The 67,834-nt window shown below is 40.2% G+C and overlaps 5 protein-coding genes across 8 annotated transcripts in view; 3 read left to right on the plus strand and 2 right to left on the minus strand.

Moving 5' to 3' along the window:
* sele (selectin E) overlaps positions 1-845 on the plus strand; it is a 14,314-nt gene extending 13,469 nt beyond the window's left edge. The window contains exons 12-13 of the mRNA XM_034881674.1: positions 26-155; positions 260-845. Coding sequence (XP_034737565.1) covers positions 26-155; positions 260-320 — 191 coding nt within the window. The 3' untranslated portion in view covers positions 321-845. The remainder of the gene's footprint in view (positions 1-25; positions 156-259) is intronic.
* Positions 846-6,390: 5,545 nt separating this feature from the next.
* Positions 6,391-10,737, plus strand: LOC117950543 (E-selectin-like). Its single transcript, XM_034881671.1, has 13 exons — positions 6,391-6,453; positions 6,694-6,842; positions 6,922-7,000; positions 7,087-7,473; positions 7,557-7,664; positions 7,761-7,946; positions 8,296-8,481; positions 8,587-8,769; positions 8,875-9,060; positions 9,287-9,475; positions 9,579-9,767; positions 10,286-10,402; positions 10,494-10,737. Exons 2-13 carry the CDS (start codon positions 6,840-6,842, stop codon positions 10,565-10,567), a joined length of 1,887 nt encoding a protein of 628 aa, XP_034737562.1. The 5' UTR covers positions 6,391-6,453; positions 6,694-6,839; the 3' UTR covers positions 10,568-10,737.
* Positions 10,738-13,167: 2,430 nt separating this feature from the next.
* Positions 13,168-24,126, minus strand: lmx1a (LIM homeobox transcription factor 1, alpha). The gene is made up of 9 exons (XM_034881672.1): positions 23,902-24,126; positions 23,758-23,805; positions 23,187-23,367; positions 16,968-17,188; positions 15,921-16,126; positions 15,020-15,097; positions 14,531-14,615; positions 14,230-14,415; positions 13,168-13,433 (listed from the first exon to the last, which is right to left on the minus strand). The coding sequence occupies exons 3-9, from the start codon at positions 23,363-23,365 to the stop codon at positions 13,291-13,293; spliced, it is 1,098 nt and encodes a 365-aa protein (XP_034737563.1). The 5' UTR covers positions 23,366-23,367; positions 23,758-23,805; positions 23,902-24,126; the 3' UTR covers positions 13,168-13,290.
* A 1,547-nt stretch (positions 24,127-25,673) lies between these two features.
* On the minus strand, positions 25,674-57,741 carry rxrgb (retinoid X receptor, gamma b). Of its 3 annotated transcripts, none has more exons than XM_034881743.1 (10): positions 57,480-57,741; positions 35,090-35,316; positions 31,917-32,058; positions 29,992-30,171; positions 29,151-29,314; positions 28,178-28,307; positions 27,396-27,528; positions 27,158-27,249; positions 26,913-27,018; positions 25,674-26,118 (listed from the first exon to the last, which is right to left on the minus strand). In XM_034881743.1, the coding sequence occupies exons 1-10, from the start codon at positions 57,568-57,570 to the stop codon at positions 25,971-25,973; spliced, it is 1,413 nt and encodes a 470-aa protein (XP_034737634.1). In that variant the 5' UTR covers positions 57,571-57,741; the 3' UTR covers positions 25,674-25,970. The 3 variants fall into 3 exon arrangements, with proteins under 3 accessions (XP_034737634.1, XP_034737633.1, XP_034737635.1); XM_034881742.1 differs by having other exon boundaries at positions 29,980-30,171; XM_034881744.1 differs by lacking the exon at positions 57,480-57,741 and adding an exon at positions 47,176-47,603 and having other exon boundaries at positions 29,980-30,171.
* A 6,702-nt stretch (positions 57,742-64,443) lies between these two features.
* The window catches only part of atf6 (activating transcription factor 6), a 36,956-nt gene continuing 33,565 nt past the window's right edge, over positions 64,444-67,834 (plus strand). For both annotated transcript variants that reach the window (XM_034880856.1, XM_034880857.1), the window contains exons 1-3: positions 64,444-64,715; positions 65,395-65,471; positions 67,286-67,355. In XM_034880856.1, coding sequence (XP_034736747.1) covers positions 64,616-64,715; positions 65,395-65,471; positions 67,286-67,355 — 247 coding nt within the window. In that variant the 5' untranslated portion in view covers positions 64,444-64,615. The remainder of the gene's footprint in view (positions 64,716-65,394; positions 65,472-67,285; positions 67,356-67,834) is intronic.

Genomic DNA, 67,834 nt, shown 5'->3' on the forward strand with positions numbered 1-67,834 from the left:
TTCACGTTTGAGAATGTTTCCACAGCTCCTCAGTCTATTGCTGCCCTTGCTACTGGTGCGGCAACCGGGGGCGCTGTTTTATTAACTGGAATGTCTCTGGCTATGTGGATCCTGAAACGACTGAAGCAGAAAGCAAACAAGTTTGAGCTAAACAGGTAAGATAAGCATTCACCTTGCTTAAATCATACTTTTTTTCTTTTTGAAGAAATACCTTTGTTGAATTGCAGTGCTCACCTTCTTCTTTTGTCTTTTCTTACAGCAACTCTGACATTGAGGCCCCGCTACAGGTCTACAAAAACAGCATTGACAGCCTCATCTAGTTCTATTCTTCAGAGACAACAAAGGATAATTATAAATGTATATCTCTAACATAACTGTATGCCAGTCACTATTTATAGTAATGTGAACAGTGTGAATACTTTGCATTAGTATAACACATGTTAACAGGACAAGTCAATATGTCAGAGCTATCTATGATGAGGTCCCCCCTCATTAACTTGGTTTTACAGACCTTTGCTACATTAATTGCTACATTACATTTAGTTGAATTTCATGCTTTTCTCTGTAATGTTATTCAGACATGTATTTCCTCCCAATGGGAGTTTTATATTGAGCACATTGTTCTACAAATTTATGAACACGCTGGAAAGGGGGCATGAATTAGGATATTGTAATGTAATGTTACATAATGTTATAGTTGGATTACCATGTCATTGCAGAACTGTGAATTATTTCAGTATTTATGTACTATTTATTTAACAGATGGTTATTGCTCATGAAATGCTCATTCATATTTATGTATGTTTAAAGCACTGCTGTTTTTAATTCATAATAAACTTAAAAATTTGAATTGCTTTTGGTATTCAATTCAATATAAAACACTTTATTTGTACCCATAAGGCAATTTGCAGAGACATACAGAGTAACATCACATAGGATGTAAAAGAAAAACTTAAAAATAGAATGCTAACAACAAGCTGTACACATTGCGATAATAATGATAATTAAATCTACAAGCAGCGTAGGATTGGCCCTCGCTCCTCTGCACACCTCAGGGTTACTGGCAGACGCCGCTCCTTGCGACTGTGAATTTGCGAATTTGAGACACTCCCTGTTGAGTTCAACGATACCTCACACAAGACTCCACCTTAAACAGTTGAAAAGACATAAAATGGGGGCATGGTAAAAGTACAGGGGGCGGCTCAGTATCAAATGTAGACCCCACATTATAAGGTTCATGTACACTGCTGGTCAAAAGTTGAGGGTCATCTACAAATTTCCATACCACTTCATTTTAGACAGAATACCAGCTGATCTGACTGGGTGGCTGATTTTTACTGCAAGATCTACATCAGCAACCATTCCTCTAGTGTTCCAAAGGCACATTCTGTTTATTAATCTGATATAATTTTATAAAACTAACTAGAAAACATTGGAAAACCATTTTGCAATTATATAAGCACAAAATGTAATCTGATGGTTAAAAAAACAACACATCTGATCTCAGCTATTCTGTCTAGAATGGAGTGCAGTGGAAATTTCTAAGTGACCCCAAACTTTTGACCGGCAGTGTAAATCAGTTGATGTCTGTCATGTAAGGAAGGATTTCCTGTTGCCAGCAGGGGGCACTATGACCAAAAGTCAATTTTGGCTTGTAAATGTCCTCAGTCCTGGACCCTTTTCAAACATGAGAAATTTCGGGCCGATATGACAAAAACTTCTTCACCACCACGCCCACACCTTGTGACAATAAGTTTTTCTTTAAATACTTTTTCATCTTTAAGGTGCTGAGATGGTACAGATGGATGACATCTCTAGGAGGAGTTTGGAGTTTGTTAAAGTACAGAAACTTGACTTTTAGTGTTTACTTCCTGTTGCTACTAGGTGGTGCTATTACTTTGGCCTGTAGATGTTGTCAGGGTTAGTCTCTCACGAATCCTGAAAGGTTTTGAGCCAATTGGACAATGTACACTCAGTTACACCCACTTCCTGTTTTGATGGCAAAACACATAAATGGTCGCCCCGCCACGGCCATGCCCTTTTCTTAACTTTTCATCTATAATGCCTTAAGATGGCATGGACAGAATTTCAAATTCAAAATGGCGGCTTCCTGTTGGGTTTAGGGAATAGCTCCAATGAGCTTTTTTGTACGTCTTGAAATGCTTCATATGTGTAGGCTACCATTTGTGAGTCTACGTTGATTGTACTGCAGGTTCAACTTGTTTAATTTCCTAGGGGCGCTAACTAGCCATTTTTGTGCACCTATTCCCAAAACCTTTAAAACACGTAAATTTTTACCAGATGCAACTGCCATTTTGGTGAGTTATTGAGTATGTTAAGCTCCTCAAAAAAGCAATTAATTTGCTGGAAGAAGGAAAAAATAATTACTTCAGTCTCTATGGGGCCTTTGCAGCTATCGGCGCTCGTCCTCCTAATTATATAAGAATAATTATGCATTTTCCAGTATCATGACCAATATCTACTGTCAGTTCAAAGAAATGAAGGCATTTTCAGGCTTGTCACTACATTTATTCACTGTTCCAAAGGTTCAGCCATCATTACCCAATGCCAGCATCTTCCCACACTTTGAACAGGGACATTTATCCTGACGTTGCAGGACATCATGTGTTTTTTCAGAGCTCCAGGAAGAACCTTTTTCCAAACACAATACAGACCTCTTTTCTGTTTCTGTCACCTCTATCGTAATGTCCGGGACAGAGATAAATAGTTGAATAACAGTGAGACATGCCTTAAGTACTGCAGGAAAAGCATTTTATCATGACCATTGTGTGTCTCACAAATGTTTCTTCTATGTCAGCACTTCAGCAGAACTTGAAATAGGTCTACAATCTTCCATCTGACTGAAGGTGACAGCGTTTCAAAAGCAAATATAATTTCAAAAAGCCAAATTTGTTCTGTAAGTAAAGGTCGTGAAGGAATACATAATCTAAACAAAACAGCCAAAGTCTCTAAGAAAAACACAAAACAAAATTTTTGGGGAACTATTTCTTTGTGTTGGCTCCAAGATTCAATGGTGACCTTTACTCTGATGTTTGTGTTTCCTTTTAGTGATATTTTATTCATGCATCATTGAAAGATCTGCCCTGATCCCACGTTTAGCAGAAACAAGGGGCATTTCCCAAACGGTCTGATCAGGTAGAACAAGCAATAGTTATTCATTCATCACATGCTTTCACTCTGTAAAGTAAACATCCAGGTATTCTATGAGTATGTTGGACTGGGTGGTCTAAGAGAAATATAAAAACCCGACATTGGTCCCTGCTCGCAGAAAACACTTACTGTATAATGGTTCATGTTTGACACGATTGGAAAAGGATTAGAAAAAGGATTTAACTGAAGTAGAAAAGTTATTTTAATCAATTTAGAGAAGTTAGTTCTTCATATAATACCAATTCTGGGTAAGTACGGAATTCAATTGCTTACCATGATAGTATCCATTAATATTTTGGCTGCTGATTATTTTTTCTTTGGACAGGCAACAGGTGTTTGTAGGCCACTCAATGATGAAGTGGACATTTATTCTTTTTCTTGGTGAGTTTTCTTTAACTAAGGCAACATGTACAGTTGGTGATATCTGACATGACGTTGGGCATCAACTCTTACACTTTGGATGATGAATTAGACTATCACACAAATTTGTTTTTTGTTTCAAACTGTATATTAGGTAGCTCCTTGGCTGTGACTACCTTAAGCTGGACGTATCATTACTCAAATAAGACAATGAACTGGAGCCAGGCCAGAAGTTGGTGCCAAACCAATTACACAGACATGGTGGTTATCCAAAGCCAGAAAGAGAATGACTATCTGGTGTCTAAGCTGCCAAACAGACGCAAAAGTCCATATTATTGGATTGGAATCACTAAAAACCACATGAAGGAAAATTGGACCTGGATTGGGAATAACAGCACGTGGGTCGGTGAGCAGTCATGGGCAAAAAACGAGCCCAATAACAACCACAGCACAGAGTTTTGTGTAGAAATCTACGTAAACACAGAACAAAACCGAGGGAAGTGGAATGATGAGAAGTGCAGCCATCTAAAATCCCCTGTTTGTTATAAAGGTAGGCCTTGCAAAACTGATTGTTTAGTTGTAACAGCTTCAAATGTGTCATTGGTTGTTTTAGTATTTCACTTTGTTTTAACAGCCCAATGTAATGCAACATCATGTGGCAGAGGAAGATGCCAGGACATCATGGAAAACATCACCTGCCACTGTGAACCTGGCTTCAAGGGAGACAGATGCCAAACAGGTGAGGAGTTAGCTCTCTGAAACTATGTTACCACTTATTACACTTGGGGAAGTTTAAAAAAAAGAAAGGCCTAGGTTTACACTTTTTGAAAACAATTCTGAAATGGTTTTTGGTTTCTGTAAACTGCAAATTTAACACCAAATATTCTTTGCAATTTTTAAAATAATGAGTGCTTACTAATAGGTGCTAACAGTACATAATGTTACATTAAAACCCCTCCCTTGAATACATTTTCAAGGGATGGGTTTAGCGAACTGTCACCCAACTCTGCAGTTCCCTTCCTCTCAATCGAGTTTTATAGCTTCATCTTTCAGCTTGTTGTTTTCCTTTTCTGTCCAAAACTTTAATGTTTTGGTTTGCTGTCATCGCTCACTGTTAGCATTGTTTTGGCCGCAACAGGAAGTTAAAAAAATTTCGTGCACACTACTTTTACAAAACTTTTACACAAAGTCAATAGTACTTATTGCTGAGCAAATTTGAGCATTTAATGCTATAAAGCCAGATGTTTCCTTTCCGCTGCCTCTAAGTGGACAAAAATCCATTGTGGCAGATTTAAGCTTAACAAGATGTAGTTGATTCTTACATAAATCCCCAATACAACCTCAGAGTTTCATTTGAGGTGCTCTTGTCTACTGAGAAGCCTTTTAATGTTCTTCTCCCAGACAAGAAATACTGGAGGCATGTTTAAAAACTACCAAAGTGTATTTATAGGTCACTAGCAACTCACATTCTGATATTATGTCCTCTGCATAGTTTTTCAAAACGTTGAATTGGTTTTTGGACATTTTACCATGGTGATCATAATCCCAGCATCTGTTTCCTCAGTTTCCTGAGGTCAGCCTGAGGATCACATTCCAAATACCTATTAGAACCCATGCATCAGCATGTATGTGCTCTAAAAATGTATTATTTTCACAGTTAAAAAGCTAGCATAAGAAGTTACATAAGTGCACTCCTGGTAAACTTCAAGCTGTTTGTGCCCCCAGCTATGGAATGCCCCTCTCTGTCTCAGCCTAATAACGGATACTTTAGCTGCTCGGGAGGAAACCTGACAATCAACTCAACCTGTCGATTTAAATGCCACCCAGGCTTCCTGATAATAGGCCCGCCAGATGTTACCTGTGGTGTCAGCGGGGACTGGAGTGGCCCAAGACCTATTTGTACAAGTAATTCTTTTGAGTTATGTAAAAGATTACAATATATTTAAAAAAAAAGATAAATACAGCAACACCATTGTACTCTGCAAACATGAGTCTAAATAATAATTAATAATAAACGTGTTGGCAGCAGTAGTTGTAGTAGTGATTTATTAAGTATCGGATGATTTGCAATTTTTTTTTTTTCAGGCTATAAACAGGCTCTGTTGGGTGTCGTCGGGTGTGGCGCTCTCTCAGCCCTCTGCTGCATCTGTTTTTGCTGGATGAAACATAAAAAAAGTCAGTGTTTTTCCATGACTGTTCAAAGAATTAGAGATGCATGGTATTACAACATACCTCAATAGCGATCTGTTTGTCTACTCGTTTCTCACAGGAAAGAAACTTGCCCAAGTCAGGTCAGTGTCAAAATGTCTATAACAGCTCCACCCATTCATGCACATTCAATATTTGATAACTCAAATGTCACAGTTTGTGCTTCTTTGTGTTGAAACAATGTACCGTTATTTAGTTCAGTAAATAATCCTGTAAGTTTCCCTTCATTTTCAATCCATTTGGCCTTCACAGGCAGCCTGAAGAAGGGACAAGTCCATCCACTGAGGCAGAAGGATGAAGGACAACTGGGACCTCATTTATGTCTTATCAAAATATATATTTAATGACCCAAATGCAGTTACTTGTATTAACTTAAGTACATTGTTAAAGCCTCTGAACACCCACACAGGTGTGTTAATTTATTCTGTCTGATTAGACTCTTTTTAGGTTTAAGGTGGGCCAGAGCTTTGATGGGAAATGATTAGGTCACACATTCTTTTCTACCAATAAGGATGACACAGGTGTCATTTGTCCCGCCCCAACAGGTGCAACAGCAATAACGGTGGACTCAGGAAGATGTCAATCACTCAGTCTAAACACACCTACACAGTCCAATCAGCCACATTAACTATAAACACCTGTGTGGGTGTTTAGGGCCTTTTTTATTAAGTAAACCTAGTCCCTGCATGTGTAGGCTGTGTGCCAGGACAATCAGTAAGCAAAGCTTTTTGTAATCTAATATATGTTATAGCTTCATTTGGATATACTAGATGGATGTAGTGTTTGTGTGTGTACGATGGTTTGTTGTAAGAACATGCATATGTGAAATCACTTAACAGTAGCAGTGTATTTCTTGGGTGTATTTGGTAAACGTATATTAAATTCATTTAAATTGAATGAATTGAGTGTAAGTGTATGTCTGTATGTGTGTGGTGCAAGTGTATGTGTTCCCAGAGAGTTATGGGTGGTAGAGCGGTGATCTTCATGAGAGGAAGTTACAGCAAAAGTGATATGACACAATTTTGTCATTGACTCATTCACTGAAGGACAATAAATACCACTTTGCCGTAGATTTCCTGCATAGTGACCAACAGGCTCAAATGGTAAGAACTGTGAAATATCAGTGTAAATAGTGTAATTTCTCACATGCAATTATGAGGTAAAATAAACCTTTTATTTCAGATGTTTCAAGAATTGGTTGATACTAGACGAGGCCTGCATCGCATGGTGCAAGTAGCTGCATTTGTAGTATTTGTCCACGGTACGTCAGCATAATCTTATACTTCTTTCAGACTCTTCTTTTCTGCCTCGCTGGTTTAATCCTATCTCATTGCCCATTAATCTTAGATCTGAGCAGTGGCGGAGCAGCGCAGGCATGGACCTACAACTACAGCACCATTCCCAGCCGTGGATGGCCTGAGGCCCGCCAGTGGTGCATGCAGCACTTTACAGACATGGTGCCCATCCGGAACCAGGAGGAGAGTGACTTCATCAATAATCTGCTGCCGTTTAACCCGAGATATTACTGGATAGGCATAGTCAAAAAGGATGGGAAGTGGATCTGGCAAGAAACCTTTGAGAAGGTGCCTAAAAAGGCTCAGAATTGGGCACCAGAGGAGCCAGATAACCTAGCGGATCAGGACTGTGTGGAGATGTACGTAAAGAGGGAGAAAGACACAGCCAAGTGGAACAATGAAAACTGTCGCAAGAAAAAGGGAACCGTCTGCTACACTGGTAAAACGTCATTTTGTTAGTTGACACATTTGACTCCTGCAGACATACAGTATTATAGAATGTGAGATGTTTTCTCTCTGTAGACTCTTGTAGACAGAATTCCTGCAGTGCCAATGCCAATTGTGTGGAGACAATTGGGAACTATATCTGCCATTGCCATCCTGGTTTCCTGGGGTCACACTGTGAAGAGGGTACTTTATTTTTTTAGGTCATATTTAAACCAACAATGCCTTCTGTGAGAATAAAGAGAAATATTTAACTATTTTTTTCTTTTCCTTTTTTTTCAGCCATCACATGCAAACCATTGCTGGATCCAGAATGGGGATCTCACAACTGTTCCTATCCCTATGGGTCAGATCGTTTCAACTCTTCCTGCAGTTTTCACTGTGAACTTGGCTTTCAGTTGGTAGGTGTGCCACAACTGCTTTGCCAAGCCAGTGGACGTTGGAACCACCCTGTTCCTCAGTGTCAAGGTATGTCAACTAACTTTAACAAATACTTAGCTGGGCTCCAATAGACATTTTTGTCAACATACAGTATGTAGTTTCGTCCTGTCCAAACTGCACAGCAGATCAGATTCAGGGCAAACATGTTGGCACTTAACTTCACACTCTTATGTTTGCAGAGGGAAAACAGTGTAATGTAGGTGGTCAGATATGGTTTCCATTGACTGTAAATTATGTCATCATGGTTATTCATTCCCCCTTCCCACAAATGCTATGTTTACATAAGTAGAGTCATACACAGTAGTTTTAACTGGTGTTTTTCTACATTGATTTCTGTTTAGAGTAATGCATGTGTGAAATGTTTCTCCTTCCCCAGTGGTACAGTGCAACAGTTTAAAGGCTCCACCCAATGCTAGCATGGAATGTCAGGACCCTCAAGGAGTGTACAGCTATGGCTCAATATGTTCCTTTCAATGTGAAGAAGGATTTGATCTGGTTGGCACAAACCTGACGAAATGTTCTTCCCAGGGAAACTGGAGTCATACACTTCCTGTTTGCCACGGTATGACCACATAGGACTTAGTGTCAGCTTAAAGTAATCAGTCAATTAATTAGTTTTACAATCTTGTATGTGTAATTGTCTTTCCCTTGTCTGTCTTTCTTCAAGCTAAGAGGTGTAAACCAATAAATCCTCCTCATGGCTCCCTTAACTGTTCTGACCCAAATGGTTCCTTCAGTTTTGGCTCTCGGTGCACTACAACCTGTGATGAGGGCTTTCTACTGAACGGAACAGCCAGCACTGAGTGCACCTCCCTGGGCATGTGGACCACAGAAATACCCAATTGTCTTGGTAAAAAAAAAAAAAATCTATCGGGGTCTGTAATTTGTCTATCACGTTACCACATACAATTTTATCATATCTCCATTGGTCTCGCCCTCTTTGTTCCCTTTCCAGCTAAGAGATGTCCCACTGTGAACGCTTCCTCTCATGGCTCCTTAGTGTGCATAGATCCTCATGGAGAGTTCAGTTTTGGTACTTGGTGTACATCAACATGTGAGGAGGGCTTTCTCCTGAATGGGACGGCTGACATGGAGTGCACATCTTTAGGCACTTGGAACAGAGAATTACCCAACTGTCAGGGTAATCCTAAGCAAACTGCACCTTGCATATTTACATTCATTTGTGATTTGGAATGTGGGTTTACATATGTCCGTACACTCATTTGTATCACAGCACACCAGATGTGTCTTTAACTAGTAAGGTCTTAAATCAACAGAATTGGAAGGAAATTAACTTTTTTTGCCACTTTATTCAGAAAATTGGATTATCTGGTCTGAAGCTAGTTGTCATTTGTATAAATCTACAGCACAACCATGCCCCCTACTGGCCAGTGCTCCACATCATGAGAGGATGGACTGCAGCCACCCATACTCTCCTTTCAGCTATGGCTCCCACTGTGACTTTGAATGTGACGAGGGCTTCTGGCTGAGAGGAACACTGACTATAACATGCAACAACTCAGGCCACTGGAGTCAAGATCCACCCACCTGCCAGCGTGAGGGTTCAAAAAAACTTTAACCATACTTTTTTTTGTTTTTCTGGTAGTAAAGTTGATTCAATGTCAGTAATTACAATTTCTTTTTTTTTTTACATCTCAGCTATACAGTGTGAGTCCATTCGTGCCTTGTCTTCATCCCTGTCTATGAACTGCTCACATCCTCTGGGCAACTTTAGCTTTGGCTCCCAGTGTCTTTTCACCTGTGATGAGGGATTCTCCCTGAATGGCACAGACGTGTTGCTTTGCTCCTCCACTGGGTTTTGGAATGCCAGCCTGCCTACCTGCACAGGTGAATTTTTGTCTGCATGCTAACCTGCTCAATATGGCAATGCTATCACACTGATATTATGCCAGTGTAATGTCTAACTTAAACTACAGCTGAGGCTGATGGGATCTGATCATAAACCAAAGACAGTATGTGATCACCAAAGTTTCAAATTCACCCCAATAGAGCAAAGTGTAACAAATTTCATGGAACATTATTTCAGCAGTTAAGATCTCACTTTAAACAAAAAACTAAAGAATTCTGAGGGTTACAAAGTCCAAAGGATAAATCATCTGGGAACTGTGAATGTCCAATTTTGTGCCAATCAGGTAGATGTCACGGGATCACTAGATTAATCCTTAAACTGGGCCTGTCCTCACAAACTTTAAAGAAATCCATCTGATGGTGGATTAGACATTGCAGTCTGGACCAAAGTGATGGTCCAACTTGCAGATTATTAAATGTTGACTGTTCTGATGATTAAGAAGGATGCAGTGAGTAGTAAAACAAACTTGTGACTGATCTTTGTGTTCCTGTGGAAGGTATGCCAGTGGGGTGGACTGCCATTCTGCTGTCTACAGGTTTAAGAGCAGTTTACGTTGTTGTGCTCCTTATCCTGATAGCGCTGGCTGTGGTGGTGATAATGAGATTTAAGAAAGGTGAGACCACTCTACTACTGTACTGCTGTTGTGCAGATACTCATGCATCATGTTGTAGCACTCACACTATCCTTGTTTCTGATCTCTGCAGGAAATACGATCACGGAACCGCATGCACCAGCATGGGGAGACAAAGAGACTGCAGCATTTGATTTTAAGACTTGATTTTTGCAGCAAATTTAAATACTGCACTGAAATGCATGCTGTAATTATATGAAGCTTGGCAGTTGTTGTATGATGCTGGTTAAAATACAGTAGGATTAGAGCTTCACTGTAACTGATTTTTATGCACACGTTGCATAAAACAGTTATCCTTTAAGTCATAAAGCAAAGTTTGTGCTGGTTTTGCTCTTTGTTCTGCTTGTATGTTGCTTGATTGTCAATAAACTATCAACAATTCTTAAACCAGTCCTTTTTTCTTTTATGAGCTGAGTCGGGGATAGAGTCGGTGGGAGGCCTTGACACAATGATAGCAGAGTTGCGATAGTTCCACATGTATTCCCTGCTACTTGAACAAAGATGGCTGCTGGAGAACAGCGGCTTTTTGACTAGTCTTTGGCCCGAACTCTGGAAGACTGAAGTCTTTCAAAAAGTGTTCAGTGTTCGGACAACAAGAGAAAGCAAAAGTTTAAGCTACCAACTTTCATTGCTCTGGTAGTGCTATCTATTGTGTGCAAAGAGCTTTTGGAAAAAGTTTATCCTGCCCCTCAGGTTGAGCCCTGCCAATGGCTCAAGGCCCAACGTCTTGATGTGGGTCAGGCTAGACTCGCCCAATACCGCACATTGATCAGGTTTGGAATTCTTTGCACATGCCTAGTGTCAGTTATTACAGTATGGGGTCACGCTGTCCTGCAGGTGTACTACCTTGTAGCTTATTTGACCTCCCGTTTAGGAACTAATTATGAGGTCATTTGGGGAAGTGGCAGAAACCCTCTGAGATCACCATACTGTCAGTTTAGAACATTTAGTAGCCAAAAATCTCCTGTCACGTGTGGTGAGGATGTGATCTATTATCAGTCACACTGGGAACTGGTCTTACATTGAGTGGAAATCCACTACCCCCACATTGACTAGAGTACACTGGATTAAATGGTCTGAAATGAGACTCACGGTGTTGAAAATGTTTTATATTGGGGCTTATATTCATTCATGTAACCAATTTAGGTGTAAATCCATTGTCTGTAAGATCTATTGTATGGCTGTATCTACTGTGTCAATTCTTCTCTTTGTGTCTGTGCCAATAGCATACCCCCAGATTTTAAATATGTGCTGAAAATGGCCAATGGAGCATCTTCAGCAAAGCGTGTGCATCTGTCTTAGCACTGCAACAGCAGGAAGCCAATTATAGCAGTTAAAAGACAGAGGGCTTGTGGCCTGTGGTTGGCATGAAGGGTGCAATAAATAACTATGCTGTCGACAGGAAACTGTTTGGCTACCGTCAGAATAATAATGAGTTTATTGCTACCTGCTGTTACCGTATGATCACGGTTTGATTATTTTTCTCATCCCACCCACTGCTGCTGGCATCCGTGTAAGCGTGCCAACTGCGCACAAGAAGGGAAAAAGTCCCCGCAGGTGACCACCTTGGCTTCCTTCCCTGATATTTAAGGCTGTCTTTTCTCTCTTTATCTATCTCTAAATATACAAGGAAGTACATCATGATACTTTGGTCCCTACAACAAAGAGGGTTGTTGTAACTAACACATGAGCGTGCACACACACACCTGCCAGCAGACACTTAGAGTAGAGATACAAAGGCAGACTCAAAGAAACACACTTGGTATACTCTGCTGCACGCTTCTTTAGTTCTGCTTGGCAGTAGCATGCCGCGGTGACAGACAGTTAGATTGTTCCTGACCATTGACTTGCGCTCTCTGCTCTGCAAGGTCTGATTTCATAGTGGGAAATATGAGATGGGTCCAGGAAAGGGTTCATGGCTGGGGCAAGGAGGCACTCCATACAGTGGGGCTTCATATCTCTGTGTCACCCTGGGCATTCTCCCCTGACACAGCTTTCAGCCCCTCCGGTGTCCCGAGCCCCCACACTGGGTTTCTTAACCTCCCTCCCCAGGATTGGTGCATTCCAGCTGGGCACAGTACCTGGGTGGTCCCCCCTCCCGTCCTCCATGACTGGAGGAAGGAAAAGGCAGAAAAATGCAGCAAGGGCCTTTGACCGTGAGGAGCACAATGTGAGCGTTGATGATGGCGGCGTGGATGTGATGCTTACCTGCCACTGACCCATACAGCTGTCATAGCCCAGCCTTTTACAATCTGATGATCCACCCAATGGCCAGGGGAAGATGTCTCGCTGACCTGTCACCTAGATTGGAATGATAAGCACCGAGGATAGACTGACCCAGCAGTAACCCTCAGCATGAATACCCCATCTTCATAATAAATCAGCCTGTGTTTAATACATGTGTTCATTCATTTCATTCAGTGTTTCATAATCACTATGTACACATTTTACACTGAATAGTCATTGTATCGTACCATGATTTATTGATCATTGTTTATTCATTCAAGATGAACAGCATACACACATTGTAACAATAAATACAAATACACATCCAAACAGTTATTTACATTAGTAGAGGAGGTTATAATCTCATAATCTAACATTCAAACATAGTGAGAGAGGTCTGGCAGCATTGTGCTTACACAGGAGCCTATGTCGTGCAGTGGGATTGTAAAGCATAAGAGTAGTGTAATCAAGTTTACATGCATGTGCACAGGGTATATTGCATGGTATCACAGTGTACCCACATCTCCGTGGCGGTGACTACCTCTTCAGCTTCTACCTTGTGCACGGTACTGAAAGATAAATGATGAGTCCGGAGGGCGATGCAGAGTGAGGGAGATGCTTCTCACTGAGTCTGATCTCCACCCTCAGGAAGTGAAGTAAGAGTCCTGCATGGAGTAGAGGCAGTCAATAGGGGTGAGCAGAGTGGAGTCCCCCAGGGACCGGCAGTCATTGTCAGCCACATGACACAGAGGGTCTCTGTCCATGTCACCGTAAAGACCCTTAAAACCTAAAAAGAACACAGCATGATCAATCAATTTCTTTAAGTGGCCCAACTTTATGGAGGAGCAATACATTGCTGAAGTACTGTTTTGGGTAAAATATATAATTCAGAAGAGCGGTAAAGGGCTTTAAAGTTAATTTGCTCTGTACAAGGGATGGTCAAAATAACAGGAACAATATCATAAATTCCACTTTGTCTTGCAGTAAATACTACCTTTGTAAAGGACAGATAATGTTTCATTAGTGTTGTAACTGTGCTAGAGAGGTGTTGATTGAAGTCATTCTGTCTGTGGTTTGTTATATTAAATTATACTCTAACATGTTCCCAATGTTGTTATTTTTTATTATTGTGTCCAGCCACAATATATTGTTACCTCTGGAATAACTCAGAGAAAATTGCATAATGTTTAAAACAAAGTAGAGCTACGACACAAATTGTATTTCATGTCAACAGCACACGCAAGAACATGTTAACACAGTTGGCTGACCTCTGTTTAGCCAATACTTGCTCCATTTTGCCCTACAAATTAGAGTTACTCTACAGCACAAGGACACCCTAGGAAAAATTACTGTAATACTAAAGATAATTTTATCCCAGATTGGAAGATTTGCGCATTTGTAAATAAGAAACTCCTGACTAAAGTTCTGATTTCACATTGCCAACAAATAAAAGCCATAAATCCCATGCAATTTTTAAATCTTAAAAAAAAAAATTGACTAGTCCCACTCATCACAGAGACTTTGTAGAGAAATACTCCATACATGTAATTCTCCATTGGGTTTGATAGCAATGAGGTGTTTACCGTAAGGGTACATATGATCCCCTGGCATCTGAGGCGGGGTCAGCCCCTGTCTGAAGGGGTCCATGTCATAGTCCTGCTGCTCCAGTGTGGTGAGTCCCATCTGCTGCTGTTGCTGCTGCTGCTGAATGTGGGCAAAGGAGGACCCCAGGTGCTCCAGCTCAGAGGTCAAAGCACCACAGGAGGGTGCTGTGGGGCATCGGAGAAAACACAGGAGACGTGTTTAATGCTGTCTGTAACAGTAATGTTGTCTTTTAGTGAGCTTTTATGCCATGTCACTATCAGCCTCTTAACAGTCTAATACCTGTGTGATGTGATGGGTGATCTCGCTGCTCCTGAGTCTGCTGCTGCTCCTGCTGCTGCTGCTGTCTCCTGGCCATTTTCTTCATCTAAAAACATGCACCAGCAGACAAAAATCTTACACACAGGCCGAGCGTAAAACATTTTTTTCTCACTCCACAGTACTCTCTGCCACCCAGGCATAGTGTGTTCACTCAATTGCAAAAAAATAACAGTGAGGTAAAGGACATCTTTCAGTGGAGGAGGGAATCCACACATGAGCCCACTTTGTGAGGAAATATGTAGTTTAATCTACAGTGATCTCGCAGTGAGATGTCATCAGTTTCCTGTATGAAGAGATAACTAGGCTGATTTCCACTCTGGCATACAAACGTGGTGCAGAAAGACTCCTTTTATTAGTAGCGCATATGACTGTGTGTGTGTGTGTGTGTGTGTGTGTGTGTGTGTGTGTGTGTGTGTGTGTGTGTGTGTGTGTGTGTGTACTTTGTATTACTTTGGCTCTTTGGTTCTGGAACCAGACCTGCACCACCCGGACGCTCAGACCAGTCTCTGCTGCCAAGGTCTCTCTTACCTTGGATTAAGATTCAGGGGGAGGAGAAAATAAGAAAGGGAGGGTTAAGATTAAAAAATAGAAACAGAGAAGAGGTCACTTGAAGGTTAAAAAAAAATCTGTTTTGCTACACCAATCTGCCTCAAACAACAAGGAAACAATAAAGCATGTATGATGATAATCAGTAGATAGCTCAAATCCTGTTAGACTTATGGACTTACTTATTAAATATTTTTTGCATTGAAGAGTTATTTCTTTGTTGGTTAAAAAAAAATGATACAGTAGAAATACATGATTCAATGATTTTCTGTCCACATTCCGTACAATCTGAGGATCATCTTATTCCAAAAAAAGAAAAGACAACCATTATTTTGTTAAAATAAAAACAAATACAAATAAAAAAATAAAATCCTGCACTCTGCTCTTGCTATAGCATCACCTGCTATAGCATTTATTTACAAAAACTAACTTTTTGGTCCTCCGTCAAACAAACACACACACACACACACACACACACACACACAATACCATGTGTTCAGATGTGCAAGCTGTTCCTACAAAAGGTTTTTATTTTTTATTTAAATGCCACCTCCTATAGAAATATAATACTGTTACCTGTAGTCTATGTGATATTATCAATAAAATGACAAGATCCTCAGTTTTGGTTGGAATTACAGTAAGAATGTTAACAGAAAACAATAGTAAATTTTTTTACTTTTTTACACTTTTTTCAGATAGACACCCTCTATGCAAAAACACGTCAGCCTGTGTCATATGTGGAACAGAAGCTATGGAGCGAGGCAGGAACTGCAGCACCTCCAGTCTAACACAGAATAAACGCTACCTTTCGGCAAGGCTTGGAGGAGACCTCAAATGAGGCTTTAAAGGTCCGTCTTTGTTGAGTTGTCAGAATAGTGCGTGGCCTTTTGGGACGTTTGCTCTCCAGGTCTTCTGATCTAACTCGTCTGCCTGTAACCCTCACAGATTCCTCCTCCTCTTCTTCTTCTTCTTCTTCTTCTCCTTCTTCTTCTTCTTCGTCAACACTTTTACCTGGTGGGCAGACATGATTTATAAAAATGTTTATTCACCTACAAGAAATCCAGGATGAACAATTTTGAGGGACAGATTTTTTTTTTCAAATGGAAATTTTATGCCATCAATCTGATATCTTCCACTAATCATTGTTGTAGTTTTAATTTATTATTTAACCACTTTGCCTGATCTCTGCTTCGGTTTGTGGTTGTCTGCATTTTCCAGTATGCTTTTTAACAACCTAGAGTGACAGAATTCACCTTAGACCCCTTGAATTTCTTGGTGAGTAGATGCATCCAGTCGTGGTTTTAGGCATCCAAAGAAACTGTGCCCATATTGACACCTAATCACTTTTTTTTAAAAGGGGTTATTTTGACCCAGTGTAGGTGTCATATTTTAATTTTACTGTTGGTTTAATTATCCAAACTATAACTAATTACCGATTACTTAAAACCTAATTAACTCTCTGGCCAAATGGTTATTTTAACCCGATGTTGGACACAAAAAGCTCAGGTTTAACCTTAAAACAGTCACAAATGTATTGCACAAAACAATATGCATATGACATTCAAAATGGCAAAGAATACACAAATTCTTTACAATCATTAACAAATTACATGAAAAAGCTAGATCACAACAGCTCGCAACCACCATATATTAATATGGGTAAATAACCAAACAGTAATATAAAAATTATACTAACAGTCAGTCAAAACAACCCATTGTCTTGTCTTTTCTAACCAAGTATTGCAATGGTTCTGGGTCAATTTTGACCTATAATTAGTATACATACACACAGACACACACACACACAAAGGTGCACACTAACGCATGCACGCACCCTGTACAAAGCCTGTACCTGTGTCGGAGGAGGTTGGGCTGGCCACACACTGGTGATAGTCCTCTCTGGCACACAGTAGCCGTCCCTCTCTGAGGACACAGCGATCTCCAGTCTGCAGGCGGCAGGAACAAACGCTGCAGGTGAAGCAGCGCAGGTGGAACACAGCGGCCCCTGCCCGCATCACCAGTTCTGCAGGAGAGATGGCTTCCGCGCAGCCCCCACAACACACTGCAAACAGACTGGAGAGAGGGAAAGGAGGGTGAGGGTGTAAGAAGGGAAGAAACTGTGAGAGCTCAGTAAATAAGAGAGAGCAATGCTTTTGTTTGGCTGCCTAGAACTTGAGTACAAGCCAAGACACTTGAGGACCACTCACACCTCAGTAAGTAAAGTAAAAAAAGCAAGCAAGTAAAAAAATTGCTTGGTTGACTTGGGGAATGTTGCTGAGTTGAGCTGTCATTCAAAACAACTGCCAACCTGACTTCTCCCCTCTCCTCCTCCTCCTCCTCCTCCTCCTCCTCCTCCTCCTCCTCCTCCTCCTCCTCCTCCTCTTCCTCCTCCTTCTTCCCTAACCACTCAGACACATACCCTTAGCGTGGCGGGTGTGCATCTTAGCGCCTGGCAACCAGGACTGGTGGGCTTAGCCTCAGAGACTGTTGCCGTGGCTCCGGCTGCCTTGTCCGAGGCTGTGCTCCTGGGGAGGCCGCAGAAAAGCTCTCGGCAGGCCATGGCTCCAGGCAGAGGGGGGGAATCAGATCTCCCGGTGGGAGAGGCTGAGCCGCCGGTCCTATGAATTATCTGCGGAATTATCCCTAAGTCTGCTTAACCAGAGAGGAACAAAGACAGAGCCAGCCCCCAAGCAGCAGGACCATTGTCCGCTGGCTGGCACCGCGGCATTTTGGGTCTGTCACGCAGGATGATGCGTCATCATTCTGGAGCTGGCATTTGTCTCCAGACTTGACTGGGTCACCAGACCAGTCAGCCCAGTGGCATGAGAAAGTGACAGCCTTTTTGCCATGTTTTTGTTTTCACATAAAAATACTTCATGCGGCCCAAAAGGAGAGCCTACATAAATTGTTAATTCTTGTAGCCATTGGAAGAAAATAGAAGCATTAAAAGTTAGTGTGGGAAAAAATAAAAAAAACTTATCTTGCTGATCAATGCAACTACTCATGATCAGATGTAAAAAAATATATTTTCTGAATAAAGGGCTACTATTGTCCTTATTTATCTTATACTGGCCACCTAGGATGAACCACAGCCATCATATTTGCGTCATAAAAAAACTTACTGTAATACTAAACTTTTGTTTAGCATTTTGATGCAAAATGTAATGGTTCATTAATGTATTTTATTCCAGATAATTGTGATTATGTCTTCAGTGAAAGGATGCTGCGTCGTAGGTACTTTCAAAGCATTTGCACCATCCAGATAAATAAATTACACATCACAAAAAGGAAAGAACTGGGGCACTTTCATGCCTAAAGCAGTTTGACATAAAAAGTGATAACTTTGTGATGAGCACAAACATACGCAAACTTTGATATCAGTGAATCCACACCTAATAGAGATTTCCTTTCAAGTGAAACAAATATAACATTTGACTTCCATCTGAATGTGAATCATGTTAAATTGACATTTAATGTTGTATTTACAAGCAAACAAATCCTCAGACTATACAAAAAGCAAACAGCCAGGTTGAGACATCCCTGTCAATAGGTCTGGAGCTGCAACATCCTAAAGACAAACATTGCTGGGACCTCTCACTGTTGCTGTGGGGTCGCTAGGGAAACAGTAAAGCCCATTCCCAGCAGTTCAGGAGGGTCAGTCGGGCTGCTTGACCCATCCGAGTTGTATGCCCCACGGCTTCAATGGTATGCGCTTTAATATGGCCAACATACGGTCTGTGGTATGTGCATTCCTGTGGCAACACAAGATGCATCAACGCAACATCTTCAAAGGAAGTGTGGCAGAGAAAATGCCTGGAATGTTTCTGGGTTTCTATGATACAGCAAAATACTTGAGTTAATGTCTCATCATGATGCTAATGCTAGATGTCGAGAGGTTTTCGAGAACCGCTTTTCCATTACGCGCCTTGCCAAGATCGTCTCATCGTAGCCATTATTCATAAGCGTTGTTAATGCAAAGGTAAGACCACCTCAACTACTTATGGAGCAGCTCAAGTTGTTTAATATTTCAGAGTTTCCGTTGACATGATTGGCCCAGAGGCCCTGCTAGGAGAGCGGGAACACTCAGTCCGTTGGATTCAGACATGGCAATTAGTGACAAGATCATTAGAGAGAAAGAAGTCAGCAAAATTCTGAACTCCTCAACACTGACATGGCCAGGCTCAGCCACTCGCAAGGTAGATGCACTGTATAACAAGGTGAGGGTTTGGCAGAAATGTACACACACACACATTTGCTCACAGCAAAGCTCTCCTATCTCATTGCTCTCGCTGTGACTTCAGTGCTGACCTTTGGCAGACAGACTGCTGGTCTAGTGGCCATGCAGACAGACAGATCCTGTTTCTGGATCAGGTTAACCTGGATCCTTTGCTGAACATGCACAGCAACCGAGACAGATACAGATCTGCGGGTCAAGTGCACCTCCAGTCACACTGCTGATCTGACGACCAATCTCCTGTCCGGTCCACCTGTCCACTGAACCATTTAGCCAATCTTAATCTACTGACATTCGGAGCAACTTAAACATCACATTGTCAGACAGGAATTTGCATACTGCTTCATTAAATTACAGTACAGTCGGTTTGAATGTATTGTGTGTCCAGTGTGGCTGCTACGGGTCGGACACACAAACTAGATGAATTACATGGACAATACAGTCATGTCAGGAATATCTGACAATCTTCTAATGTGTTGTTTAGTCTTGGAAAACAGTTATGTAAAAATAAACCTTATCCAATTTTACAAAAAAAAACACTGCCGTGGATTATCATCCTCGTTAATATGTTATTAATAAAGTGCCATTTATTTCACATGGAATCATCCAAAAAATATTGAGACAAATGTATTAATGATTGAAATGTATATTAATTCACAAAGACTGGCCCAAAAAAAAAAATCCACACAACCATCCAACCTAGATCGACGTATTATTGATGAGTTACTCTGATGTAAGTATTAGAGGAATGTATACCAATCTTGTGAATACAGCAATGGTTTTAACACATTTCCGCTAATGTCGCTAAAGACTTAAACAATAAGGTCAGTTGGTATGTGGGCCTAATGAGATTTCATTCCACCATAATGTTTCAAACTAATAACAAAGTAATAAATCATGTGTTGTTAAAAACAATTTTACCTCAAGACATCATGATGTGAAAAAACATTTACGCCAAAAAACGATTGACTCAATTACTGATCCTCTAAATCCCTAATGCCTAATCTTTCCTTTCAAGTAATGAATTGCATGAGTCTAAAGTTGCTTAAGTTACACTGATGCAGTGATTAATACATATGTATTCAAACTGTTGTAAAACTGACCGAAAATCAGTAAAATTTTATAAAGAAACACTCAAAAAGGACAGCACTCGCGCAACTTGTTTGAATCATTTCATCTGCACTGGATACCAAGATGTTTGTTTACGATTTTGGACATAGAATTTAGGAAGTTGCTAGGAAATGCTTCTAATCTATAGCCTCTCAAAGTAACAAAGTACATGCCTCCGTTAATGTATTAGCTTAACAAAGTATCAAAATAATCTATGTGTTGCCTCAAGGGGCCAATGTGAAAAAACATTTACTTATAGTTAATCCATTGAATGTTTTTTTTTTATTTTTTTATTTCTTTGCGTTGATGTGATGTTTTACTGTAATTATACTTGATAAAATCTAAATTTTCCGTGAATGGGAGAGCATTCTTTTTAAGTTTGCTTGGATATAAACCCTTGGTATGTTCTGGCATGAATCTAAATAATAATATGGGCATAACAAATAATTAACCTTTCTGATACTAGTTGTGTATGTGCAGTATGACTTCTTGGAGACAATAATGAAAGCAAGCACTGATGACGTTAGAGTGAAAAGGAATATGTTTATGTACAAAATATAAACTACTTTATTTAGGGAATCCAAATACTGTCATCATTGTCTTTTAGCTTCCACAACAGGACAACGGGCCAAAGCTTGTGGTCTGCCTGCCATTGATTTACCACACGAGCGAAATGAAAAAAACAAGGCGAGATTCAGAAAGAAGATGCAGCGTGTGGTAAGAGGCAAATGTTGTCACAGTATGGAATAATTGTCACTTTTGAGCTGGCTTCCCACCAGTCCCCTGGATCAAAAGAAGGGAGGGAACAGAACACAGTTTGCACCGCTAACGAAACAATGACCCACTTTTAAAACCCTCATTGTGGACAAATGTGGTGCTCATGTGTTCTAGGGTGTCTTAACCTCAGACAGGATGAGCAGAGAGGCAAAGACGTGATACTTTAGAGGCAGAGCTCTGGCACCGGGCCTCCTGCTAATTGGTCAGGTCAGATATCTCACGGTCGGCTGGGCGTTGTCCCATTGCTAGACACAGGGGCTGCTGTGAGCAGAGCTTTCCAGATGCCGCGGGACATAACGCCAGGGCTCATGGAGCGCACTGTCCCCCAAAATAAGTTTACACCATCCTCTCCGGCTCTCTTGTAGGGATGCACCAGACCTTCTGACATATGGCCCTACTCTCCCAATTACCTCTCAGCCCTGCTCATCTCTCTGTCATTTCTCAGTTCTCCACTGATCACGCTAAGCACTATCAATGGTGTGGTTTTATGAGAATCCACTCTGATTTCCATTTATCTATTAAAATGCTGGGTAAAATGTTTATGTTAGTGCTTGGTTATCACAAAAAATGGCATGTTTTAAATATTCTGCTAACAAACACTCACAAAGGTACAAAGGCCTCCAGCACCACTGCAGTGTAATTTAGTTGACTGGAAACATGATGGTGGGGATGTTTTGGACCAGTAAGAGTATCATTTTCTTGTTTACCTGCCTGCTTGGCAGAACGACCGTCACTAAATTGTTCAGAAATAATGTGAGCTTCTGCCTGTTAGGGTGTGCAGTTGCAGTGGGTGAGCAGGGAGGCGGGCGATGGGTGATGATGGTGGGAGTTTTGGGGGGGAAGGCCTCATCCACAAGACCATATGTTGTCCCCAGCTTGCAGTTGCCACGCCAATGGGCCTTGATATTTTAACACATTTTGACAATGTGTCAGTTGAGCTCTACCCCTGGTTGTGTGCTGCGTGTGTGTATGTGTAAAGGTGTGACAGTGTTATTTTGTGTGTGTGTGTGTGTGTGTGTGTGGACTATGCAGTAGTGTTCTCACATTCCTGCTCCCTTGCCACTCCTTCCTCCTACAGTCACCTTGTTCTCTTAGTGCACTGTGCCAAGTTCCCTGGAAGTCAGCTTCATACACGCAACAACAAGTACACACACACAAACACACACACAGACATACACACACACCCACACACACACACACTGTGCTTTTGCCATAAACTATATTTACAGTATGTAAAACTAAGTTAGATACATTTGTGTTACTATAAAGGGAAATCCCTTGTCCCCCCAACACACACACACACACACACACATACACACACACACACACTCACACACACACACAAGTTCTTATTCAAGGTCAGATCTGGACAAGGGTTCTGTTGTGAAAGTAGACTTAATAGTGCACAGTAATTTTTGGACCCCAAGACCAAATCATAAAATGAAATGAAACTAAACAAAAGAAACATCCTACAAGTCCTAAAATGTTGGTAGCAACTAAACGTAAATGACAGATAAAAATCAATTATCCTACAAACAATCTTTTATTTAAACAAAAAATGGTGTGCATCTAAATGGAATTAATTTACATACATTTCAGCGGAAATGTTCATCACAAACTGTAATGACAATTTAACATGTATTACTCTTCATGTAGTGACTTCACATCAGTGAGAAAAACGGACTTTGCCACATAAGTTGATAGTCCTCAAAAAAAATCTTTTCTACTTCTTTTTTTTCTTTCTTACTGTTACTTCAATTTAAATGTATTTCTTAATGCACCTCTGTGAGAAAAAACGATGCCTCCAATACAAAATCCGAGTTCATTCAATTAGATGAAGTCGAAATTGAGCCTCTCCCAAAGTTAAAAAAAGTAATGCAGGCCTATGTTTCAGCTGTAACATCAGAAGGAAACCAAACAAATAAAGAAGAGTTGGAGTTCAGCACTCACTCAGCGTAGTCCCGCTTGCAGTAAAGTTTGCGGTCCCGCAGAAAGCAGGAGTTCCTGAGCGCGTCCCCGCACGCCGCACACCGCGCACACTCCTCGTGCCAGAGGCCGTCAGTGACTCTGAGCAGGAATCTGTCTGTGATCAGCCGGTGGCATCCGGCACACACTGCCCTCTGATCCATATCTGTAATGATGTGCAAATCCTTTAATTGGGACTCTTTTCCAATCAGCAGGACGCAGCTGAAATACTGGCTAATTTGGCTGAACAAAGGTTGATGGAGGGCCATTAAAATGCGTCTTTACTTCGTTATTATGGGAGGGAAAATGGTTAAATAGGCAGTATTGTTTATTTAAAAAAGTGAGTGTTATATATTGAGGCGTCAATCGTGTTTTACCGTTTCTGAAATTGACCAAATAGCCTATTACTGTAAGTTCGTTGGATGACCATATGGCAAAAAAAAACAGTGCAAAAAAATCAAACAAGTTAAATTGATACTAAACATGTGTCATTTTGACATCTCTGTGTCACTAACTAAAGCTTTATTTACTATGTTATCAAGTTTTATGTTATCACTTCAGCATAATGCCGCTCGATCTACCTTTACACTCCACTGAAGAAACACTGTGAAACATAATTTTGCCCAAAGTTAATTGAAGGCAAATGAGTATTGTCAAATACATCTTTAAATACAGTTATGTAAGTGTATGACGCTTCTACCTTTAAAGTGCGAGTTTCCAGTCGGTGGGAAAGTATTTTGGCAACTCTTCTGTTCTTCCGAGAGCATCTCCGGCGCTGAAAGTCCCGCTGCAACTTGCTTCTCGGAGCAGAGAGCAGAGCATCAACGTTTCTCTCAGAGCTTCCGACGACCGCTCTCAGTCCACCGGTATTGACTGTTCAGGCCTTCTATCAATTATCCTATTAGGAGTGAACGGGAAGGAGAGAGAGAGAGAGAGAGAGAGAGAGAGAGAGAGAGAGAGAGAGAGAGAGAGAGAGAGAGAGAGAGAGAGAGAGAGAGAGAGAGAGAGAGAGAGAGAGAGAGAGAGAGAGAGAGAGAGAGAGAGAGAGAGACTTCCTCTATATGCAGGTGCCGGTTACCTCTCCCCCCCCCCCCTTCACATTGGATGCCTCAAAGTGACCAGAGACGCACATGAATGGTTCTTTTTTTCTATTAGACAGCAATAATCCATATAGTGCTCAGGAATTAAAGTGCAGAATAACAGGTCAAACTTGAATTGTCCGTTTGTTAAATTGTAATTAGATAGATAGATAGATAGATAGATAGATAGATAGATAGATAGATAGATAGATAGATAGATAGATAGACAGATAAATAGATAGATAGATAGATAGATAGATAGATAGATAGATAGATAGATAGATAGATAGATAGATAGATAGATAGATAGACGCTTTAAAAAACTTCATCAAGTTTTACAAACAGGATTGTCAATGATGATGCCAAAATATAGGGTAGGGACCCCAAAAAAAAATACAATTATATATATATAATAAAGTATACATACATTGAGAGAGAGAAAAATCAGATTTCCATGAATATTTGTTTGTTTTTTAAGTAGCCTATATGTATGAACACATACCATCCCCAACATTTTTTTGCCAACATGTTTCTATAACTGCTCTAAGATATTTTAAGTATTTCTGTGCAGTAGCCTAAGTGGTCAGCCGATATGTAAAACAATATATCGGTCTGCACCATTCATCAGTCTGGCTCCACTATGTTCCACATTGTGTTGATTTATTCTTTTTTACACTGACGTTACATTTTATACAATATGTGCCAGCACCACCTCCAGATTCTACACCCTCACAGATCTTTGTGATGAGGACTAAAAGGCATTTGTGATGTTGAGGCCTGTAACGGTGACAGACTGGAACCATGGGAAGGATTCAACAATCCAAAACATACTCCAGTATGTGTTTCCACTCAGCAGACGCCATCTGGTGGACAACGACTGGAAATAAAAAGAAGGGACAACACTTAAAAATGGAAAATACTGTATTTCTGGGCCGTTTTTGTCTGTGACATATTTAAAAAAAAGATTCAAGCAATTTGGTCAAATGTGATGAGATACTTGATATTCTATCAACAGATTAGATATTTTTACTCTCAAAATGTTTTCATAATTTTAAAACATCTCCTTGTTTTTTCTACATACTTATGTTGTTTTAAAACCACATAATAAAAATGCAGTTCCAGATCATTAAGGGTGGAAAGTAAAAATGTATTAGAATTTTAAAGGCATTGAAAAATATCTATCAATTTACATTGGCTTCAAATGCCCAGATCCCTCTAGTTCTACCTGTGATTTTATAACATATTATATAATATATATAGTAAAATAAAAACACGAGACAAACACAATTCAAATACATTTTTAAATAACTTTATTCTGTAAGAATTCTCAAATGAGTTTTAAGAAATACATGGATGGTTTCTGTTTTTATACAATTCCTCTTTGAATAAAATATGATTTATTTTTTAAATTGCATTGGGCTGCTTCCAAAACGGACACCTGAAGTTAGCTATTTACAAAAGAAATCTGTTAACAATTCTATTAGAATTCATTTGACAGTGTACTCGATGCTCCGTCTCAAGACTCCACCCTCCCGACAACCTTAAAATACTTTTTTTGTTGTTTTGTTTTCATTTTAATTAAAATGTACTGCTTGGTACAAAATATGCTGTTTTACATTTGGAATCAAGTCTTCCATCTTCATATAGCTGACAATGTGGGAGTATTTACAGGGGAAGGGGGGGACTCGTGTCATGTAATCTGATGCGGAGCCTCCAGCATCTCCATTAGGAAGGTGTCGATAGGAGTGTCCCCGATCAGCTTGAAGAAGAACAGATGCTCCAGACACTTGAGGCCGATGGAGCGCAGGGCGGGCAGGCGGAGCAGCAGCTTGGCAAACCTGCCAAATGGAGGAGAATCCAACTTTAGTGATCATCCTTTTCTATTATGCAGAAAACCATTACTATCTTTACCATTCTAATTATATATAAAACTGCATCCCGTTCAATAAGATAATAAAATCCTGTTTTCAAGACACTTTCTCCAGTCTAACATTTCAATTTGATCAGACATACTCCCAAAGCGTTTTGATCGCACTACATTTAATATGGAAATGTAACACTCCCATATTAATCTCACAACTGCAGTTAAGAGTTACTTTGTTGATCACGATTTACGCAAACCATGCAAAAACACATCAAACAGGATGCACTGCTCTTTAGCTTATTAGCAATTAGAGTATTTAATTCGATCTATGTAGTCCAGTGAAATGCTGAATCTAAGAATTCTACTTTTAAAGCAGTGTTTTTTTGTTACATTATCAATGCATCTATTAAGAAAATGACTATTGAATCCAATAGCGTTATATTAATTTAATTTCTTATTTTTTTGCGCTGTCAATTAAAATTGTGAGTGTCTACAACTGAAGCTAATTGTCAGGGTAGGGCTTTTTTTCACATCCTCTGTTGATTTTAGAAAGTTTCCAACAGTACATGAAAATAATCAATTGGAATCTTTCTATATAGGCAATAACACTACAGGCATCGGTCCTTTCAAATCTAATGCTGTAGTTCGTGTTTACGAGCTGTGCGGTAATGTCAAATCATAAATCTGCATTGCTACATACAAGTCAAAGCGGTAACTAAACGATGGTGTTTGGTATTGATTGATGCTGTAGTGTAATGTGTTTCCTACCTGCCAGGCTGGTCTGGATATTTCTGTTTCGTGTACGACTCCAATGAGGCGTAAACCTTTTCCCTCAGCGCCTCGACCTCGGGTGGGCTTGAAAGACCTTTTGCATCTGAAACAAACACATTGTCACAGTCAGACCACAATCTACCTGATTTAGAAACATGCATATCAAAATCCAGATTAATTTCTCCTTTCTAGCTTTCTGGCGTACTGTGTAAACGTGAACAGTGACTGGAGGCCGAGCTGACCTGGGTTGAAAAGGACGATGGCTCGCAGGCAGCCAAGCTCCGTCTTATCCATTTGCATATCTTTCATTTTGGATACCAACTCTGTCAGGACTCTGTAGGAAATCAGATCAATAACATTACAGAGTTTTGATAATGAAAGTGAATGAATCCAAAAAACTAACAAAATATATACGTTGCATCCCTTTCTCCACAAAATTTCTATACAGTAACTATTGCCTCATCTTTGAATGCTACCTACCTATCAAAGATGGAGCCCACTCCAGCACTGTGGGCGCTGCTTCTGTGGACGTGGAGGCCTGTCGCCAACAGGATGCCATCTTTTACCGTGACGGAGCGATGGGAGAATGATGCGATAAGAAGCTCGTTCCAGCCTGGATGCAAAACAACAAAACAAGCCATCCTTAAATCCCTCCTCTTAGGTCCTTCTCAAATATGTGTTATTGATAGATGACATGATTTGTGTGTCAGTCTCCCCTGCTTTGCTTAAAGCTGCACAGATTCTTATTGGGTCTTCTGTGTGGCTTCTTCACCTTCCTTTATCAGGCCTGTGTGTGAAATGTTTCACCAGCAGAGGTCAGCATTGGTGTGGCTGCATGCCACGCTGCTGGGACTTGGCAAATAGTCCAGTTATATTTGGTTTCACTGCTCCATTAAACTAGATGGCAAAAATGTATTGAGCAAATGTAAAAGACTCAAATAGACTGCTTGCCTGGGGATGATTAACTGCCCTGACGAAAATCCTGCCCTGAAGAAAATGCTGCCCCAGCATGCGGACAATGGGGCGTAGAAAGGCCTGTTTACTGTTGTAGCAAAATAATAATAATAATAATAATAATGTATACTTTTTATTTATAAGTTACAATTTCAACATGTGTTTTATTTATTTGTATATTAATGCTGTGCGTCTCACAAATGCACATGCAACCGTGTGCATGTATTGTATGTCTGCTGCATGAATGGTATTGTGTGTGTTTGTGTGTGTGTGTGTCTGTGTGCCTGTGTGCGTGTGTGTGAGTGTACCTGCTCGTAGTAGGATGACCTGGTCATCCAGGGGGAGTTCGGAGAAGTGTGGGATCCTTTTGGCCCATTCCACCAATGTGAAGAGCTGCTTGTCTGCTGCTTGGCAGATATTGGTGACAGGGTCATTGGTCTGAAAAGGAAGAATACAAAAGCAAAGTCAATATCTGTGCCGGTGTGCTCCTTCAGTGACATCTGAACGTGTCTGACAGTGATTAATGAGTAGGTGCAGCTGTTACTTCTGTGACATGACTTGTGAATGCTCTGACATATTCTTGAAGTATTGACGTTTTAAGGACAGAAATATAATCTAACCAAACTTCAACCTGAAAATGACCACTGAGTTGAATCACTTCTTTTCTGATGCACTATCAGCAAAGTTCCACATCATGAGCGTTGGGTGTTGGGAGTTTATTGCGGAGCGGTTGCAGTGGATTGCATGAGATTGTACAGGGCTAGCCAATAAATTGGCAACACTGTGCGGACTTACTGATACTTTCCTGACCTCTGAAATGGTTCTCAAGTGAAATACTGCAATAAAATCTGCATTGTAAAAAAGAAAAATACCCAAAAATGATAATAATAATACTGTCAGTAGCTTGATCCAATTATGGAGTAACACCAGAGACTGGATTTAGTCCCCCAAAACTGTTCAGCGTGTGTTATTCATCTTTCAGTAGCTACCAATCACAAAACCTTTGAATCTTGCAATTCATGGATCTGACGCTTTAGTGTTTGGAGAATATGTCCTGAATTTAATTTGACTTGCCCGGATCAGATTCCTTCATTCAGCTTCATTACTCAGCTGGTTCCATATGTTTTGACCATCACTGATCAGGTCAACATAATAAAGCAGCATTTTATATTTAGGTTACTATACAGTGGTTGCTCCATCTGCTAGGTACCACTTCAGCCTCATGATAGATTAATGATTAATGGGTTTGACCAAACCACGCTCATCGTCTGGGATTCTTACTGAGTTGCTGGGGCTGCCGTCGTTGTATGACGTCTCTGTTTTGGGCTCCACGGCCAGCTCAGCGTCCAGGATCTTGTCCACGGGCATTTCCTCGTTGAAACTGCTGGTAGATTCTACCTCGTTCTCCCCTCGCTCCCTTCCTCGCTGCCTCTCTTCCTGCACCGCTGCACGCATGCGCGCGCACGCACACACACACACACGCACACACACACACACACACACACACACACACACACACACACACACACACACACACACACACACACACACACACACACACACACACACACACACTTCAGGTAAAACACTCCATGCTTATTGTCCTTGACTAGATATCAGCAAAACCATAATGTTAACAGTAATGTTCACTGTGCATTGAACAATATTACAAATGTACAAACATGTGCTAAAGATCCACGATCGTGGTAGTAAGCAATTGCTTCAGTCCAAGACATAAACAATATTTAGTATATCATTAATTAAAACAAAGAAAAGCAACAAAGACTCACAATAATGAGACTCCAAGTCAGGAATGTTTGATATTTGGCATTTACAAATAGTTGATTATCAAAATAGTTGCTTACCATTTAGATTGACCGATTAATCAATGAAAAACTAATAGTTTCAGCTCAGAACTGAATACTTATCTTAAATGAACCCATTAGCAGCTGCATAATTTGATTTGATTTAGTTTTGTTACACATATTACACATCTACACATACATTTCTGCAGGGTTCAAGAATGCTTACACCCTAAACAAGCATTTGTAGTAACGGAAATAAAGATCAAGAACATATCCCAGACCAATCCTTATTAAACATATCACACCTGCACACACACCTTCTCTCTTCATGCCCATGGCTAGGCACTTCTGGTAGCGACAGTATTGGCAGCGGTTTCGCTGGCGCTTGTCAATCAAGCACTCCTTCATGTCTCGACACGTGTAGGTAAGATCTTTACGTACGGTCCTCTTAAAGAAGCCTTTGCATCCCTCACAGCTGTACACACCGTAGTGCTTTCCTGTGGAAACACAATGGAAACCCTTCGTAAATACACAAAAACAATAAATAGAGCTTAGCAACAGCCAAAATGCTAGGCAAGGCATGTAAGATCACCAATAGCAACAACATAGCCCCTGCCTTTGAGATTTGATCTGAACCAACTGAGGACTGTACCAGATAATCACACCCACACAGTACCAAAAGCTCGCAGAGATAAAGCAGCGACAAAACTGATGTTTTACCTGAATCTGTATTATTCAGATGAATATTATGTATTACCTTTAGCAGTGCTGTGATGAGGTCTGAAGCCAGATTGAAATCGTTCAACCTTTCCAGGTTGCCTTTCTTTAGAAGTGGCTTAACAACTATAGTTGTCAGTGATTTTGGAAAAATGCCTGAGAGGAGTGAGTGAAATTGTTTTTTAAAGAGCTGATTGGCAGGTCGTCATGACAGCAGGTGGATAAATTAAGATGCTTCACTATATCCACCAGACCTTTGTTATTAATAGTGATAAATGGTAACAATCTTTTCCAATTTTTTCGGTTGCAGCTGCCGTCTGGTTCCTATTGTTTGACATGGAGAAATTTATAGCGTCTCTAATATTTGCCCGATTTTAGTTTTTTTTTACTGGAAAAAGTTGCAAACTCTGTGGCCGGGTAAGCTCAGCTGGTAGAGCAGGCGCACATCCACTATACATAGGTTTTCTCCTCAATGCAGCAGCCGCGAGTTTGACTCCGGCCTGTGGCCCTTTGCTGCATGTCATTCCCCCTCTCTCTCATCTTTCGTGTCTTTATCTGTCCTTTGGAAATAAAGGCCTAAAAATGACCCAAAAAATAAAATAGAAAATACATAAATTAAATAAAAAGTTATGTATTAGAGATAGGAAGTCAGTGGCTAACCATGTTAGGGGATTAGTTGGCTTCAGCGGTAAACAAGGCACAATATTCTTGTTAATGAGAAAAAAGGTTTGTCTAGGATCATTTATTTCACAATTGTGAATATGGAGCCTCTCTTTAAAGATAATGTAATCCTTCCAAGGATTACTTTTTGCAAGTTGTACAGAATGCAGCAGCAAGACTTTTGTGTTAGACCAGCAGGAGATTGCACATTACTCCCGGGCTTAAGGCTCTTCATCACTACTTATTGCATGGTCAAACTCCGTCTTACATCCAGGATATTTTGCATCCACACACTTCTTGTTTTCTTTCTGAGGTCTTCAGACCAAGACCTTTTAATTCTGCCCAGAATCAAAGGTGATCGAGCCTTTTCTGTGATGGCTCCAAGACTCTGGAACTCTCTCCATTTAGCCTTGAGAGCTGTAGATTCTGTGGAAACTTTTAAAAAACACCTGAAGACACATCTTTTTAGATGAGCTTTTAACTAACAATATGGCTTAGTATTTTATGTGTTGCTGTTTTTATTTGTTTTTACTGTAAAGCACTTTGTGACCACTCTTGTCTGTGAAAGGTAGTATATAAATAAAGTTTACTTTTAACAGCTGCGTTATTTCTCCACAGTGCTTTCTTGTTTCAGGTGCAATATCTTTACCAGTTTTATAGTCAAGGTTATCAAAGAGCAAATCAACATTGCAATAATAAAACTGACAAAATGTCTGAAAAGTAACTTTGAAATCAATCTGTCTTTCTTATCTTTCTTTCAGGTATCTGGGTGGCATGTTTAGGATGAATGGGAGTGTAGTTTGTTCGCCCATCCATTTCCCCCCTCCCTCCTCCCTCCTCCCTCCTCCTCACCCTCTAACATTACCTGAGGAGCGGTCCCCGCAAATGGAGCAGATGTGCTTTGACATTCCCCCGGGGCTCGTACACTGGTAGTTGATGTTTCCCAGGTTCTGTAGGCCCGGCGGAGGCTTGATGTCCTCCGAGCTGCTAACACTGTTCATGTTCATCTGAGAGTACGACAGGAAGACAGAACAGAGAACAGAGACACAGAGTTGAAGCTGAGGTGGCCAGAAATGAACTAAACAGAGCCGAGGAGGAAGCGGAGGGGAAGTAAGAGTGAAAAGTGCAGAGGCCGTCTCATGACACTCTCCCCCTTCCTCTATTTTCACACGTCTTCCGCTAACCCATAATATTTTTTTCTTCTCCCCACCTACACCCTTTATTGTGAAAGTGCAGATTGCGATCACATGTTGGGTGAGTGGGTGGTGCAGAGGCGTCTGTCAGAGGCTTGTCATACAGGTTTTTTTGTTTGTTGACAGGGAGAGGCGTACGAGAGGAGTCACGTGTGCAGAAAAAGCAGATCTCACAAACAGCAGAGGGCGCTAGTGTGGAGGGTCTTCCAATTTTTGAGAATAAGGGAAAGTTGTAAAGACATTGAACTTCTGAGCCACTCACATTTTTTTTTTCACCAGTCCAAATCCTTTTCTTTATTTATCACCAGCTTCTTATAATGGCCCCACAACAAACCTAAAGTGACTCTGAGACAGTAAAACATCTCATACCTCTGAAACCTCTTAATGAGGGAATCGTGTTCAATCCCGTTTCCTCTTTTTTTACTCTAATCACCCTTTCTCCCTTTGACCCTCTCCTGCTGATGAGCGCCAGACCAGATTCCATTTTTGTGCTGTGCATTTTTTGTTTTTGTTTAGTTGTGGTTGTAAACATCTGCACTCTGAGTGGAAACAACAAGACTGACCTACACATGCCCTGCTGCCCTATATAGTTGATGCTGCGCAGCGTATAGGACATCCTTCCCACAGTCACCTCAGGCTCCTCCTATCACTTATTTACAATGTGCACTCCCTTCTGAATATCCTCTAATGGCAGACTAAACTCAAGCCTGTGACCCTTACAGAAGGCGAGAAATAAAATAGTATATAAGACATGTTTTTTCTTTTCTTTTCTTTCAGTTTTCCTGGAGCTCACTAGTTCTCACCACCGCAAACAACTCCAGCTGTAGATGCTTTGAAGGCCAACATTCACCCTTAAGTGAGCATTGAGCCTCCCGCGTACTTGCTTATGTGATTCAACAAGGATCCGCTATTCATCTTCAGCGCAGAATAATTACAACTAAATAATTTTACACATGTATGGATTGAAAAGACTTGAGGTGCATTCAAACAGTTGTTCAGACATGTGACTTTAGACAGACATACTTCTTTAGAAAAGTGCTATAAGCACTGTGTATGGATTATTGATGTCTAATGCAATCTTTATACAACATATGCTATGAGGACCACACTGCATCATATATGTAATGTTTACAAGAGACAAGCGCCTCCACTGTTATTTATTTTTAACTACATGTCATTGGATTTTAGATTGCTGGTCAGACATAACAGGCAGTTTGGATACATGTCAACATGGGCTCTGGGAAATTGTAATGGGCATTTTTTTTCAATTTTCTGCCATTTTTTGGACCAAATGTTAAAATCAGTTGTGGAAATGCAGCCCCCTCACCCTTTGTAAAACTTGAAGCACATGTGTAAGCAGCTATGATTCTCAGATTGATATACAGGTTTAAACATATTGAAACAATCTGACATAACTAAATATCAAAATCTGAGTTTCTAATGTTTACTTTTGGTGCTATTACAGGCTTGTTTACATCAAATGCAGCAGAAAAATCATATTATGAGTTGAACAATACTTTATTCTTTAATATGAGTCAAACTATTCATTTATCTATGTTAATAAAGATGTCATTTTCACTAAGAATTACTGAATTTAAAATACCAATCAGGCCTTTTAAAGTGATAATAACAAGATATTAGTAGAAAACAAAACAGGAACAACCATATTGAATTTTCTCATGCTTCTGTCAGCCCAGCACTGCTCATCAGTTCAACCAAAGAAATAATATAGTATGAGATGCATGACATAATGACCCGATTGAGTCTTGGTCACTGGCTGTTGCAGCAGTGAAAAGATGGCTAGCCTGTACAATACAATCAACCCTGGCTGCCCCTTAAGGCACAGATCCATACTGTGATTGAACCAATTTATATCATTGTCTGTTGTGCCCAGCAGCACTGGCCTCCATCCAGCCTCTGAAGCACTCTGTGTGTGTTTCCATATGTGCGGGTGACCATCAAAGCACTGAGCCTTGTGTTGTTTGTAGTTAATTCAAGAGACCACTTAAAGAAAGCAGCTCCATTAGTTCATTCTCTCTTGTAGTCCATTGTGCAGGACAGTAAAAAAGGGCAGTCTTATGGGTGTTCTGTCTGTTATTTATGCAGTCTAAAAGATGCAATCTCATTGGAACGGAGCTATGTCAGGATCATGAACAACTTAGGTATCATGAAGTGACAAGGGAAGAGAGAGTGTGGTAAAAATGAATAGGAGAAATGGTGAGAAAGAGCAGACAAATCAAAAGAAAATGGGGGCATCCTTTTTTCTCTTTTTCCATTCCCTCAGCAATCCATTAACAGGTTAATAGTCAGACTGCGCCATAAGTCCCCCCACATGATAGCAGTAACACAGAACTCAGGGATGACCTTTAGGGCAAGAAGTTTAACCTCTCGACTGCTGTCGGAGAATCCTGACTGAGAGGCACATGATCGACCAAAGAACATGATAGCTTAAAGCGGGCCCAGCTTGCCAAAGGTAGAAATTTGAAAGACTATGAAACACTAAAGTTGAGATTTTAGGAGGAATAAAGAGAAAGTTTGTGTTGAGGACAAATTTAAAAACAATAACTCTGTTTCACAGCCCCTTGTTTAATGTTTCCTAATGTCTTTCTGAATATTGTTTAAGTTTTAACTAACTAAAGAAGTACTTTTTGAAAGGCATGGCAAAGGATAGCGGATAAACCGACAGGGTGAATTATAACATTTTATCACAACTGTAATTAACACATGATTTAAATATAAACCTTCTATTAATTTTAAGTACAACTGTATATTTTTTTGTCTTGAAAGAAACTTTGTTTGTCCATAGCTATCTGTTGACCCTTAGAGCACCCACACATTTTCTCACCTGTGGACTGCCGAGTGTTCCAAAGTTCATGTTGGGCGTGGATGGCAATGATATAGAGGGCGAGCCCAGAGAAGATGTAATGACTGGGTAGGGTGAGGCCAGGCCGTTCATTGGCGAGCCCAAGCCAGACATGGGGGACATTAAGGGCCTTGAGGTGCTGATGACTGACGGGTGGCCGACCATGCCACCCATGGGAGGAGAGTGGGTGTGGGTCATTGGCCCCGAGTCTGGAGGAGAAGGAGAATGTGTTACCAAAAATGAGGAGACACAGAATAGAAACATATCAACTAAGTTCCCAGTTGATTAGGTACACATACAGAAGCGAATGCATCCATTTTAACAAATCCTTCTAGCTTTTGACTCATCAATGACCTACTGAACAGGGAACTTTGTGTATCGTGTTGAGCAAAAATGCAAACAAGCCAACATTTTAAAAATACATCCAAAATAAATCATTTGCACAATCAAGCACCTTATAAAGACTTCCTTTTGGTGCAGAGCAGGTAGTGCACAGTGGGTATGTCAGAGCTTTTTAGTTGAAAACAGCTGCTTGCAGTGGCTGTAAAAACTAAAACAATGAGCTGAAAAACACAAAATGCTCAGTAAAGGTGCATGTTTGAGTAATTTCTGTGGGTTCGTCAGTACAAGGGGTAACTCTCACAGTGCACATAGTTTTGATTGCATTTATTCCAGGCCATATAAAAATATTGACTATAGAGGCTTTACGCTCCAACAACATATCACACTTTAAAATAAGTGTTATATGAACAGATTAAAAGATATAGTAAGCAATGTTGATCTACTACACTTTTTTTTCAAATTCAGCGAATATCTCCTTACGGTCACCTAGCTCTCTATTTTCTGTGTGCGCTGAAAAAAATCCAGCGTTCCTACACAGCCTTTGCTGTATAAATGGAAAACCAACAGAAAGGTGTGCACAAGCTACACAACACTATTCTAACCAATCAGCATCTGGTGGTGCAAACAAGTGAAGGGGGCGGGGGCGGGGGCGGGGGCGGCCAGGAGTTATCAACAGGAAGAGTTGGTAGCGGAACAGCAAAAGAGGAAAAGGACTTTAAAATACAAATTTAAAATGAAGTTGTATGAACGAGAAAGAAGGAAGAGCCTTGTTAACACTGATGAGGTGTTTCAACCATGGTTTCAACGCAGCAGAAACCTCAATGATTCGTGATTTCAAAGGAATGAAAACGGGCTCTTGTCGTTATGGACTAGTGAGTAATAACGTTAGCCTTGCTGTTTCATTGTTTGCTGTTTTAAATAGGTCAGTTTAATCTTGTCCATTAGCTATTGTTTACTTTTACGTTGTTTACAGCAGTAGCGACAGTTTTAAATCTACAACCCAAGAATAGTCAGCACAGAAACCAACAGAAGTGGTTGCTATGGCAATGCCCGTCCATGAATCTGTGGGGTGGAGATCCTTGTATTTGTATGCCAGTTGAGTTTAACTATCAACAATCTTCATGCAGCCTTGCTTACTGCCCCTTTAAACATGCCTGAGAATCTGAGAATATATTGTCGACTAACAGTGCGGCATGTATACATGCGGTCTGTGTTCAGTGTGTAAATATGGCTACACAGAGTAATGAAGCTTTGCTTATTTTGGTCAGGGGTGCTGACTTTGCTTTGCGTCCAATGATGTAAACTGACAGGCTGGCATTTACATAGATGACCTACTTAGAAAAGCTGTCATTCAACTGTGTAACAGGGCGTGGTTTGTAAATTCAAGCATGTGCTGTGGTTAAGGACAATGTGGACAATCATTCGTCATAATACATAATACAAATACCAACATACACATACAGGGTACATGTACTGTACTCATATACTGCCACAGGCGGTCTGTCACAGCTTGTTCAGTTAGACAGATGCAATAAGCATTCTGTCTCACTGTGAATGTCAATGACTCAAAGAAATTAATGTTGTTTTCAGAGCAAAAATGATGCTGATGATAAAATACATGCCACAATTATGCACATTTGGACTAATCTAATGCTCTGTCAGTGTACATTCACCCCCCCCCCACTTTTACACACGCACATGCACACACACACCTAAACACACACACACACACACACACACACACACACACACACACACACACACACACACACACGGTTACTTAAAAAATGCAAAATGGTTATATTTCTTCTTTTTCTACCATAAAGCTCACCAAATTGCTCAGATATCAGAAATCCATTAAAACCAAAAACAAAATTTTCAATCCATAAATCACTGATAAGCATTAAAAAAATGACTGTTCAATTTTTCAGGAAATATAAACTTTTCAACAATAATGCGGCCCCCTTCCAGTTTATATTAGCACAGATTCCCAGCTGCTCCGATCATCGAACCTCAAATGCATTCAATCGCAGCATGAGTTCCCATTTGTAATTGCTCGAGCCTAAAGATTTCATCAGAATGAGAGGTGATCCATCTCTGCATGGAAACTCAGTGATGTTTCTTTACAACGAATGCTGTCTGAAGACTTATACAGACTTGTTTTGTGCAATGATCTCTCATCTGGGGATCAATAAAGGCTTATCTAATCTTAAATCAAAGGTCCACTTCACCAATTTTCAACCTCAGCTCTATTTATTTGTTATCACATCTTTATCTGTATCCTTACACTTGTCAGGATTTGTTGTTGGAGTTGTATGGAGTTGTTGGTTGTATTTAAAGGTCCCATATTGTGAATGAGATTTGGTGTTATATAAATACCATACAATATCAAAACTTTACTTTATGTAGCCTAATGTGTTCTGTATTCTTGTATTGTATTGAATGTGAAACTCTATGTGGTCTTGCACACTTGGCCAGGTCGCCGTTGCAAATGAGAATCTGTTCTCAAGAGCCTAGCTGGTTAAATAAAGGTTAAATTAATTTTAAAAAGCATTGTTGAACGGGCCCTTGCCCCTCAAAGCTTGTTGGGGTTACTGGCGGGACAGCTGGGGGGTTTACTTCAAATGTTGCCCACTGCCTCAGCGGAGTACGGGGAACAGATGGGTTCCCTCAGATTCAGAATAACTGTTGCCAAGAATCGCAACTCTTCTTGTTTCATTGCCACCTTCACGAAGTTGGTCCTTTATAATTTGGACATTTTTTGAAGTATCAAAATTCTTTTGATAACATTTGGTCATGAGGGTCAACTGAATGTACATTAAAGATTTCGTGCAGATTGGATTAATGCTCTAGGAGTTAGAAAAAGTAGGTTTCCCATGCATTGCCATTTGGCTAATTAATGTAAAAAATCTAAACAGTGCCATCTAATTACCAACTGACTCGAGAAAATAGGCAAATATGCTCAATGGCCCATGTGGATCAACTGAGTCATGTTTCATGGCAACAAGAATACATTTTATATATATATATATATATATATATATATATATATATATATATATATATATATATATATATATATATATATATATATATATATATATATATATATATGTAGAAAGTGCCACTATAGTGCCATTCCAGTCATTCCTTGGCTGTAAAGACGGTGCAGAGACTGAGAGATCACATTTACAGAAGGCCCGGAAATGCTGACCAATCAGAGCAGACTAGACTTTTTTAGGAGGAGGATTATTCAGACAAACAATGTGTTTTTTGAACAATAAAGCATGTAAACCAGTTTTAATGTACTTTTAGAACACAAGTAATAACCTGAAAATGTAGATACTATGGGATCTTTAAGACTACAAATCTTACCCCGCGCTGAATATTATCGAGAATAACCATTTTCCTTAGTTTTGACATCTAGTTTAAATTTAATTTCCACATTTCACAGTTTCTAAGTTTTAACTGGTAAAGATAAATAAGTTGATACTGCTTGCCTAATACTCATATCATCAGGTTCAGGATTTTTTGGGGGGTGAACAAAACTATTTTTCTATGATGATGACATGAGTAACACCAAGACATACCAAGAAGAGTACATATTAGGGTGAACATTGATTTTTTACCTCTTATGACTTCCATGGTTCTTATCATTCAGGTCATTACTGTTTCTGTAACCACTTTGACAGTTTTTTTTATATGGAATACACAAATATGAATCTCACTTGACGCTTTGAGATAAACTTCATGGAAAATCTCAAAAGATCCTCTTGCCCACAGGCAGTGGCTGTCACAGGAACATCTCAAGTTTACAAAGATGTGTTTCTTAGTGTCTACTTCTGAGAAATAATTGCTTGTGTGCACAAATAATGTTTGGACTGTATCTGCCTATGACTTCAGTTTGCAGGCATTTTGAAAGTTAAACAGAACTGTTTGCTAAATACTGTGCAATAGTTTTGAAATGTTGCTCTGATATTTAACCTCTGGCAGTGATTAAGCCCACATTAGTTTCTTCTCCACTGACTATTTTAAGGAAACGGAAAGTTTGAGTAATGCAAGACAGTTTCTTTCAAATTTCAAGGAACTGGGAAACAGAGAGGAATGTCACATTGTCTGTCTGGATGCAGCAATTTTTTTAAACATGAGGACACACTGTAAAACACACAGCTGGCCATTCACTCCCTCTCTGTATGCCAAGGAACAGATGTTGTGCAACTTCCTGTTTAGTGCAGAGACTATAGCCTCCACCCGCTTTCTTATTCACCCACTTTCTCCAACCCTGCATGAGTGAAACCAGGCAGGCAAATATGTATGTAGGCCTCCCTCTGTCCCACAGAGCTGTCTGGACACACAAGATGTATTTTAGTAAAATACACCAACCCCTTTAAACGGTATGGTACTGCCTGTAAACACTACCTTGTTTTAAATTCTACAATGGCGGGAGTGTAGTCCCTGTTTTTTGGAGAAGAGATTCATCTAAATAACAAGCTTATGTAATGGATGAGGACTGTACAGCATGTACTGTGTCGGAGTTTGTGCACTGACCCCTCTCTTTATGTGCATGGCAAATTCCCTTCAGGGTTCCTAAAAGATCTATTCTATTCTAGAAGTGCTGACTAGGAGACATAGTAACGGGGGTATCGTCACTCTAGCCAACAATTTAAGTTCCTGAAGGGACCAAGACCTTGAGGAACACTGTTGAAAACCCCATGGATTTGTGTCTAATAGACTGATGTTACCAAAAGTCTCTGAAATTGGTCAAATTTTAAGAAAGATTGCAGTGACCGGCCTGGTGCGAACAAAGCTGCAGTGTAACGTAATGGGGGCAATTGTGCACCCTCCATTTTTGTCTTCTAAATGTGATTGTTTTTTAGACACTGACCGGCTCAGATTGTAATTAAAAGTGTCTGACAACAACATCGATCTCGCAAGGTTTTCTTTTTTTGGGCAATTGGGTGGCGAGCATTACTTTTCTGGAAAGTGCTCAGAAACTAATAACTAAACTTGTCAATATACACAGAAACACCATTCATCCTCTGAATGCCCTAGGGCTCTAGTTTGTGGTTGTAAAGTTTCATGAGCTGTGATTATCCTCGAGGTCAAGTCCTTTTATACAGTGAGGTCAAGTTTCAAAAAATGGATTTACTACAATGAAATGGCTACCTTGGGGTCTACCATCATCACACATGAAAAACATTAGGCTCATTGTATCCACAACAGTCTCAACTTTTCAGGTATACCCAATTTAAGCAATCCTTAGACTGGTTAGGGTTTACCATTTTAGAATAGGCAAAAATAAAACATTTATACTTCATCAGAAAAACTGCATTGGAATAGCATTAAGTGGGCATGTTTGTAAAGGTGAGACTTGTGGATATAGAACCCATTTTTATTCAGATATCTAGAGATGAATAGCAAAAACATGAATAGCCTTTAGCCTTTAGCCTTAGCCCCTACACTCTACCACCGTTTGATATGATACCAGTATCGTCACGAAAGCTTTGGAACAGATCCTCTTAAAGACAGTCTAGTTAGGGGGTCCAGAGTTGGGGTCCGGGCTTAATATTACACCCCCCTCCCAGAATAGCAATTGTTGCTAGCAGACTAATAACATAAAAACTAAAGCTAAGGTGATTAGCCAATTAATTGATTAGTTGAACACTTATTGACAATATTTCAATTGTTCTTTGGTTCCAGCTTTTCAAATGTGTGGATGATGTTTTATATAATTGTTTATTGAAAATCTCTGGATTTTGCACTGTTGGTTGATCACCAGTCATCTTAAACTTAGATATCTTTTGACCCGCAAACATTTTCTAGATTACCCAATTAAAAAACAACTCTTCAATAATAAAATAATAGTCATGACTTGCAGTTCCTATTTGAAACTTATTCAGTCTCTGTCATGGTAAAGTGCTAGGTCCCTACAACATGACATTGCAAATGTCTTAAACATAACCTGTATGTTTGAGACTAAACCAAAGATGGCTGCATTCGGTCCAGACTTGAGAGTCTTTGTTGCTGCAGTACACAGGAGAGCACAGAAGCACATGGACAGTCAGCTGGTGGAATGCCTAAAAGGGAATGGCCAGCAAGTTGTGCATGCTATGTGAAAGGAGTGTGTATTTGTGTTTGTGTGGAAGGAGGCCAACATGTTCGGCAGAGGAAGCATAAATCGGCCCAGAGCGGCTCAATGGGGCCTATCCTTGAATGACCGTACTCAACCGGCTTTTCCATCTCTATTCTATGTAAATCACCTCTACACAAAGAAGCCTCTGGAATGTACATGCCTATCACACGTTGCACAGCAGAGGACGGAACATTAGCAAGCACTGGAAGGTTGTTCCTGAAATATCGTAAGATTAAGATTTAGTTCCAGTGCTTCCTGTATGTCTCTGTTTGAACCTATACAGTGCTGCAGCAACACAAGCATCTATTTGAGAGCAAAACAAACAGATGAAGCAGTGAAGGGCACCTTTGACCACCGGCTTTGCACATCAAAGAGGTCGCCTGTTGCCAAACTCCAGAACCAAGGTCAAAAAAGTTCGTATCTGCAACGGTTACACTGATAATTCTCAGAAATGACAGCAACGAGGGGACGCATAACAAAGTGAATCTTCAGCGACTGACATAATACCATTAAAACAGCAGTAGATCATCAAAGTTTGATCTGAATAAGGGATGGATTATGGCCCCTGATCATCATAGTTTAGATTGAACAGCAGTACAAGTAAAACTACTGTTTTTTCAGCATATGAAATTTTCTTTCAGGCTTACCTTTGAAATGTTTGTCGTAATTAATTATAGTACGACCAGTTAATGATTCTGGACGGAACAAAGGGCTGATTTGTTTACTAGATGATTTGTGGAAATTTGGAGAATTAATGTTATTTGAGTAAACTAGTTAGTAGGTTAATCTTAAAATAGGCTATTTTGTTAAATTAATTTAATTGTTTTATCCTGATGTGAAACCATTATATATATTATTAACTATTTATACACAAGGATTTGTCTTGGTGACAAATAGTGTTGGAAGTGGATTCATATCTCTATATAAATATTTGACATAAGGGCACCACATAGAGCACTGGACAAAAGGGTACTTTTGAATCAGCTCCTAATGATTATTTGTCTTCATCTTCTAATATATAAATAGTTGTTGCTTTTCTCAGTTTAAAAAAAATTATGAATAAAAAATGTTGGCTTTTGGACTGTTCGTCGGAGCAAATTAAGCGTGTGCTTTTTCAAAAAATTGTCAAAAGGCTCTTGCTGGCATTTTTTATAAAGAAAGAATTGTCAAAGCAATAATTGACAAATTGAATCAACAGTTAATAAAATGAAGTCCCACAATGAACTGATCAATAAACTGCATTTGCCCCTCTTCGCCTTAATATTTTTCCATTGTATACACTAAAGAAAAATTGTACTACACTAAAAGGAAAATCATTATTTTACAATGTAAACAAGCAATCTGAAACAATGTAAACTATTTCAGTGTCCCTGTATACGCAGAGCAACAGTGCCACATCATCATCACCACCAAACAGCTTCTACCTGCTTTAGATGATCATTTATGTAGGTCAAATACAATTTATTCTCACATTTGTAGCCAAGAACAGCCTAAGCAACAAATGTATCACACTGATGTGCCGTTCAACAGGTTTAAAGAAACATCACAGACCACAAACCCTCTAAATCCCTTTCTGTTAATTACTGGGTAGTGGCTGGATGGAGCACTGTGGTAATTCAATAAGCCCATGGCCCACTAGCTAATAATATCTCCTGTCTGGAGAGACAGACCAGCACTGGGAGTTCATATGGGGGGGGGCAGCAGATCAACTTCTGAACAACAACAAAAATTTCTATCAGATTAGTCCCCATAAAGACAGATCCTCAGCGTGTGCATTGATCTGTTTAATACACATGTCTGTTATGAGTCGGTGTTTGTGGGTGTGTGTGTGTGTGTGTGTGTGTGTGTGTGTGTGTGTGTGTGTGTGTGTGTGTGTGTGTGTGTGTAAGAGAGTGCATGCTCTCATTCCCCTATATGACAGTGACCAAGTGACAGAGAGCAGAACGCATCCTAAAGTAATCAGACGGATAGCCTACGGAGTTCATTAGATACAGCGGACATGTAATTAAGAAATCCCTTCGCTACCACACCGACTCATGAGCGCCAGCCACAAACCCTCGTCTGATACGCACACACTCTCAGTGTGCACACAAATTCGTCGTCTTTCACATTAGAAAAGAAAAAAAACACACACACTAGGACAAAATCGCCACCCTTTGAACATTCATTTCTGTGCTAAATGAGGTTGATGTCTGATCAATTGTGTCAGTAAATCCTCTTATCCCCGGATAAGTATCTGCAGCTCAGTGGGCCAGCTGTCAAGAAGGTGGGAGGCCGAGGAGGGGACAGAGACAGGGATAGAGCCAGATAGGAAGGAAGGGAGCAATGGATGGATAAATGGATGGAAGGGACGATGGGTGGATGGGGCTGTGCATTGTGTCCCACTTTGAAACCCTCACATGATCCCACCACCACACACGCCTAATCTCTCTGCCTGGCTAAGAACATTAGATCCATAATTTAGAAAAGTGCCTGTTTGTTTTCTGCATAGCTGCTATTGAGAAGACTGAAATAGTTATTGGTGAGAACAAATAAAGATATTCTCTACTGTTACATAAACAGCAAACTGTCCAAAGCGGCTTCAAGGTAACCTGATCCATTTTCTGACTGGCTTTTTGGAGTTTATTGGCAAAATAAATATTAGCCCATTACATCAGCTGAACAGATACTGTGTATAGCATTCCTCTCTTGCTGAAAATATTAATAAAAAGAAAAAACATTTCCCCAAAAAGGGATACTGCTGTGACAAAACAAGCACTTGAGCTGGCAAACTTCTCTGACCTTAAATTCTGTCATAGGGAAGTGAGTGAACTCTCTAGAGAACTCACTTTCTATGAAAAGAAAAGAAATACTGTTTCCATCTACTGTATCCCCCCTCTGTAGTTTCCCTATAACATAGCTTCAAACAACATAAAATGTCAGGTGAACAAATAAACATAAATTAAATATCATCAAATTGTATTTCCCATATGTAGGCCATTGATGCCGTGTCCTCACATTCACCAACGCTATCGGGAAACTTTTTTTTTTTTTTTTTTTACACAGAGGCATAGGATCGATGAGGAGGCCCGGGCTGAGACAGGGATGAGATAAAGATTGGAAAGTTTGAACCTTAAACATCAAGAGCTAACATACAGTACATGCAGAACACGCTGACCAAGCAATCCTGGAAAACAAACATACAGGTGCATTGAAAGGCCCGATGCAAACCGATGCATCGTCTGAAGTGTTGTCTCACTGCTACAGAGGGCTATGGCGAGATGGGTATGTGCCATTAACACACACATACACATGCACACACCGACACACACACCGACACCGACACACACACACAGAATACAAACTAACCCACTTAGCTCACGCTGTGAACAAGTGAGTGTGACCAGGGCGACCTGACCTCTGCATCTTTGACCAGATACTAAAAAGACAGCTAGATTCATCAATCAGCTCAGTTACTCAAGTTTAGTTGAAAAAATGGAAATAAAATATGTTGGACAGAGACAAAGGAGGAACCATCACACACAGAAGACGGCGACAACAACGGGACGGTTGTGGTTAAGAGAAGAAGAAGGTGGAAAGGACACGCGAGACGCGATCACCGGTCTCCGGAGTAAAAGTCCTGTGTTGTTTGACCCATCCACCACCCCAACCAACTTCCTTGCGCAAATTTACATTACTGCTCGCTACTGTAATCTTATTGTTATCACAAAAGATGCTTCCCATGAAACCACATTAGTTGAAAATGTGTGCTCACCACTAGTAAGTCCCTGTACACAAATCAATTGATTCAACAATAATTTCACCATTTCACAAACTGCCAAGAGACTGGGCTAAAAGACAATGATATCATGTTGATGTATAGCATGCTATTTTAGTTAAGTGTATTAGCATGCTAACATTAGCTCTTTAGCACTCAACACAAAGTGCAGCTAAGCCTTTTAGTATTTGGTCATTAACCAATAAAGCAACGGACTTGATGGGGCCCCAAGAAGAAAAGTTATCAGAATCCATCCAATCTATTTTAGTCTGGACCTAGTAACTATCAACTCCCAGACCATGACCATCATTGCCATACCTGGAGCTATGATGCTAGCATGGCTAAAAAGCCCTAAAGAGACTAGTAGCTTTGCATGTTTTACCCCTTTAACTTATTATTATTAATTTCTTACCTTTTACATACAACCACAATGTGAAAATTAACTCACATAAACCCAAAATAAGCTTGAAATAGAACCAAAATTACATAATTTGCTTGTTTTATTTTTGTTCTGCAGTTTTCTTTTCTAATAATAAAGTTCTTGAATTCTATACTTTTTCAAGTATCTAGTCTCTGAAAAGTTTATTTTCACCTACTGGTATAGACGGAAACTAATGTCTGTCTAGAACATAGAAACCCACTAATAAAACATTTCAATTTTAAATCTTGAGAGTTAACGTCAAATGTGCGAAAACATGCAAAACCTATAGTTTAATCCTCTACCTTTTAATAAACCCTAGCCCAGTTGTTTTGGCAAATTATTCCTAGGATTCAATTGAAGCTCAAACATCGAGTAAAGAGGAGTATTGTTGTAATCACAGCTGCTGTGCTCTCAGTGGAGAGAGCAGAACAGAAAATGTACACATCGTGTACATGCATGCATATGTGGATGTGGATGCACATGTGGATAAAGCTTTGTGCAGTGTGTCCACTATTATTTATATCCATTCATCAGCCCAGAGCTGGAGCACGAATGAACATCTTCAGCGTAGACAACCGTTGTGAACAGGAGCATCGCATGCTTCTCTCAAAGACATTAGAGAAGAGAACCTACACATTATTAATAATAATATTAATAATAGTAATACTTAAGGAATACCACAAGGAAAATTGCAATGTTACAATATATTATATACACGTACACACAGTGAGGCGACTACAGCATGTGTGGAAGTGAGCTCACATCAACACCTCCCCCACCTCTATAATCACAGGAAGGAGGAAAAGCAAAAAAAAACCATCAGAGTGAGGATTGATGGAAGGATGCAGGGTGACAGACAGCAGAAAGACAGAAAGAGAACATAGGATGGTGAGGGTTAATAGGAAGGGACGTGTTGAGAGAAAAACCGATAGTGAAGGACACGGCAATGAGAGCTGGAAGCGTCCTTTGAAGTTGAGTGGCATCCCCGCTGACCACTTCTGAGACCTCAAGTGAGTCACAAGCAACAACAAAGCCTTGTACCTGTCACAATTGGTTAACATGATCCAATGATTTTAAAGACACAACCTGATCTGTTGGGGGCCAATAAGATCACAGAATGTTTATCTTGAAGATACGGTCCCTACAAAAATACATTTATTACAGCGAGGATCCTATGTAATCCATATGGAAAATCCCACATACAAAGAAGATCAACTGCTAAGGTTGCAGGTTTCTCCTGCTGGGGAAATTAATTTAAAATAACTTGTTCAAAGAGTGGGATTACAGGCATTACCTTAGCTTTTAGGGCTCAAACTCAACTTCTGTGGAAAATCACAGAGCAACAGCAATGCAGGCAGGCAACATACATTTTGACACATTCTAACACAAAAGCACAACAAATCCCAGCTACTCACAGTGGCTATGACCTATCTCCCTTCCAGAGCTGCCTCCAGTTGCAGGTGATGACATGGGGTGCCACATGCCTTTGGGTGAAAGTTGGGCCCTGGCCGAATGCCACTCACCCAGGACCAGGACTCTGACTCAAGTGCTGGCTCGGTCACAAACTAATAAAAATTACGTGGATACTCCAATCAACGACTTTTCAAGAGGGGGAAGAGCAAAAGAGGTTGAGTCCACCGCCACCGGTTATAGGATTACTCAGATTATCCTTTCCCAGAGATCAATCTCACAGGAACTGTTTACTGAGCGACTGTTGAACAAATCAGCTCCTCTACTGCCCACTCAAAGCGTGTCTCTTTCTCTCTTAGCGTTGATAAAACTCTCTGTACAGAGACACCTGTCATAGTGGCTGAAAAGGGTGTCTGGCACAGAGAGGGAGGGTGGTCATGTGTACAACACCAAGTGTAAAGTACAACCAGAAGTTTCCAATTGCTCCCTCTTAAAAGGGAGCAGGACCGCAGTTGAGGGGGAGACAGTGTGACACTGATGTTCCTGTCATCAGCAGAGGTTTTTATGTGTCAAGGACATTTATTTTTTCATTTTCTTCCCTTTTGCTAAATATGAGTCACAGACTTGCTTTCTAATGTGTAGGTTGTATAAATGGGATGTGAGTGTTAAGAATGAAAGTGACAAGAAGTGGCCAGAGGCTAAAGAATCCTCTTTTCTATATCCCTCGAAACAGCTTGAATTGTTTTAATTTGATTTTCTATTCATCTCGAACAATCAACAGTGTTGCAAAAGAAAACAAAATAAATGTAAACCACAAATTTAAAACCCAAAAAATCTGAATGAATGAAATAGGTTAAGTGTGAGAAGGAGCAGGCGCTGTAAGCATACAGCTTATTAGGTCCTACCCCTACTTCAAAACATCATATTATTACAAAACAGAAGTGAACTGAATGATTTATTATTATTATTATTTATTATTATGGCTCTGTTTCCTTTAATACCTAGACAAAACTGTGCCAGCATGCATGCTTAATGGTACTGTTGTGGCATGAATATGGAGTTGCCTACGTGCACATTGTTAGTATGTTTGTGTGTTTAACAAGTGTTACAGCTTACCAGGAAGTCAGGAATTTTCTGTTTCAGTGGATGGTCAAGCAAACACAGAGCAAAGTGAAAACCCAGATGCGAACACAGGCCAAAAATATACCTTAAAGGCAAAGCGAAACAATTCATGACAAACCCAAAAGGGAACCTAAATAAACAACAACACCCATGCAGGGATGGAATCAATCTTTAGTCCAATTGTTTCAAGGTGTTGTATATCAGAACAGGCTTTAACAAATAGTAATAAAATGGAGCAAACAGCAGTTAAATTAGCCCACAAAAATAGGAGTTAACTTTGTTTAAAGGTCCCATAACATGGGGCGCTTTGGATGCTTTTATTTAGACCTTAGTGGTACCCTAATGCTGTATCTGAAGTCTATTTCCCAAAATTCAGCCTTGCAGAATTAGAGACAGTCCGGCAATGAGCTTTCCCTAGGATGTGCCATTTCTGAGTCTGTAGCTTTTGAAGGGGGGGGGGGGGGGGGGGGGGGTGCTTTACCAACTGCTGCTTTGCTCATTTGAAATTGGCCAAATTCTCTGGGCAGGGAAAGCAGATAAAGGGGAGGTAACCTTGCCCATTATGACCTCATAAGGAGCAAGATTCCAGATCGGTCCATCTAAGCTTTCATTTTCTTAAAGGCAAAGCAGGATTGGGTTTACACCTATCGCCATTTCTAGCCACTGGGTGACCAGGCAGGGGGAACTCAGATTAATGTTAAAAAATTTCATTAAGTTAAATCTTCATGCCATAGGACCCAATAACAACGTCAGAGGCAGCATGCATTCTTGGCCATTGAAGTATGTCATATCATTATCAACAGAAATACCGCCAGCCAATAAATGTGAAATTGGCACTGATTTTAGTCTGCAGCTGCTCCTTTTAATCTATCCTGCCATCCTATCACATGTTCGCCCTAGTCTACCCTTCAAGCTTTGGAAACAGTCGTTTGCATTGAAAGATAGCACAAAAAAACTTGATAAGCCTTCCCCGACATGTGTGCATCTGTTTTACTATATATGACTCAAAAGAGTTTTCTTGTGCAGTGCACCTGCATGAAGTTGGATCAAATGTCTATACAATGCTTGTAGGAGAGCCACCAGTAACCAGATCCTCTCAGTGACAGTTACCTGGCAGGAGACTCAGCAGGACCGACACAACAAGAGGGGAGGACGGAGACAGAGAAAAGACACTTGCTGCCTCTCTTTTAGACGTACCAAATCCCGCAGGGAGAAGCTAAAATAATACAGTCCTTCTTAAATGTATGCTGTTTTATAATAGTGTGTCATGGCCCACATAAAACATGCCAAATTAACCCTGAGAGCTATAATTAGCATTCATAGATCCATCATGGACTATGAAGACGGTGGAGGAAAATAGGCAACTAATGATCTGAATAATAATTGCTATTTTGACCTCACTGTCATGTATACTTGTTTCTACAAATTGCAAATCTTGTATAGACGTAACAGAGAAGCGATAAATCTGATAGTTTGCCCCGCTAAACGGCTCTCAAGAGGAGACAGTTTTCCGTTTACATCCTCTTGTTGCTAGCTGTGAGTTTTGATCATGCAACACACTTGGTTGGGTGGATATTTGTAAGAAAAGACAGTAGAAGAAGAAATTAGTGAAAAGCAAAAATGAATAGAAAAATATGTTACAATATGTGCTTGTGAAGAAATGAAGAAACATCTTCAACTCTTGATGAGAGGAAATTTTGAGTGATTCATGGCTCAGTAGAAGTTGGTTTGACTGACCAGGCAAAGATAGAGCAACAGGTAACAGCTAAGAACATTATGTCTCATTAAGTATCTCAATTAAGAGGCATGATGAACAGTCTAAAAAGTGTGACGTACAGCACTTTTTGGTTTGTGGCTTATGAAGTTATTGAGGTCAGCTATCCGTCAACTTTTCTGAACATTGTGTATACCTATATTATTGCAGATATCTGCTGTTAACCTAGCGTTACTGTTTTTCTCTTAATTATATTTGAATGGTGTCATCACAATCATGGATAATAGACTTCAAAACTTCATAAGCCACGGACGATGGCAGCAACAAGCATCGTCCAGCAGTGTGCATCACCTTTTAGTGTCCTCTTGTGTTGCGAGCTTCTCTACCGTATGTGCAGCGCTTCTTCTAAATGATGTGCAAATGTTGTCAAACTGGTGAAGATGTTTCTTCATTTGCTTGTGTTGTGTCCTAATCACAGTGCTTTGAGCTTTTAGGGGCACTGTAGAGAGGAGTACACTAAAATCACACTCAAAATATTCAAGCGAGGTTTTCAGCATCTTGTTTATATTTCTCAATGGAGAGGTTTAATGAGACATAATGTACTGTTACATGTTGCTCCTGAGGGGCACAGCGTGCAATGGAAAACATTTTGCCTCGTCAGTCAAACAAAATCGAGAGTCATAAATCGCTCCTCATTACCAGGCCCATTTATATTTATCTTTCTAATCACATACTTGTTTTGGGACTGATTTTGGCTATAGGGCTGCAACAAACTGTTTTTTCCTCATTAATTGATCTGTTAATATCAACAAATCCTAAGTATGATGAAGTGACTAGTTGTTTAGTCTATACAATGTTAGACCCTCTGTTTGTGTATATCAAAGGATGTTGTACTGTATAAGTATACACAGTGGTGGAAAGCAACTAAGTACATATACCAATGAACTGTTTTAGTATAATTTTAAATTGTACTTCAAGTATTTTCTTTTTCTGCTATGTGTTTAGCTCCACTACTGTATATTTTCTCCCCTGCATTTATATTACTCCTTATGAAACCTATGCTCAGTGTATAAATGTATTTCATTATAGATTAAACTACTTAGTATATGAAGGGGTTGAAATGAACTCCACGGTTGCTTACAAGTTAATGCATCAAAAATAACAATCCAATAATATAACATGACACATCAAGAGTCCAGTCTACATAATTAGTACATTGGATACTTTAAAGGTTAAATGTGTAATAGGGAAAGCTGGCATGTAAAACAGTTATTGCAATACTGGAGAGAGTCGTCTCCCCCGGCCCCTCCTCCCCAGACTCCAAGTTCACGGAGGTTGCCAGGTTGAGAATTCAGTACCCAACAATGTTGCTAGATGCTAGTCTCGAATAGCCAGACCTATCTCTACAGCACAGCGGAGTAGCTAGCGTTAGATCCTGACTATGTTGACGGTCATAAAAGCCAGTGCTCACGCTAGCTTTGTACCCGACTAATTACTACATCAACCGCTAAAAACACCACTACCTTGCCATCCTCTCTACCCAATTTACAGCCACCCTTTTGTTGGCTTAAAATTACTCATCGTTTAAAAGGCTGCGGCCCCTGAACACGCTACAAGTTGTAAACAGCCGTGGCCTGCTTGCCTGTTACTCCAGTAACATTAGCCTACATTAGCAGTTTTTGTGAGTAACTAACTCAAATCCTCAATTCAATACTCAAAAATTCAATGTGAGTACACGAATGTTGAAATTACATAAAGTAGCCAAAGTCCCTAGTAGCCAAGATAAATTAGCCTGAATCTATTGCTTGCCTGTTCAGGAGAAAATTAGCCTGCATTCTTTTTAGGTTCTAACCTGTCTCCATCTTTTAAATACATCCCCAATATTTACCTGGGGTTTGTAACGTCTTTGGTCATGCAACTGTTAGAAACGTGCTTTTTTTTTTAGGTTGGGTATAATCTATCTCTTTCTTGGCTGTACTAACATTACAGAATAGCTCACTGGGTTTAGTTTTTCCAGGTATGTCTGGCAACCTGACCTGGCTGTCAAACTGGTCAGTTGATAACAACACACAGGCCAAAACACAAACAGACATTTGTCACGGAACGGAAATTTCAAAGGAGAAATACTGGCTTTTGCATTGTTGTTAGAGAAGATATTATTTCAGCTTAGCATATTTCCTTAATATCTGATGACATATTGTGGTCATTTTTGGATTTAGTACAGTAAATGTGTTCATTTTTGGATTTAACACAGTAAATGTGTTACATATTACACCGTTAAGTACATTTTGTTGCAAATACTTTTGTACTTTTATTTAACTAAATCTTGAGTGCAGGATTTTAATTGTATTATAGTGTGGTTTTTATTATTATGATCCAAATACTTCCTCCACCGCCGCCTATCCACTTATTCTTTTGGCAACGAATAATGTTTCCCCACAGGGATGACTGGGAATAATTTTGGTTTTAGAGACACAACAGCTATTGCTCCATGTGTGTGTGCATGTGAAAGTTGTAGCATTTACTCTACACTGAGCTACACTGTCAGGAGGAGACTCAACACTTGTTGATGTAAAATATAGCCACATATTTAGCTGTTATGCCATTGTGATTGATGACTTAATTAGAAGTAAACACTGAAAGGCATAGATTCTTAAGATCAGAGGGATGTGTTACATAATTTTCAGTGCATGGGCTGAATTAGAGTTGCTGTGTATTCATGTGTGACATGTATGTTGTTACTTCCTAATTAGCAAAGAAATAGCTAAACACATCTTACAACCTAACACCGCTGCAGCCCGTGGGCCTTCCAAGGCTCTCTGCTTGATTAAAGCTGCAATTAAATCAAGGTTTTGACCTTCTTCACTAATGACTCATAACTGGCAATTAGCCCAGAGAATGGCCTCCTTACGCCCTTTATCTTCCCTCGTCCTGTTCTCAAAATTAGCACCCACTCACACACAGTCAAGACAATAGGCAGACTCTTTTACACTGACACATAAATACACATAGTCAAAACTGCCTGGCACTAAACCCATTGTGTGCATTGTGTGCTTATGCATGTGTTGAGGCATTGCAGGTCTCAAAACAACAGAATTCTTGAGCAAATACCTGCAGAGAGCCACACCCCTTTACCTGTTTGGTTTATTTAATTCTGTAGGAGTGGGTGGGGAATGCTATGTGCAGGGATAGGCCGGTAGAGATCAGGTTTAATACTGCCAGCACCTTGCTGTCATATAGTACCACTCACATTCTTTAACTCACATGATATCACGGTCACATTTTGCTGTCCAATAAGCTATGTATTTAGGAGGTCGGCATGTTTGCAACTGGGAAGTTTAGGCATGTGTGTGTCTGGGTGTGTCCCTCTCTGTCTCTGAGTGAATCACTGACCCCTGGCAAGAGATGACAGTTCACATCACCTCATCACCCCCCGTCCCCACACATTTCCCCTTTATTTTGCTTCATTTACTCTCCCATGCCGTTCTTCTTTCTGCCATGACTTCTCTGATTGGCAAGCTAAATATGTTCTCACTGTTAAATTTAGCGAGTAGCGAGTGGGTGCTCGTCAGCACATCTAGAATCACTTCCACTTCCAACGGAAAATTAAAGAAAATATGCTGAAGAGCTAAGAGAGAAAACTGCTGATTCTACTCAAAGCCCAGGGCAGGCCTGCATCAAACCTGCTGAAAGACAACAAGTCTGGGAAAAGTGGAGTGGATCACAAAACAATAATCACTAAATAGTTTTTTGACTGCTTTGCTTCGGCCACACACTGATGACAGATTCCTTTTAGAGTGATTATCTCCCATTCAAGATGTGAGTCGAGTTTATGGCCTTGTTTCATGTTTTAATGTTCGGGCTGTTGATGCAAAAATACATAATTAATCCTAGTAGGGGGCATAGTAGGATAAACAATTGTCCTTTATAGGGTTAAAGCGTCCATATAACGCTCATTTTCAGGTTCATAATTGTATTTTGAGGTTGTAACAGACTAGTTTTACATGGTTTCATTTTCAAAAAACACCATATTTTTGCTGTACTGCACATTGCTGCAGATCCTGTTTTTACCCTGTGTGTTTAGGTCACTGTTTTAGCTACAGAGTGAAATACTCACTTGTTTTAGCTATAGAGTAAGACATCTCACTTCTTTACTGGATTTGTTTGGAGTTGCACATGCTAGGTAGCTAGGAGTAGAGCATAAGATCACATCAGCTAGATAACTCTTTCTCCAACTTTGGGCAGTACAAGGCAGGATTAGCTGGGAGACTTCTGCTAAACGATGGCACACTTGTGGAATACCTGCAGAACAGGCCGTGGGACATGGGACATGGAAGTAGTTCTTTTGGAGATTATGGTGAACTGTTGTGTGTGTAGCAGTGTTTTACTATTGAGAACGAGCTCGTCTCGGCTAGTTACGTAGAAAGCCGTGGAGATTTTGAACAGCTCACCCAGTGACAGAAGGCCGAGGACATTCAGAAACCTGTATCTCACTCAAAACAGCATGGATAGTTTTTTTTTTTGTTGCTTTGTTTGTTTGTGTGTGGAAGCACCTAAAAAATAAAAATATTTAGCATTTTACTAAGATTGCCAGTAATTGCGGGTTGGAAAGCTGCAAAATTACTGTATGACCATAATAGGAAATTCTGTGAGATTAGCATCTTTTAAATAGCAAACAAAGTTACTAATTAAGTATATGTGAAATGTTAAACTATCTGTATCTTAAACTGTTATTGACTGGCCTGTCAAAGGTGGGACCTTAGGCTTATTTCTTTGAATTTTGTAATTAAAAAAATTTAAAAAAGAGTCCCTTTACCTCTCACCTCAAGATATCTGAATGAAAACGGGTTCTATGGGTACCTACGAGTCTTCCCTTTACTAGTCTCACATTGCCAGACCTATCTTCACAGCGCTAAGGAAGGAAGCCTGGCTAGTACACACATAGATTAAAAATGTGCTCTGGTTTATTGGGATTTCTTTAAAACAATCACAATCGTGTTGGACGACACTTTAAGCACAGGACACAGATACAATGTCTCTGCAAAATAGCCTAGGAAAGGAACTTGTTTTGGTGGAACGTGCATGTAGGGAGTCAAGCTCTGGAATGAGGGTGGGATGAGAATTTTATTTAAAAATATATATATATATATATATATATATATATAATTTAATCGTCAGTTCTAGCTTGGAGGATGTTTACTGAATCCACCAGAGTTGGGGGGGGGGGGGGTCATACAGTAGAAAATGAGGGACACTAGGCAGAACCTCCGTTAGCACCCGTTACATAAATGAAATGGCATCAATTTAGACTAACCCTTTACAGACATGCTCACTTTATGCTAACCCAATGCAATGTTTGGCCATTATAAATGTGTACTGCTTTCACTGTATACAAGGACCTGTTGTGACCTTGAGGATAATCACAGCCTAATGAAACTTTACAACCACAAACTACAGATCTAGGGCATTCAGAGGATGAATGGCTTCCCTCAGCATATTGAAAATATGGGAATTTCTGAGCAGTTTCAGAACAAATGTGCTCGCTATCCAAACACTGACAAATGCAATTGATACAGAAATATCCAAATGTACCAAATCACAGCTTGGATTTTTATATGGTTTTCCTTAAGGTCTTGGCGTCTTACTGTAATTTGGTATTTTAAAGGGGTCTAACATTTCAGTCAATCCTGGTGGTCAAAAGAATTGTTAGATTTTCCTCCAAATCTGTGTAATCAATTGTTTCAACCCCGATACTGCTGCAACAACTTATGAGATGTAATTGAGCATGAGAATAGCCTTACTAACCAAAACACAATGTAAATTACAGATTCATGACTGGAAATAATTGCACGTTGCTGTGCATTTCAAATCCTTCCTCATGTTCCCAGCTTTCAGATGTTCTAAACCACTTCTGTGTGAAATTGACTGTTGAAATGCTATCACATCAGACAAACACGGGTCTGTGGTGGGTCTCTAAGGGTTAAAGTGGAAACAAAAAAGGTAAATGAATGTGTGTGTGTGTGTGTGTGTGTGTGTGTGTGTGTGTGTGTGTGTGTGTGTTTGTGTGTGTTGGGCCAACCCAGTCAAAAAGGTCTGGACACGTCACTGATTAGCAGGATATGACAAATATCTCCCATCCCATAAATGATCAAAAATATATCTGCACAATAATAATAGGTGTCTGATGCAATCCTGGTTTGAATAAACCTTTGGATGACACTACTGTCTGGTCAGAGTCTTTGAAGACAAACAAGAAAGCGTCTGTAGCCCAGAGGGACTGCTCTGTTACTCCTGTATGCGGTGGGCGTCCCTCTACATGCTCTCCCATCCAGATGTCTCTCTCATTCCCCTGGGAATCATATTCATTATGGAAACTGGGCTTAGCCCCTCAACATGGTGCAGAGATATATGCGATAACATAAAAGGGTAGCATAGTTTTGTCTTCAAAGACCAGTTTTATGTGTTATCTTTAACACTACTATTATCCCTCCCCACACAGAAAACAGGGGTTTACAAGCACATGGCACATCTCTACTGCAGTGGGGTTTGACAATGAGTCTATCTCTCAAGGAGAGAGAAAAAACATCACATGATAAATGATGCATATAGAGTGTGACTCAGTGAAGCTTCAACAGCCTCAGCCTTACTTTAGATTGAGTTAAATCTAAAAAAAAAAAAGGTTTAACTTGCAAACAAACAAAACAGAAGCAGAGCCCTGACATCTAGTATTTGCCATACTATATGTTGCCTGTGTGTCCCACATGTTGCAAATTCCACACAGTGGAGTCCCATTTCCTTGTCTCTGTGAATTTTAGGCTGTTACACAAAAAAAAAAACGATATTAGAAAAGAAAAGGGCATCAGCTAGTTCAAGGGCAAAGTCACTGAGTCAGAGCAGAGTTCAGCTTTACTGAGCAAAATCACATCATGCTGTCATTCAGCTGAATTTAGCCACAGCTGACCTGGGCGCGTCTTACACTCGTTTTTCCACAAAGTAGCCTAGAAGTTTGACTATCGGTAGAGATCTGCCATTCCTCGCCGCTCTTTCGTGCATTTATCTCGGGTTACGACGACCACCCCAGACAAATAAATTGTGTTTCTGTCTCAAACAGTTTAGCAACAGACTCGCGACAAGCGCCATAAATTACATAAGCGCAATTGAAGTGCCAACCTCTGACCTTGCCTGACCTGCACAACCACGATCACCTGACTTTTGTATTGGTCGCAGCTTTCGTTTCAATCGGCACAGTTGCAAAACGAGAATTTACGAAGAGGGTAGCATAACAAACGGATTCCTCATCCAGGTCTCAGTGATTAAAGTCCGGGGACGCTTTCGCGCACAGCTCGCAAGCTGGAGAGAAGACGCCATGAAACGAACGCACTCTCTCCTTTTAAGACTAAACAAAATGCTGCAGATACGCGAGGAACACAACAGGCAGACTGGGCTCTGAATAAATCCTTGAAGCGTACTTACTGAGGTGTAAATACGGATCATTACTGTCCATACTGTGCGAGTTGTTGCGTCGATTTCCTAGAGTCGGGTGCTGCTCCGCATCCCAGCGCATTCCTCTCCCAGCCCGACTGAACTCTGCAAGGCGGCTCTACACGGGGGCCCAGCGAGGGGGGGCGGCGGTAGAACAGGGCTTCTCCCAATGACAACAGTGGTCGATATCAAGCTCCAACACGATCATGACGAAACATCTCTCCTGCAGTGACACCGTGTTGCAATATTTTCACAGTAAAATGTTTCTTCCCGGAATCACGACACAAAGAAAAGAAGACGGCGGTGCATTTCAATACAGCCTTTTTTTTTTTTTTTTCTCCAATCGCTTTTCAGCATGGTCAAATCTGAAATATCTCCCTTAATGCCAAAAACAACTGCTGCCAGCAAGTTGTTTTTTTGATAGCACGTAGCTACCAATTTAGATAAGACGATAAAAAGTTGAGGCTGGCATTGTCTGTTGTTGATTATTTTGAACAAGCAGACACTGATTGTAATGACCCAGGCCTACTTATGTCTACCACAACACATGTTAAATTTCTTAAAGCGTAATTTTCAAAGAACGCTTTTTAGTTTTTATTCTCCTAGCCGTCCTTGCCTGGGGGGATATCGCCAGTGTTTACCTATTGCTAGTTTGAGTCCTGGTCCGGGTACCCCCCCGGAGTCCCCCCACACCCCTCTTCAGAGTGCGGGGTCATGTTGGGGTGAAGCTCCCGGTACCTCGGAAGGTTATTCAGGAGTCCATCCGCACTGAGGCATTCACAGTCTTGAACTGCGGAGCGGGCAGACGCTCCGTCAACGCCGGTCCGCGGACCACTCAGCGGGCCTTTGGGCTGCCCCGCTAATGGGACAAGCACCCCCGGCTCCACCGTCCATGTAACAGCGCCCCATAAAAGAGCACAGGAGGATGCTAACCAAGATGAATGGCGTTTTTTTCTTAGCTCATTCTACACTAATCAGACCTTTTCATTTGTTATGGCCTTGCGCCAATCCCCTCCACCAAAGCCTCCATTAGGGCCAGATAACGTATAAATTCATTAAAGTCAAAGAGGGACATTAAAATGGTCATTTGTCAGATCCCCCTTTGTGTGTCCCTAATGGTGGCACATGGTTCAAGGCATTGAGAGGATTTTGGGAGGGCTTTTCCTCTTTACAGTCCATTAGGAGAGGAACGTGGGAACTAGACATCACGTTTTTCTCTTTTAATGACTGGTGGATCTTTGAAACATTTGAATTCAAATTTTAACAGTTTATTGGTTTACTTGTCTAAAAAACAAATACTTCTGAAAATAAGGTCATCATATCAGGAATGTTTGCTGCCCAAAACGACCCTGTTACAAAATCACAACGCACGTTTTGCATTCTATCATACAATTGTTCTGATATTTTTAAGGTTCCTTTTCTTTTGTCTTGGCCTAATTAGAGCAACATGTTTTATTTTGGTGGCTATCCAATTCATCAATCAACTTCAGAACCCCCACTCACACACACACACACACACGCACACACACACACACACACACACACACACACACACACACACACACACACACACACACACACACACACACACACATACAAACACTCACAGTCAATGAAGCAACCCTTTGCACTAATCCCTTTGTATTCGCCACCATTCCCACCAAACAATGTCCGAAAACCTAATCCTAAACCAAGCTCTACAAACCTGGGCCACCTGCTAGCAAGTCACTGCAGTGCAGCTAAAAAGGCTAACTCAAACCTGAGAAACAAACCGCCCCTTTAAAGTCAACAGCACTTGACATGTGTTCATTCAAATAGCACAACCACATTAATGGATGGATTGGGATTCAAACACACACACAGACACAGACAGACACACACACACACACACACACACACTCCAACTCTTATTTCACTCGTTCTCTCTGCTTTTGGCCCCTTCCTTCTTTCTCTGCTTCTCTTTCTATATCAGTCCTTCTCTGGCTTAAGGATGGAGGTTCTGGCTGCGTCGTCATGGGAGACGGCTCTCTCCATCTGCCTCTGCTGTCATTAGCCCATCTCCCACCCTCCTGGACCCTCTTCACAATTCTGACAACCCCTGCCCCCTGCTCCATACATAAGCCCGAGATGATAAGTGTTCCCCCTCTTTGTGTCGGCCAGGATAAGACAATGCCACACAGCACTACAGAACATCATCCATCTCGTAGGTCATCAATCTGGCACACAAAAGATGAAATGTAGCTCAAACTCCCTTTTGCAGAAGAGTTTCTCTTTGCTTAGTAGAAGCTCGTCCTCTACGTCTCTCGCTCCTTTTCACTGCTGGGTTAGTGGTTCACCAACACATTCTTCTGCCTTGCGTGGTAAATGGGAGTAAAGTAGTTAATGCATGTCAACTATTCTAAGTATTTAAAAAAAGAAGCATAATTGCAATTGCTCAAACATTTACAAGTATTCAGACCTTATTGCAACATTTTCAGTGATGGATGAACTCTGTTTCAGTTCTTCTGCAGAGAGAATGTGTTGCAAGGTATGTCTGAAAGAAAACAGGCTGTCGACACATTAACGGGCCTCTGCCAAATTTAAATGAATTTGTTTTGTAGTAAACAGTAATTAAAAGCCCTCTCTCACATGAAGAACACCCTCTACTGTTTGTTTCCTTTCTTTCCTAATTAGGTTTACATTGTTTGATCACCAGTGTGGGGCTTTTTTGTCTTTGGTCATTGTTAGTGACAGCGGGGTCTTGATGTCAGGTTTTCATTATATTTATGTTAAATACTCCACTGAGGTTTAAATGTTCTTCCAAAGAGACCAAAGAGTCCAAATTAAACACACAAAACACAATATGTTTGTAGTACTGTATTGTGGTAAAATGATGATTACTGTAATGAATTACAGTTTTAGTTGTTTTATGTCCATCAATGAGTTTAGTGTAATCTGCCATGACAGATTGTTATTCATTACTATTGTGGAAGATTTAGCAAGTTGTAAAAGAAAGTCATATATTGTGCAAACCAGTTCCAAATTTAATTTTCTGTTTTTGCAGCAGTCTTGCAGACATTAATTGTTAGATTACAAAAGCGGATTTGCATGGAGATAATTAGATTGAAGTGGACAATGTTGTGCTGTTGTATCGCTACACTCAAATGTGTTGCTAAAGTTGTATCATATTCAGCAATCGTACAGATGATGGAATAAATGTTTTCTTAAAATCTTTTCATTTTAAATGTTTCTTTGTATGTTTAACTGTACATGCTGATTTTAGACAACATGAAAAAAATAATTCATGTTTGCTAATGATTTTGAGTAAGACAACTAATGTACATTTGATTTGTCTACTGCATCAACTTACTGCTCTGTGTTAATACAACTTGACCTATTTAGTTTCACCTTGTGTAAAAACTTAAATGGTTTGGGGCACCGGGTTTCCATGCAAAAGTCATATAATTTAGGATAACAGTGTAGACTGTCCTGATTTTCACATTATATAGCATGGTTCCCCAAACATTTTCTTGGAAATACAACCTTAAGGGAATATTCAAAGTCTGCAATCTTTAATGTGATTCTTTATTCTGGGGTGTGACAAAAACAGCCAAGAAACCGATCTAAATTATGATCTAAATTTTCTAATAATAGAAAAATAGAAACAAATATGGACGTCATACTTTAGACAAAAATGAGACATGTTGCAGAAGCTTCAACAGCAATGTCACCCTAGCCCCAATACTCTATTCTTCTTAAATGTTCTGTTCTACCAATCAGTCAGGTTAACTTGTTAATCTGCTGTCCGTGTCTGATCTGAGGGGCTTTGCACACAATCAATATGATGAGCGGTGAGCTATCCACAGACTAAAGACACCATTACCCACACCACACACCACACCACACGGGTGCATTACCATTACCATCAGGACACTTGATACAGCCTGACACATGGATTATGTTTTTAAGATCTGGGAGGAATGTTTCACACATTGACTTTGAGCTACAATGCAACCTAGGAAGTCCATAAACACTGTCATGTTAGCAACAAAGAGCATATAAACGTTACAATGGACTCACCAGGGATTCATGAAATAACATACATTAGTTGATTAGCTGTATGTTAACGGTGAACCACAGACTCCAGGCAGATGGCTGACCTCTATATTAATCTTTACCTTGCTGTAATAAGTTAATACAGACTGGGGGTTTGTTGTTTCAGAATGGTGCTGAACCAATCCAGCAGGGAGTCAGCGAGACCACTTTAGGTTAATCTCACTACGACCTGAAATGCCCATGAAGGATTAGGCCCCGCCACAGATTTTTAGCACACAATGTCAGTTACCACTGCTCCCGTGACATTTCAAAGTAACAAACAAGGTCTAAAGACTATACCCTGTAAGAAAAGGTTTATTCTGTTGCAGCCCTAACACAGGCCTACATGTCTATGAGATGAGACATGTTTACAGATTGAGTGGACAAGAAGCTGCTTAGCTTAGAAAATGGACATAGCTTTTGTCTTGTTATGTGTCATGTCTGTGTTTTACATGTTTACGACGGGCAGGACCTATGTTTGTGACCCTCAGTTGCAGCAGTTCAAATACATTTTGTTTCATGAGCACAGGCACTTTAAAATTGTAGGCACACTGACATTTGCATGTGCTGATTGAAATGATTCACATAGCCTAGTGATTCAGATTATAGGCTGTTTTGATGACTCATTCATAAAATTGCCTTCAACGGTTAAATACTGCACATCCACAAAGTTAAGGGAAAGAGAAACAGACAAAAAACAGTAAAAGTTGAGATATTCTGACTTTTACATGAAAGAAAACGGGACTCTACGCAACTCCATGGGGAATTCAAAACTACACTCCTGATTTTGTTACTCAGGGTTTCTCTTAATTCTAGTTATTTTTCAGCCTACTTGACAAATATGTGTATGTATGTATACATGTATATAGTATATATATATATATATATATATATATATATATATAAATTGAGAAATAACTTTAGATTCTTTGATTTACATTTAAGTATTTCTGGCATCTGGCTTTCTTCTCTTGTCTTTCTTTTATCTATCTTTGTAGGTCTTTTAATAGTGCTACATAAATACATTTTACCCACTTACTCTTCTAAAACCACAGTTATGATGGAAAGCCTATATTCTATTTCACACAGGCTTTGCCCTCAAACAGGCTCTGTAGGCTTAGAAGGGTTCAAAGCCAGATGTTTGCTCTTTTTATCGTGACACTAAAGTAGCTTTCACACCAGAAATTACACGTCAGTGGCACATAAGCCCTGTGGAAGCATCCACCCGTCCAATCCACACCAACTCAGACCATTACTGTCCTCCGACCCATTTGTCCTTTTAGCACCTCGTGATCGTGGTCCTGAAAGGACAGGAGACAGCAACTGTAAATCGCTTTGGATAAAAGTGTCAGCTAAATTACGTCTTTTTTTTAAACCTTTAACCCTTTCCACGACATACGTGATAACCAATCAAAACCCTTTAACATAGTGTGATCCATTTATCTATCCATTAAATAACCTGAAACCCGCTTCCCAGATGTCAACTAACTCTCTGAAGCTTAACCTTAATTTAAATGTTGAAATTCCTTTTCAGATCCCTCATGGATAGGAACAGTTTCAAAGTCTGAAGGTTGTGAGTTCAAATCCTATTTTTGCCATTTGTTTTTATAAAGGATTTTCTTATTGTGAAAAGCCTGTTACTAAAATCATTAAAATAACTCGAGGAAATCAGTCCCAACCTGTATAAGTGACTCATAACACAGCTAAAACATCTCAAAGGAATTTAAACCTGCTGATGGAGGCCGCACTGTTTTTAACCGGGTCTCGTGCATTTGTAGGCCACCTTTTTGCAGCGCCGCAAATACGTAGGCTACTGTCAGGTAGCTTCAGGTGTTTGGAGAAACACCTGAAGAAATGTAATGTGGATGCAAATGCGTTGCACTTTTTTACTTTATATTATTAATCATAAAATTGATTTTAAGGTAGTTTTTTTTTTTGTGACACTCCACACAAATTTCAAACTAATGTATTTTAAATAGAAGTAACCTACATTTCGTGCCTGCACCACACATTGTTTCTGTCAGAAAACCTCCCCAACTTGACTAATGGTGGACTGCCACAACAGCAAAAAAGTAAATAAAATATGTAAAAACTACAAATATTTAGGAGTTGTCTTACTAGGGGTAACTCAGTCAATAAGGGCAAAAGGGCTGTTGCCTGGGCAACATTAGCCTGTAACTGTGCAAGTCCCTGCTTTTTGTAACCAAAGAGAGACTGCCTCATCAAACTATTGTATATTTCAAACTTCACAACATATGTGAAGAAACCAGTAAAGGTTTTGTGTAATTTGGATGGTTGGAGGACACCCAGCGGCCCAGCCTATGAACAGGACATCTGTTTTGGTTTCTTCTTTCTTTCTTCATTTATAATCATTCAGGCTATTAGACAATTGTTGGTTGAATTTTGACAAAATCCTATATCAAGGTCCACTCGTGAGCTTTTCCCAGAGCTTTCAGTCATGGGCATCAACAGTGCAGCTTGCCAAATTGTCACAGACGTACATAGATCAGTTGATAGGTGAACTCAGTAGTTTTGATTTTACATAAAACTTGTGAAAACATGTAAACTTTGAAGAGTTTTCATCCAGGTGGGTTTAAAACGCAAGCACCAAAGTTGATTCTTCAGCTTGGAAACAATAGCTTGGTAAAACCATCCCAACCTAAGGTCCATTTATAATTAGACCTATTCTCTATTCAGTCAAATCCAAAAATCAAAGGAGAGGTCAACTTTATGGAGCACACTTGTTTGGTACCATGCTGCAACGCCTGCAGTACTATTCTGCCGCTTTGTGGCCTCGATAGGCAGCACCAGTTCACTGTATATTACCATCGATGTAGAGAACGCACATTCTCTAGAGCACCTTGCTGTTTTACACATTAGTCCCTCGGTGGCACCCGTAGATTGACGTTAAAGTCAGACGTGTATCTAAAGCCTGTGAGCGTCAAAATCCGGAAGTTTCCAACCTAACAGCAGCAACATGATCGAGTCCTATGAGCTATCGCTTGATCGCGACTTGTTTGTCTGAGACAATTTACTAATGAATTTGAAAGAGAATGTCTACCAACTCAATGTTATCCTTTGGAAATCATCAACACAATCCGGTGATGGATAGCGAGACAGGCGTCATGTCTATTGACCATGGAGGAGAGTGGGGTAAGCGTCGGTTAGCTAGGTTACCTTATGTGTCCCTATGTCGGGAAACATAGCTAGCTAGGCGAGCTAACATAACATAACTAATACAGACTTGGCTCTAAAATGCAAAGTGTGAGAAGGTAATCGTTTAAAAAAAATGTGTCCGTCCGCCTGAAGTTGGATGTGTTTGTGTTTACATACGCTTAAAGTCGTTATTGCTACAGTTAGCATTACCTAGCTAGCTGTAACGTTAGCTGACGTAACCTGGATGTAATGTAAAAACACTAACCATCAACATGGCTGCAGACGTTACACACAGTGCACTTCTCTTACACAGACACACTTTATGCTGCACTTGTTTTTTTAATCACCCCCTTTATTGCTTATAGCATAGATGGATAACTGTTGAATGTTTTGTATCTAGCTATACGTGTTTGCACAGTTTTTAACTAGGGTTAGAAGAGGAATGCTTTTGTTAATCGTTTTTTCTGTATTTTACAAATGCCTACAGTTAAAATAAATTTTAACTTTTATCATTTGTCAGTTTATATCCAATATTCTAATCAAAAAGTATGTATTACTGCATACACTTGCTAATTCGATAATATGAAATTCATATTTATCTAAAGTGAAAACTGATCAATGGATTGAAAGCAGTTTGACCAGATGTTGTATGTGCTGTATGCTTGTTGTTACACAGACATCAGTTTGTTTGATGAGCTGGACAACCTGGGAGACACAGATGAGCTGCTTCAGGCCCTGGAGCATGCCGGCTATGTGAGTAACTTATCCTCTCTCAGTAATGTATGTTGTTTACTAAAACCTGCTTTATACTGTCTGTGACTGAAACAGAAAGACATGTGCTTGTTAACAGTGACGCATACAGATACAGGTACATCATTAGCTAACATTGTAGCACAGTATGTTTTGAACAACCGTAAGAACACTTAAGTGCTTTTGTTAAAGCAGTATCTCCAAACAATTTAGGAACAATTTATCTGTGTGTGTGTGTGTGTGTGTGTGTGTGTGTGGATGGCGGCAGTGGGATGGCGGCAGTGTGTGGGGTAAGGGAGGGGCTCCCCATATGTTTCGTAGGTGGAAGTAGGCAGACAGGGTAATGTTATTGATTATGGGGTTGAAAGGATAGTGTGCTGTCAAGGATGACACCCAGTCTCTTAACCTTGGGGGAGGGTGAGACGGAGCAGTTTTAAATAATGAGAGACAAACTGTCTGTTTTGGAAAGAGTGGATTTGGTGCCAATGAGGAGAACCTCGGTTGTATTACTGGTTTAATTTGAGGAAGTTTGGGGTTTTTATTTCAGAGATGCAGTCTGTAAGGGAGGTGGGCGGAAGAGTGGACGAGGGTTTGGTGGAGAGGTAGAGCTTGGTGGAGAGGTAGAGCTTGGTGTCAACGGCATAACAGTGGAAGTGATTGTTAAATTTGTGCAAGATATTGCCGAGGGGAAGCAGGTAAATGATGAAGAGTAGGGACCCCAGGACAGAGGCCTGGGGCACACCTGAAGTGACGGAGGAGGGAATGGATTTACAAGACTTGTGTTGAATGAATTGGGTGCGGCCAGAGAGGTAAGATATGAACCAGTCTAACAGAGTGTGGGTGATGCCTATGAAAGCTAGCCGGTTGATGAGGATGGTGCGGTGTCCAGAATCAGCTGCCATGAGGAGGTCGTTAGGGTTTTTGGCAAGTGCTGTTTCAGTGCTATGGAGGGGGCGTAAATTGGACTGGAATTGTTCATACAGGTTATTGTGGGATAGGTGAGAATGGAGTTGAGAGGCAACTGTTTTTTTTAGAATTTTTGAGATGAAGGGTAGATTGGATATAGGATGGAAGTTGTTGAAGTTGAATGGGTCGGCATCAGGTTCTTTTCAAAATTGGGGTGAGGGCAGCAGTTTTGAAGGATGTAGGAACAGTCCCAGTGATGAGAGTGGAGTGGAGTGGATGATAGCAGAGAGGAGGGGGACCCGGGAGGGAAGGCAGGCTTTAAAAAGTTGCGTGGGGAGGGGATCAAGTTGACAAGTAGATGGCTTAGATTTCCGGGTGAGTTTAGTGATTTCTGAAAACAAAAATATCGTTTTCAGTGCTATAAATTCTTGATTTAATTGTGTTCATGACTTTGTGTTTGGGTTAATGTTTTTTAAAGGATGTTGATTTTGTTTCTCTTCCGTACTTAAATGTTTATAATATTAATGAGATAAGCAGTTTTGTTAATGTGTAAAAGTGTGTTTGACTGTATATGTGTGGACCTCAGGAAGAATAGCCAATGCTTGTGCTAATGTTGGTCATTAAAAAAAAAAAAATACAGGAACAGCAGCACCTCACAGACATTGTGTGTAATAACATTTTTTAATTAAAAAAATGAATTCTTATGAGAGTTAATTATTGTGCTGTTTTCGAGTTTATTATTGTGCTGTTTTTCGAGTTTATTATTGTGCTGTTTTCTGCACATGGCAGAAATGCATTGCTCAGTGATTATACACACATTGCATAGAGTAGACTGTGATCAGACATGGCCTTTGTTTACCAATCTGCATTCTAATGTGGTCCATTTTTTAAAAATGTCTTTGGTTTCTCAGGCCAGTGAGCTGGACTTTGATATCGACATACCGCCGTGGAATGAAGTGGACACAAGCAGCACCTGCACAGGTACAGCAGTACATATTGACATCTCTGTAGACATGGCTATCACATTTCAGAAAAAAAGAGGCCTCTGAACTGTACTAAAATAGTGTTAGATGTCCATCTGTTTGCATGATGCAGCCCATGTGATGTGCTTTGGCAATTTGATAGACATATACACTCACCGGCCACTTTATTAGGTACCCCTGCTAGTAACGGGTTGGACCCCCTTTTGCCTTCAGAACTGCCTCAATTCTTCGTGGCATAGATTCAACAAGGTGCTGGAAGCATTCCTCAGGGAGTTTGGTCCATATTGACATGATGGCATCACACAGTTGCCGCAGATTTGTCGGCTGCACATCCATGATGCGAATCTCATCATCATCATCATCATCAAGATGCTCTATTGGATTGAGATCTGGTGACTGTTTGAGTACAGCGAACTCATTGTCATGTTCAAGAAACCAGTCTGTGATGATTCCAGCTTTATGACATGGCGCATTATC

This window comes from Etheostoma cragini, chromosome 9 (assembly GCF_013103735.1).
Source record: "Etheostoma cragini isolate CJK2018 chromosome 9, CSU_Ecrag_1.0, whole genome shotgun sequence".
Taxonomy (NCBI): domain Eukaryota; kingdom Metazoa; phylum Chordata; class Actinopteri; order Perciformes; family Percidae; genus Etheostoma; species Etheostoma cragini.

Excerpts from the sequence above, each read along its gene's own strand:
- LOC117950543 (XM_034881671.1), top strand. Across the intron at positions 7,947-8,295 it reads CCCTGTTCCTCAGTGTCAAG|TGGTACAGTGCAACAGTTTA; the intron begins GTATGTCAACTA and ends CTCCTTCCCCAG. Across the intron at positions 9,768-10,285 it reads CAGCCTGCCTACCTGCACAG|GTATGCCAGTGGGGTGGACT; the intron begins GTGAATTTTTGT and ends TTCCTGTGGAAG.
- lmx1a (XM_034881672.1), bottom strand. The coding sequence starts at position 23,365 with ATGGATCAGAGGGCAGTGTGTGCCGGATGCCACCGGCTGATCACAGAC. Across the intron at positions 17,189-23,186 it reads TGCAAGCGGGACTACGCTGA|TCTGTTTGCAGTGTGTTGTG; the intron begins GTGAGTGCTGAA and ends CCCTCTCTCCAG. Across the intron at positions 16,127-16,967 it reads CCCAACCTCCTCCGACACAG|GTAAAAGTGTTGACGAAGAA; the intron begins GTACAGGCTTTG and ends TCTGCCCACCAG.
- rxrgb (XM_034881742.1), bottom strand. The coding sequence starts at position 57,570 with ATGCGCTGGGATGCGGAGCAGCACCCGACTCTAGGAAATCGACGCAAC. Across the intron at positions 32,059-35,089 it reads GAACACTCGGCAGTCCACAG|ATGAACATGAACAGTGTTAG; the intron begins GTGAGAAAATGT and ends TCGTACTCTCAG. Across the intron at positions 28,308-29,150 it reads ACGGCAGCCCCAGCAACTCA|ACCAATGACCCTGTCACCAA; the intron begins GTAAGAATCCCA and ends CTTCCTTTTCAG.